General features: G+C 40.1%; 3 protein-coding genes across 3 annotated transcripts; all 3 read right to left on the minus strand.

The window, feature by feature from the left end:
* Positions 1 to 24,394: 24,394 nt before the first annotated feature.
* On the minus strand, positions 24,395 to 24,919 carry LOC133796195 (leucine-rich repeat extensin-like protein 6). Its single transcript, XM_062233674.1, has one exon. It carries the CDS (start codon positions 24,917 to 24,919, stop codon positions 24,395 to 24,397), a length of 525 nt encoding a protein of 174 aa, XP_062089658.1.
* A 26,102-nt stretch (positions 24,920 to 51,021) lies between these two features.
* LOC133798574 (WPP domain-associated protein) lies at positions 51,022 to 55,060 on the minus strand. Its single transcript, XM_062236945.1, has 4 exons — positions 52,246 to 55,060; positions 51,927 to 52,053; positions 51,645 to 51,746; positions 51,022 to 51,415 (listed from the first exon to the last, which is right to left on the minus strand). Exons 1-4 carry the CDS (start codon positions 54,792 to 54,794, stop codon positions 51,350 to 51,352), a joined length of 2,844 nt encoding a protein of 947 aa, XP_062092929.1. The 5' UTR covers positions 54,795 to 55,060; the 3' UTR covers positions 51,022 to 51,349.
* A 266-nt stretch (positions 55,061 to 55,326) lies between these two features.
* On the minus strand, positions 55,327 to 57,224 carry LOC133798575 (caffeoylshikimate esterase-like). Its single transcript, XM_062236946.1, has one exon. The coding sequence runs from the start codon at positions 56,498 to 56,500 to the stop codon at positions 55,535 to 55,537; it is 966 nt and encodes a 321-aa protein (XP_062092930.1). The 5' UTR covers positions 56,501 to 57,224; the 3' UTR covers positions 55,327 to 55,534.
* Between the last annotated feature and the right edge of the window lie 14,865 nt (positions 57,225 to 72,089).

Below are 72,089 nucleotides of genomic sequence, written 5' to 3' on the forward strand. Positions count from 1 at the left end.
AATGGTTCTTCTACTAGGCATTTTCGTTTGTCTTAATTATTGTTGATCGTACTTGGTTTTGGAGGTAGAGTGAGATGAAATAATAAGGACCTTTTTCAATCAACTCCCTTTTGGTTGAACTTCCCCAAATTGATGTTTATATATGTGTGTGCATATTCTGAAGTCTTTATTGTCTTCACCGATTTTATTTTGAAGTTGTGCTGTAAGGATTGTTTGGTTCATTTCTTGTGATTAGTTTCGTCATTTCGAAATAATTTAGAAAATGATAGGGATAATTTAACGTTTCCATAAACGGTTCTATATGAATATATAATCACAAGTTATTGTAGATAGTGTCCTTTTTGGAGTCTCGCTAGTTTATATACTTTTATAATCAATGGCTTATTATGAGAAGTAATTGATGAGTCTTGAAGTGAAGCACATAGCTTTGATTGTGGTGTGTCTTTGCAGTGTATATTTTCTCTTTATGCTACACATCTCTTTATTGATAAATGAAGTTCTTGTCCCCCGTGAGATGTCACCAAGTTAGATCCCCTTTATATATTAACTTGAAATGACTTGAATCAATACCTATCTAAAAAGAGTTCGAATATAGAGGGTAATCAATATAAACATGGGAACAAGCAAATTTTTTAAATAATGATTCAACACCCAGGTGGTTCTTTTAAGCATTCACCAAATGAATGAGATGCAGATGTAGTTATCATCCATATTTAAATACATAATTTACTTCTAATTACATTTATTTTGCTTTTAAAATTGTTGTTATTTAAAAATGTATATCATAGTACCATAGAGGGTCAGCTATAGAAACTTACATCACGGCATAAGGGCATGTATGAAATACTACATAGTGATATAACATGCAAATATAGCTCATAGTTGGGTGGAAGTGGGATTATATGGAAATATTATATTCATTAAGGGGAATATGCATAGGAGTCAATGACTACTACTTTACAATGTAATTTCAAAATTATGTTTCTTTCTTTATTTGTTGTGATCGATTGTTATATATGCTTTTAATATTCATTTGAATATGTGATTGGAATTACTTATTATTTGTGGGGTTACTTTGTGAAATAACAGAGTAATTTTACAAAATTCATTTAAGATACTTTTTAAGGCATGATATGGATAATTGCGGCTGATATTATGTTGAATTTGAAGCGTACAATAAGGATCACGAGGAAAGGTCATCCTTTGGAACTTTTGGTTAGTAATAATACTGCTCTTTTTTCTATTCTCTGGATATCATGACAGTTGACCTTAGATAATGGCTATTCAGTATGTAATTAAAATATTTTTCCAGAAAGAAAAGCGTAACAGTTTGAGTTATTATTAGAAGAGAGCTATTTGATGCTTTGTCACGATGTTTGTTGCTAGTTTAATTTAACTTGTCTTTTCTATTAATTGGACTTCAGGATATTGGATTTTTCCTCCAGCTTATTTGTATTAGACATAAGTGATAAGTTGTTCTAGTCTGTTTAGGCTAGTGTGTGGTTGTGGTTTGTTATTACATGTTCTTAATTCTATTGTGTTTTTCTTCATAGTTGTATTCTTTCATGTTATGATAGTTTTAGAATTCATATTGGATTTACATCTATTAATTTTGTTGATTCTCTTCTACTTAGGGTGGTGGATTCAGATTTATCTATTATTATCCTATAATTGAATTGTATTTGTTTGATTGGTTTGATTATAACATATACTTGTATGAATATACTTATTGTGTGTTGGCATACGCATATAGTCTGCAATTGCGATGGGCAAGGGCTATTATAGATTTGAAAGGATATTGTGATATTTTTTGTTTTGAGTATATGGGCAAGGGCATACACATGTTCTTAAAGGCACTTAACCTGGTTTTTTAGGACTCGCGTTGCAAGTCCTAAAAATATTCTTTTAGGACTAGCATTGCGAGTCCTAAAATCTTACTTAAAGGCACTCAGCAGGAGTTTTTAAGGCTCTCAAATAGAGGACTCGCACCCCGCGAGTCCTAAAAAAAATTTCAGGACTCGCAATGCTAGTCCTAAAAAGTCTTTTTTGTAGTAGTGAGTACTTCTCATTTTTTAATAAAACAAGGTGACTTTCATAATTGAGCCTTACAAAATTATGACTATTGATAATATTTCTTTAGGTGTATAGCGTTCCATGTCTGTGGTACTGCTTCTCCATTAGGCCGAGCTAGTTTAAAGGTCCCTTCCTTCACAACCTCTATTATCTGATAGGGTCCTTCCCAGTTTGGTCCCAAAACTCTGTCCTTGGGATCCTTACCGGCTAAGAAGACTCTTCGGAGCACTAGGTCACCTAAGTTAAAGATGTGTCTCTTGACCTTTGAGCTGAAATAACGAATGATATTTTGTTGATAATGCGCAAGCTGCAGCTGTGAAACTTCTCGTTTTTCATCAATTAGGTCGAGGGACACGTTGAGCAATTTGTTGTTCTGGTCTTGGTCAAATGCCCAAACTCTATGCGAGGCTATCTTTGTTTCGACAGGAAGGACGGCCTTGCTCCCGAAAGTTAGGGAGAAAGGAGTGTGACCCGTTGAAGTTTAGTGCGAGGTTCGGTACGCCCACAGCACCTGAGGGAGCTGTTCAGGCCAAACTCCCTTGGCTTCATCCAACCTCTTCTTAAGGCTCGCTTTTAGCGTCTTGTTCACAGCCTCGACCTATCCATTAGCCTGGGGGTTAAGCCATGGAGGAAAAACTTTTAATTATGTCGTGCCTCTCGCAGAATTCAGTGAAGAGGTCGCTATCGAACTGGGTTCCATTATCTGAAACGATCTTCTTTGGCAGCCCAAATCAGCAGACAATATTCTTAACCACAAAGTCAAGGACCCTCTTTGATGTAATCGTCGCTAGGGGCTCCGCTTCTACCCATTTTGTGAAGTAGTCAATAGCCACCACCGCATAGCGAACTCCTCCTTTTCCCGTGGGCAGGGCACCAACTAAATCAATCCCCCTGACCTCGAACGGCCATGGGGACGAGATCATCTTCAGCTCGACTGGAGTGGCTCGGGCGACCGTTGCGAACCGCTGGCACTTGTCGCACTTTCGGACATAAGAAATCAAGTCCTTCGATAGAGTGGGCCAATAATATCCTTGCCTTAATATCTTCAAGGCCAGGTTTTTCCCCCCAGGTTTTGCTTCGCCTAGCAGAACACACCGCAGAAGAGGTAAAGAAAGACCACGCTGGTACAATGTCTCGTCTACCATTGTATACCTCGGAGCTTGGTAAAGTATCTTCCTCGCATCGTTTCGCTCCTCATGTAACTTTCCTATTGTGAGGTACTCGACTATGGGAGTCATCCAGGTCGGCCTGGCGTCGATCATCTCGACCTCCCTCCCGGTTTCCTCTATGCTTGGCCTTTCAGAGAATTCCACCGGTACTAGGCCCAAGGTTTTGGCCTCCCCGGACATGGCGAGCTTTGCTAAGGCATCAGCATTGGCATTCTACTCCCGAGGTATCTGTTCAACTAGGCTGTGCTCAAATGCGGACAGCCCCTTTTTTACCATGGCCAGGTAGGCCGCCATCTTGGTTCCCCGGGCTTGGTATTCTCCTGATACCTAATTTAGCACGAGCTAGGAATCGTTATAGCACTAGACGGAGCTGGCCTTCAGCTCCTGGGCCACCCTTAGCCCAGCCAATAAAGCTTTGTACTCGGCCTCATTTTTGGATGCTTTGAATCCGAATCGCAATGCAGAGTGGAAACGATGTCCATCCGGGGATATCAAAATGATTCCAGCTCCGGATTCGTTCTCGTTAGACGAACCATCTACAAAGACTTTCCACGAGGCTCGTACCGGTTCTTCCACTGGTTCCTCTTGGAATCTTGTGCACTCTGCTACAAAATCAGCTAGAGCTTGGCTTTTGATTGCAGTTCGCAGCACGTACAGTATCTTGAATTGGCTGAGCTCGATAGCCCACTTCAAAAGACGCCCCGATGTCTCAGGTTTCTGCAAAACCTGCCTTAAAGGTTGATTGGTTATGACGTGGATTGAATGGGACTGGAAATACGACCTAAGCTTTCTGGAGGCCGTGATAAGGCAGAACTCCATCTTTTCCATCATCGAATATCTAGACTCGGCTCCGAGGAGCCTCTTGCTAATGTAGTAGACCGGCTTCTGAGACCGGTCCTCCTCATGCACTAGCACGGCGCTGGCTGCATCTTCCATTACAGCTAGGTAAAGAAAAATAGGCTCTCCTGTTGTTGGTTTAGACAACACGGGCGGCACAGCTAAATGTGCTTTTAGGTCGAGGAAAGCACACTCACACTCATTGGTCCACTCAAATTTCTTATTTCCCCAGAGTAGGTTATAGAATGGCAAATACTTGTCGGTTGATTTGGAAATTAACAGATTAAGGGCTGCCACCCTTCCTATTAGACTTTGGACGTCTTTTCGCTACTAGGGTGATGGCATCTCGAGTAGCGACCTGATTTTATCGGGGTTCGCCTCTATTCCTCTAATGTTGACTATGAAACCTAGAAATTTTCCTGACGCGACCCCAAAGGTACACTTTTGGGTATTCAGCCTCATACCGTACTGTCTTAAAATCTTAAAGCACTCCTTCAGGTCAGGGACATGGTTATCGGCAGTTTTTGACTTGACCGACATGTCATCAACGTACACTTCCATGTTTTTCCCGATCTAATTAGCAAACATCCTGTTGACCAACCTCTTATATGTAGCTCCTGCATTCTTCATCCCAAAGGGCATGACCTTGTAACAATAAACGTTAGTTGGGGTCATGAAGCTAGTGTGTTCCTGGTCCGCAGGATTCAAGGAGAACTTGTTATAGCCCGAGTATGCATCCATAAAGGACATGAGCTCGTGCCCCGCAGTGGCATCTACCAATTGGTCAATTCTTGGCAAGGGGAAGCAATCTTTGGGTCAGGCTTTATTCAGATCGGAAAAGTCGATGTAGGTCCGCCACTTCCCGTTGGGTTTCGGGACCAAAACAAGATTGGCGACCCAGATCAGATATTTTGCCTCACGAATAAAGCCGCACTTTAAAATCCGAGCTACTTCCTCTTCTAGGGCCTCAGCTCGGGTTGTGCCTTGGCGCCTTTGCTTCTGGGACTTCGCAGGCACGTTTTTGTCCAAGTTGAGGGTGTGCATGATGACGCTTGGGCTGATCCCTATCATGTCTTCATGAAACCAGGTGAACACATCTAGATTCTCTTGCAAAAATCTCTACAGTTCCTCCTTTCTCTCATTACATAGGTTTTTCCCGAGCTTTACCACCTTCGAGGGGTCTTTCGGATCGATGCTCACCTCCTCGATCTCTTCGATGGACTGGAGCTCGGATCTTTCTTCGCCTATCCTTGAATCGATATCATCATTCAAGGGGATACCTTCCCCATTCGCTTCCTAAGGTTTTTCTATCTCAGGAATAGGTCCTACTTCCTAAGATTCCTCATTTCCGCTTTGGATGGTCATCGTCTGCTACCCGGGTCGTGATTTTCCCTTCATGGAAATGCTATAGCATTCCCTGGCAGCGAGCTGATCACCTCGGACCGTACATATCCTTGTAGAGGAGGGGAATTTGACTGGGATATGGCAGATAGAGGTCTTCAAATGCCATCAACGTAGGCCGGCCCAGAAAGCGTTGTATGCAGTGGGGAAATTGATAACCATGAACTCGAGGAGCTTAGAGACAGTTTGGGGCCCCTCTCCCAAGGTTATTACTAGCTCGATGGTTCCTATCGCTGTTGACCCTTCCCCAGAAAATCCATACAGCACCATGGAAGTGGCCTTCGGCTCGGTGACAGACAATCCCATTTTCTCTAGCGTAGACCGAAACAGCAGGTTCACCGAACTCCCATTATCGACTAGTATCCTCCTAACCCTCCGGTTGGCGAGCTGAGCGGTTATGACTAGAGAATTGTTATGGGGGAACTGGACGTGACCAGCGTCCTCCTTAGTAAAAATGATTGTTTGCCTCTCCAATCGTTGCAGTTTGGGTAGATGCTGCTCCGAGACGAATTCCAATCCTTTATGAGCCTTCAACTCATTAACATATCTCTTCTGGGCACCTCTGCTCGTGCCGGCCAAATGGGGGCCTCCGGAGATTATGGATATCTCTCCTATTACAGGAGGGGGGGTATCCTAACTTATCCGATGCCTGGGCTGATTTACCTGAGCTTCTGGGGCTGGCTGACTAGTAGGAACCCGGTTCCGCGCATATTGAGCCAAAGGTCTGGCTCTGATGAGTGTCTCGATCTCATCCTTCAAATGCCTACAATCGTCAGTGTTGTGTCCGATGTCGTTGTGGAATCGATAGAACTTGGAAGGGTTCCACTTAGCCTTCTGGTGTTTCAAAGGCTCTGGCTTTTTCCAGGGGAGGCGGGAAGAGTTTCCTAGGAAAATGTGCTCCCTAGTGTTTGTGAGCTCGGTATAAGCCGCGTAGACTGGCTTAAACTTTTCCACGGGCTTATTCTTCTTCGGACCGTGCTGGCCACCTTCGCCGCTCCCTTTTCTCTTGCGTCCACCACCTTGGTTATTCTGGGTAACAATTTGAGTCATTTTTACGACATCCATTTCCACTCCAACGGGCTGATCAAGGGTTTGGCTGGTTCCTGCAACCGATGCTCGTGCCTCTTCCAGGTTTATCCATTCCTGGGCCTTGTTCAGGAATTCATCCATGGTGCTAACACCTATTCTCTGTATCTCTTTCCATAGCCTGCCTCCAACGAGGATTCCAGTCCTTAAGGCCATAAGCTTGGAACTATCGTCCGCATCTCTGGCTCGAGTCATGACGTTTGCAAACTTACTTAGGTAAACCTTCAAAGGTTCCCGGGCTGTTGCTTCACGTTCGCCAGGGTGTCAGCTTTGACGCGGGCAGCTTGAGAAGCTCGGAACGCCCTCTTGAAGTCGGTAGAAAAATTCTTCCACGAGTTGATGGAATGCTTTTTACACTACTTGAACCACTGCCTAGCTAGCCCGGTCAAGGTGGAAGGGAATATAAAACACCTCAGCTCGGGGCCGATATTATGGGCCATCATCAGGGTATTGAACATACCCAAATGATCCGACGGGTCTCCGTCTCCATCGAATTTAGACAGGTGGGGCATCCGGAAACCCGGCGGGTACGTTGTGGCTGCTATGTTGGAGGCAAAAATCTCGAGTTCGTCTCCCGAGTCATACTCGTCCTTCTCATTTTCTGGCAAGAGCTTCTTCATTAGCTCCTCCATCTGAGCTAAGTGTTCTAGGGTCTCCTCCTTAATCCCTTGGTTGTTTTGGGGCTGTTCAACAGCTATAGTTCCATTGTACGCGTTAGGCGGGTTATTGTCCCTCCAAGCTTGAGCTTGGTTAGGTGGAACATTCCCACTGTCACGTACTTCAGAAAGACCATCCTCTCGGCGAGCATGACTTCCATTTCTAGCCGGATCCCCCCTCTGCGAGTTAAGGCGATCTCGAAGGTCGGCCCGAGGTGGCCCGAGGGCTTTGTGCCGAACTCAAGCGATTACGCAGGTCTCCACCGGATCTGCCACTTCGGTGGCTCCCGCTCCAGTAGCTCCCGTTGGAAAAGCTTGGAGCCCGCTGCTAAGGGTGAGGATCCGGGACCTCCCCGCATGCTCGGTTGCGATGGGAAGGACCGGCGGGAGGAGGATTTCTTCTGCTGCTCTCGTGTGTCGGAATGTCTTGAACTGGATGGGGAGGAGATGGGTATCTTATCGGCGACGGGGGATGCCTAAATGGCGAAGCGATCCTAGTCCCATTCGGGCGGATCAAATTAGCTCGCGGCCATTCTACTCTACCATCTCCAGCATTGGGCGCCCGGTGATCTGACCGCGGCATAGGAGGGCTGGCCGAAGCACGATGTCTGCGCGAGCCTTCCCCGGATCTCCTCTGCGAGCTGCAACGAGCCCTTTTGGGTCCGTCCAACATTGGAATCGAGCTAGGGGTTGAGGTTCGGACTGATCGGCTGAATTGCTGATTGGTCCTGGGAAACTCCTCAAACATAGTTTCCTGGTTATGGTGTGACATGGGTGCAGAACTCGGGGTTGAGGTTCTGACTGATCGACTAGGTCTGGGCCGATTATCCCTGTGGGACTTGTGAGTCCCACTTTGCCTCTTTCCGACGTTAACGTCGGTTGTAAGAGGGGGTAGCCGGGCCAAGACTTCTTCAATTTGCTTACTTGCTCTGGATAGCTGACTCCTCAAATGTATGTTCTCCATCTCTATCGCCGTCAGGAAACCCGAGTTCGGATTTGGCGGTCGGGGCGCCGAACTCCCAGTGTCTTCCTGGCCCATCGGCTGCTTTTCCAATCGTTGCTGGACCTCAGGGTTTGGTTCATTGGATATGGCAGCATGGTGGGCCTCTTGCCCATCATCTTGATCCGCCTCGTTACCATTCCTCGAACGAGTAACCACCATGATCAGGTTTTTGCGATAGCACCAATCTAAATCCTCTCAATGAAAGCACCAAACTATTGACGCGGTTCTTCGCCAACAGGTAATTATACAAATAAATAGGATGGATTAGTGCAAATTGGTGAACCGTAATATGAGAATAATGATATTCTATATTTAAGAAGCTAATAGCATGGGAAGATGGTCACTCCATTCTTTTTAGGTGGTTCGAAGGTTAAAATCCCTCTAGTCCACCATTCGATATTATTGATATCTCTTGACTATTTCTTACAGAGTGTTTCTTTACAAAAATATGCCAACCCCTTGCACTACCCAGGGTCTTGGTATTTATAGGAAGAAAATATCTGGGTTGGCAATGGGGTCATCCCGTGATCTATTTATCCTTCACATCATCTCTGTGACACTGATGATTAATTCCTAAACTTTGCAGTGAAGTGTGGTCTAATCAATAGGTAAGGAGGGATAATGGGCCGCATGGCCCAAATCAGATACGGGATGTCCGAATGCGCACGTTTATACTGCGCATCCGAGAAATCAGAAATAAAAGACATGTGATGTCTGATATATACACGTTTATATTGCGTGGTTGACTTTACAAGGATTCGAGTGTCAGATCTCTGCCACATCACGAGCTTAAGGTAGCGCCAGCTCGTGACATTCATACTGCTGACACGATGTCTCCGAGTATCAGTTAACTCTCTAATCAGCTCGGGCTGTACAGATGGAGGCCCATAGCAAAACAGCTCCGGGTGGACGATTTACACGTGGCAGATCGAATTAGGCCCTTTTCTAGCTCGCCAATAGTGCGTGGATATTTAGGGCGTACAACTTTCTATTTGGCAACTAAAATTTTGATTTTTGAATCTAATTTTAAAATTGAAGATAACTTTGAACAAAAACAACTAATTAAAAGATTTAAAATCACTATTAAAAAGACCTAGGGTGTTAATTTCATCAACTTTTCACTCTACTAATTTTATTAATCAATTCTAGATTTCTTTCTTCCCATTCTAATAGTAGGTTAACCTAAATCGATTCATATTATTTTTCAAGATATAAGATCTCAACCTATATATAGGTTTTCTACATCTTGTGATAAACTTAAACATATAGAAGGCATTATGCATGCAAACCTAATTAGTACACAAGTCATACAGGTACTTTCATCCAATATGCAACCTATGTCTATATAATGATAGCATATTCAATCCTCATCTTTCGAATTTTGAATCAAAATCATAAAATCAAGAAAATATTGATCAAGTATTTACTAGCATTAAACAAACATTATATAGATTAGAGTGGAGAAGAAGAATCAAAAGAATATCATAATTAAAGTAGATAGAAATCCAAGTGACTACATTAAATCCTAGATAAAAATTGTTTAGTACATATTAGAGATGACTAAATCAAAAAAAAAATAATTCAAAATCATAAGATTCGTAAACTTAAAGAAGAAAGAAAAATATAAAACTGCAAAATAACTAGCCTAAGAATCACAATTAGTCTTTAAAAATGTAATTAAAAACTGACCTCATGACTTAATTAAACTCTAAATACAAATTTATAGTAAAAAAAATAACAAAGGCTATGTTTTTTAACGCGGGCCGCCACTTGGCCTTCTCTGGGTCGCGACCCGTGTCTATTTTTTAGCCTTGTGCTTCCGTGATCAATCTTCAGGCGTCGCGACTTAAACATCATCAAGTCGCGGCTCGTGTCAATTTTTCCCTTTAGCTGAGCCTCTATTTTCCTCTTGAGTCGTGACTTGTAAGTCCAAGTCGCGACACTAATTCCATCCTGCAGCTATGCATCTCTAACTCCGCCTTGAGTCGCGACTTATAAGCCCAAGTTGCGACCCTAACTCAATTTTTTTCTCAACTAGGTCTTTCAACTCATCTCTTCATCAAAACCCGTCTTTTAATCCTCCTTAGCATCATTTTGAGTCCAACAACCGCCAAGAGCCTCATTTTTCCACCATTTTCACTTCTTTTTACATTATTCTCATGATTCATCGCACCATCATACAACAAAGACAAACAAAAGTGTAATCTTGCACAAAACACACATAAAGACTCAAGATTACCACAAAAACGCATTCTAAAATGACGTTAAAATGAAGTTATCAACGACATTGCACCAAGGATTCTTTTCTCAGATTCATGGTTCCTCAGTTTGTCATTTATCATTTAATGGTGAAGATGATTGTAATGGAATCTTATCAGTTGTGACTTCCTCCAATACTACATTGCTCCTAGGTTTATAGTTATTCATATAGTCATGTTCAAGGAAGGTCGCATTTGTTGAAAATACCTTTTGATCCTTGGGACTATAGAAATATCCACCTCTTGTTTATGGAGCGTAGCCAACAAAAATGCACACTTCCAACCTTGATTCAAGTTTCCCTAATTTAGGTCTTAGAACATGAGCAGGACAGCCCCAAATGCGAAAATGGTGCAAACTAGGTTTGTTTCCATTCCACAGTTCCAGTGGTGTTTTGCTAATGGTCTTAGATAGGACTACATTCAAAATGTACGTCGTCGTTTAAGGTGCATATCCCAAAATGAGAGAGGAAGTGAAGAGTAGCTTAACACAGATCTGACCATGTCCAACAAGGTCCTATTTCTTCTTTCAGAAACACCATTTTGTTGTGGCGTTCCTGGTGTTGTGAGTTGGGATAGAATACCATGCTCCAGCAATAAATATTTGAATTCTAAATCCAAATATTCTCCACCTAGATCAGATCGAAGTGTCTTTAGAGTCTTACCTAACTGCTACTCAGCCTTAGCTTTGAATTCTTGAAACTTACCAAAGGTTTCAAATTTCCTAAGCATTAGGTAAGTATGACCATATCTTGAGTAATTGTCAATAAAAGTGACGAAATACTCTTACCCACCTATTTCTTGTACATTGATTGGACCACAAACATCGTTGTGTACAAGCTCTAAAGGTTCTTTGGCTCTATTGACTTTCGCTGAGAACGGACGTTTGGACATTTTACCTTCTAGACAAGATTCACAAACCAGAAGAGTTCCAACTCTTAGTTCTCTTAAATTTCCATCTTTTGTTAACCGGTTTATCCTATCTAGACCTATATGACCAAGTCTAAGATGCCAAAGATATGTGTCATCCTCGTGTGAAACTTTTTGTCTTTTGTTACCTTGCGGTTTTGCTACTTTAAATAATTCTGAATTATTGAGCGTTCATTCATTTGGTTTGAGCATATACAATCCATTATTATGTTCTGCTTAACATATTTTGAAACCATTCTTTGAAATAACAATCGCATTATTACTAAAAGAAATATCAAAAAATTGTTCATGCAACGTAGAAAAAGAAACTAATTTTCTTGAAAATCCAGAAATAAAATAAACATTGTTCAAAACTAAATAATTGTTCCCCAAAATTAAATGGATCGTTCCCTTTGCTCTTGCTGAAACGAGCGTTCCACTTCCAAGTCGCATGGTCACCTCGCCATCTACCAGCTCCCTGATGACTCAAGTATCTGCATGGAAGAACAAACACGGTTAGTGGCTCCTGAATCTAAAACCTAGGATGACATGTCGTCATCCACTACACAAGCTCCAAGTACAGGTAAATCATATTTACCTTTCTTTTTCAGCTCAGAGAGATACTTCTTGCAGTTTCTTTTCTAGTGACTTTCAACTCCACAATGGAAACATTTTCCTTTTGGTTCATTCTTCTTGGAGTTGTTCTCAATTTTGTTCTCCTTGGCTTTTGGTGCCTTCTTGCCTTTATTGGACTTTTTGCCCTTTCCCTTGTCCTTATTATTGTTCTTCTTTCTCTTCTTGGATTTCTTCTCAGAGTTTGAAGATTTCTCCTCTACCACATTTGCTTCAGTCTCTTTAGTAATGGATTTGTTAAGAGACTCAAATGTCTGTAGCTCATTCAACACCTGGGTCATGTTGAATTCCAACTTATTCATAATATAGTTTGTGGTGAATGCAGAAAAGGCAGGAGTGAGCGATTCCAGTATGATGCTTACTTGTGTACGCTCATCAATGATGGCCCCATGTATTTCTGCTTCATGCATCACATTAATCATGTGTAAAACATGTTCACGATAGAAACATCTTTCTTCATCTTAGTAGTCATCTAGGTTCTAGTAGCCTCATGTCTACTTTAATCAGATTGCTGCCCAAACATGGCTTGCAGAGAATCCATTATCTCAAATGCAGTTTCATGATTTCATGCTTTGTTCTTAGAACATCATTCATGCTCATAAGCATGTAACACTTTGCCTTATTATTGGATTGAATCCAGGCATCATACTTGTCTTGGACATTCTTTGGGGCTGTGGCAACGGGCTCTTCAAGACATTCCTCAGTCAGGAAAAATTAATGGTTCTCACAATTTAACATAATATTTAGATTTGATTTCCATCTTATAAAATTATCACCATTAAGTTTTTCAAGTGATAGTAAAATGGTTATTGGATTGCCACCATTCGACATTACTGAAATAAATAAAAAATAATAATATTATCATTTGAAAAAATATCAATGTTTTGGAAAGTAAATATGATGCATGAATGCAACAATTAAAACACATAAATTAACATTTACTTTTCCATGATAAAACTACCTAACAAAAAAAGTGTTGCCTTAGGGTCGGTCATGTTAAATTCAGATAGCTTATAAGACAACCTTATCTTTATAATTTAAAACTTAAAATAACTCTTTATTTTCTCTTTTAATATAAAGTACCGTTGGTTTGGTCAAGATGCAATTATCCACTGCAAAAGCTTAATTACATCTTTGTAAGTGTAACCCATTATTTCGGATTTCATGACTTAACTTAGAGAGTGTCGCCTTAGGGTGGGTCAAGCCTAAAATACATCACTTCCTCTTAACTTCGTAAGAAGCCAACCTTGATCTTGATATATCTAGAAACCTTCCTTAGGGGGACGGAAACAAAGCCACCTTGAGGCCCTATTCATATCTCACGGTGTTGTACTAATAATGGAGACCATAGATTACATTCAAATGTTCACCTTCTCCCATTTACTATTTTAGATTAAATGTGTTTTATTAAACTAATCAATTAATTCCAAATTAATTACTAGTTTATTAATAACCCTATGAATGTAATTATTTAAAAAAATCATAATTATAAAAGAGCATGTTTCTATAATTAATGTGATCTAAATGATTACCCATTACATTCATCTAACTTTACTAAAACGCTTTTTACATAAAATTGGTTATCTTAAAGGCCTGTAAAATCTATTGCCTTTATTATGGTGTGAGTTACCAAGTTTTAACTAATTTAATACTAAGTAGTTTACATGCAATTGATTTCACCAAAAATAATTCATATAAACAAATAGGACAATCATAGATAATCATGTTTGTAAAAGATGCATGATTAATGAGAAACTGTGCGGGATTTCATGAATGGCATGTAATTGACTAATGCATGATCATGTTATCAATCAAACATCAATGAACATTTATTTAACTAAATACAATAAATAATAAATAAGAAATAAATGATAAATCAAGTACTAATGGGCATTTCTAAGATTTACAAGCCTTTGAAAATTTTAGAAATAAAATTGCAATCTAAGCCTATGTAGCTTTCAAGACTCTCCAAGAATGCTCATCTCCTTTAGGCTTTCTTGCTAATCTTTAGGAACTTTGTTTTGCCCAACTTATTAATTAGAAACAAATTTTCTAATTAATTTATTTAATTAAAACTAACTTTTAATTAAATAACAATTTTTTATCATCTTTTTAATTTAGTTGAATTTAAATAATTAAATAATCAAATTCAAATAATTATTTAAACTTAAGAAATTAAAATATCTTAACCAAATAAAAGATATTTTATTTTCTAATAAAATAAAATAAGATAATTAAACTTTGAAATTTAAATAATTTAAAATTTTATTAATAAAAGATATTTAATAACAACTTAGGAATTACAGTTTTGGGCACCAAGATTGGTGCCCTAGCCATCCTAGGGTCGGCAGCACCATTGAGCCTTAGGCTCGGGTGCATGGCTGCAACAGGGGCTCAGCGCTAGGCGCTGGGTGAACGGCTGGGATGCACGCGGCAGGAGACTAGGGCGCGGCTGGGCGTGTGCGCGCGGGAGCAGGGGCTCGGGAGCCTGGGTGATGCGCGCAAGAGCTAGGAGCTTGGGGCCAGGGAGCACGCGTGGGTGAGGCAGCCACGTGGCTGGTGCGTACGGCTGCAAGAGGCTCGGGCCATGTGCCTCTTAGGTGCATGGCTCAGGTTCCACCTCATCTTTATGTACAGATTTTTTTAAAAATTCATATTTCTCAAATAAATTTACAAAAATCCTATGCCCTTAATGGCTTACACAAGATCTAGAAAAACCATAAAATTCAATAGAACCATATAATTAACGATCCATCATTCAACCATACATTCAAAGAACATATCCATCCATTCAATATATAAATCAACATATATATAACAAATGCAAGAAACCCACATAGTATTCAATATAAATATATAAACTGCTATGGTACCGATTGTTGGTAATAAATTATCAAATCAAAGGTACGCATCGAAATATATGGACCCATTATAATAAATATTAATACTAGCCATGATCATATACATATATAAATATTAAATCACATACAAATAGATCAAAGATTACCTTGTGTAGCCTATCAAGTGTCTTTGAGTCTTTTTGTATAAATCAACGATTTTCCTATCCAATGTTCTGAGATCTCACACCTTGATCTTCTAGACCAATCCCTAAACACACAAGGACATGTGTGGGCACGTAGGATTCAAAAGGTTGATTTATGTGACTCCCTAGATGTACTCAACACATAAGATCTAGAGAGTTTTGACAGAGTGAAGGCTTAGAATATTTTCAGGTTTAGAGAAAAATATCGCTTCGGAGAGAGAGTTTGATTATCCATCCATTATCTGAATATCACGTATATCATATTATAAAAATATTTAATCTAATTTAAATAATCTTTATTTAATTAATATATATTTCAAATTAAAACTGATTAGATATTTTCATTTAATTATATATTTAAATCATGTTTAAAAAGACTAATTAAATAACTTATTAAACAAATTTATTTGAAATTCAAAATTCAAATCCCATGGATAAAATTCATGATGCTAGGTGCCACACACTATACTGTATAGTGTGTGTCGCCCAGCCCTATTAGGGTTTTCCTAATTTTCTCATTTGTTTATTTAATCAACTTTTAAGACAAGATATTTATTCCAACATAAATATCAGTTAATTTTAAAATAACTTTATCTTAAAATATCAGTTTTAAATAAATAAACAACATATTATAAATAAGATATTTATTATTTTCTCTATTCATATTAATCCAAACAAGATTAATATTAATTTTAACCTTCAGTATTTCAAAATAAAAACTATATAGTTAAATAATTAATTAATTCACAATTAATCAATTACCCATAATTATCAAATAATTATTTCGTTGCCCTGGAAAATTAATTCATTTGCAATTTAGTCATTTCTCTTAACAAATCTTTCTTTTGACATCCTTACCCTTGACAATGTAGGACAGAGGTGATCTGGGGACCATGGACCTATAATACGAGCCTCCAATAAAACAGATTATTAATTAAACTCTTTAATCTAATAATCTTATTTATTAATTCCATGATTACTCCACTATAAATATGGAATTGCACTCTAAGTATTTATATAATTATATTTACACAGTTTTCTCTAGTAGTCCATTGATATAATCAATATAGGTAGTTATATCCTCCATTTATTGGTTTGTTAATTAAAGCTGGTCAAAATTATCGTTTTACCCTTCTAATTACCTCTTGATCCTTAAGTTCCATTAATTCACTGGCGAATAATTAATCTATAATCAAATTATAGATTTGAGCTCAATAACTATTAAGTTCCAGAATCAACCCTTAAGAGAACCAATATTCGATCCGTTAGGAAAGCATGGATTTCAATATTATAATTCATGTTCCCAGCCATCCACGATATTGAATCTCTAAAATAAAATTCATTAGCCTCATTATTCTAAGAGACCTTAAAAAGTGAATCAAAAGATCCAATAAACATAAACAGGAGTTCGTGAATACTCAGAAATTAGACTGGTCTACAAATGATCATCTATTATGTCAAGAATTAAATCTTTATGTCAAACGAAAAATTTATATAGATAATTAATGCTCATCGGTCCTGTCATATATAATCTCTATTATATACAACACATTTACTAAGATGTCTATCCACATGAGTAATCTGAATCTAGATTACTTGCATCTCGTATGCTTAGCAAACCGTACTAGTAACCATTCATTAAAGATTCCTTACTTTAATATGTTACTGAATATTTTATTCATTATATTTGATCTTAATTCTCTCGTACCAATACAAGATCATATTCTCATGAATGAATAGGGAATTTTTTGGATATTATTATATAATTAATTCAAACAATAATTATAACTTTCAAATATAATAAAATTCTACTTTTATTTAAAACCAATAAAATGTCTTTACAAGCTTTTAGGGCATTAATCCTAACATTATCATATTAGACTCCAAGTCTAATAGCCTATAGGCCTACAAATACACATTTAATGGCCCTTGGACCCAACTTCTATTTAGGCTCCATGCTATTACAATAAGCAAGGCACCCCCACACTTTGAGATACCCCAGGTTGGGCCTCTTTCATTTCCATATCTCATATGATGAAATTTGATTATTCTTTAGAGAAATCCGGCCAAGAATATGACAAGCAGATAGAAAGTCTTCTCCCCATAACGCGAAACACAAATTTGCATGTAATAGCACATCATTTATCATTTCAAAATATGTTCTATTCTTTCTTTTCACTATACTGTAATGTCCCAAAATATGTGGTTAGAGCCTGGATTAGGGGTCCAGGAGGGCCATAATTGATTTATTATACAATTAAATGATTATAAGCATGATTATGTGAGTTAGATTATTATATGATGATAAATGCATGCATGTGGGTCTACTTTTCATTATAAGGTTGTTTTGGTAATTTGGCCCGTTGAGGGAATATTTGTATATTTTCATGCATGTTGGTGATTTATGGATGAGGCCACATTATTACGTGGATATGTTCGATCTTTTCATCATGAGACGATCGTAGAATGTAAGTTAGCAGTTTAGTCGTAATGGGGTTATTTATCGGGCTCGGGGTGAGTCTCGGGGTAATTTGATGATTAGTACATTACCGAGAATTAAAGGGTAATGGGATATGATTTAATTATTATTTGAGAATATTTGGAATAACGAGAATTGGAGGACGTTAATTATAATTAACGGGATAGACGGGAAAGGACGATTTTGCCCTTGGGGCTGTAAAGGAAATAATATAAGCTTGGGGGCATTTTGGTCTTTTGACCAAGGGATATATGTTAAGTTAGAAAGGTGTAGAATCTTAGGTAGCAAAACAGAGCATTTCCTTCTCCATCACTCGATCATCTCTCTCTCTCTTTTCTTTGAATTTCTTTGGTGGAAAAGGCTTGGGTTTAAGAAGTTTGAGCTAGGGAATTGCTTGGGGGATTGCTAGGAAGCTCTTGAGTTCTTGAGGTAATGATTCTCCAATCTTTGATCTTAAGTTTTTCCTCTGTTTTTACAGTTTTTACAGAGTTTATAGTTTGATGCTAGTTTTGGGAATCAATGAGGTTTTTGGGTAAGTTTGATTGGGTTTTTATGTCTAAGACATGTAGAACTGGTTTTTGGGTTCATTTGGGTTTTGTTGAGGTTTGGGGTCAGTTTTTTAGGTTTGAAACTTGAAGAACACGACGAGAAAAACTCAGAGTTTGGGAACTTTTGTTCTGGTGCTAAAACACCCAGTATAGGGTGCTACAGCACTGATCAGAGGTTGGTAACTCTATCTGTAGCGCCATAGCGCCTGGAAGGTAGCTCTGTAGTGCTATCCTATTTTTCCAGGGCATGCTCTTAGGTACTTTTTAGGGTTTTGGCCCGAGGGCTCGGGGGGCGACTCCACCACCCTGTTTGGTGGAATTGGAGGTCCCGAGTGCATAAGATTGGTCCCAGGATTAGGTTTTGGAATTCAAACTTATTAAGACACCGTTTATGATTGTGACTAGGTGACCGCTAAGCGCCTAAGGACGGGATCGTTCTCAAGGGTCGTTTTTAACCTATTTTATGCTTGAACCAGAGGTAAGAAAACTGCACCCAGTATGTGACATGCATGGTTATTGTTGAGGCATGTTGAGTGTTCTATATGTGGACATTGATTGCATTGTAAATGCTTAGCAATCTTGCTTATCTGTGAATGGTACTGACTTATTAGTCAGAAACGGCAATGGTGTTAGTATTGATTGTGAATATGTGACTTATTAGTCAAGTTTGGCAGTAGTACTGAGCACTGGTCGTATGGTATTGGCTTATGAGTCAAGAACGGTGTTAGCGTGTTTAATGCAAGCCAAAAAGATTAGATCTAATCGAGATAAGCATTATCATCATAAGCACAAAATGCTTGACCAACTTTAAGTTCGATGAAAACAAAAGCGCTTGTCTAGTCTAAAGGCTAGTTACTTAGAGCCAGAGCCAAAAGGCTTAGGTGACCGTAATGTCACATGGCTTAGGGTGCAGAGCACAAGTTCGTAACTTATTAGTTACTTATCTGGTTTAAGTTTGTAACTTATTAGTTACTTATCTGGTTTAATTTCATGACTTATTAGTTACTTATCTGGTTTAAGTTCGTAACTTATTAGTTACTTATCTGGTTTAAGTTCGTGACTTATTAGTTACTTATCTAATTTAAGTTTGTGACTTATTAGTTACTTATCTGGTTCAAGTTCGTGACTTAATAGTCACTTATCTGATTGGGCTACAAGTCCCAGTATGATTATCATAATCATCTATTGATATTGAATACATGCAGTAATGAGTTTTCTTGCTAAGCTTTGGCTCACGGGTGCTAAGTGGTGCAGGTAATGGAAAAGAAAAGCTCACCCAGCCTTGAGTGGAGAGCTTAGGTGGTGATGTGTACAGATGCGGCCGCTTGACCACCACGGCCAAGGTTTTTCTCAGAGGAACTAGGGGTTAACCTTATTTTTGCCGCTTAGGACAGCGGGTTGTAATTTTTACACTGTAATGACCATTTTGGATTGTAAATAACTTGTAAATGTTTTCATGGGCCCATGTGCAATTTTATGTTTTAAATAAAATATATCCATTCCTTTTTATCAAGATTTTTTTCACCTTAGCCTATTAATGATACCTATATGCATGTTTATAACCAAATGACTCGTTTAGCGAGTTAAGCACTGTTTAAAGTCCATTGTAACAGTCTTGGAGTAACTAGGGCATTACATATACCATTTTGTTGGGGTTTATAAGGGGTATTACATTCATGTACTATACCATGCATCTCACAAAACACACTGAATTCATTAGAAAAGTATTCACCGCCCCTATCACATCAAATCACTTAAAATTTCTTTTCCAATTGAGTTTCAACTTCGACTATATAGATTTTAAAAATGCTAAATTCCTCATCCTTATTCTTTAGAAAGTACACATATGTGAATCTAGAACAATCATCAGTAAAGGTAATAAAATACATATGTCCACCTCTAGTAATTATTTCATTCAATTCACATAAATCATTACATATCAACAATTGGATAAGGTTTCTTTACCTTCTTAGATTTAATACATAGTTCACATTTATCATGCTCAACATAATTCACATTCCTCTTGGATAAAATTAGCTCGCCGAACTCAAATACCGATTTGATGCCTAGTTTAGTCAACAAGTGCCCAGTGACAAGATTCATACTAATATCTGGAACATACAACACATTGGTCAAAAGAACCTCATTTCCAGATGTGAAGTAGAGGTCAACATTCGCCTTGCCCAACACCTTGGATCTATGCTCATTACCCATTTTGATCTCATGGGCATCCTTTGACTCTTCAAAGATTTTGAAGATCTCTTTATCATAAGTTACATGAATGGTGGCACGAGTGTCTTACCACCATCCTTGAACTTTCCCTTGAAAACTCACAAAAGCATAGAAAACTTGATGAAAAATGGAAGGTTTCTCGAAAACTTACTTGAAGAAAAGATTGTCTAAGAAATCAATTGAAAATCTTATGGAAACGCCTGAGATGTGTCTCGAATTGCTTGAAGAAAGTTTGAAGAAGTTTTGAGAGTTCCTGAAGAAAGAGAGTATAAAGGTAAAAAGTGAGAAACAAGGAGGTTATTTATATTGAGTACATAAGTGAAAAGTCATTGTAGATGCTCAAATTCCATGCTTGTAAAAGACCCAAAGTACGTGCTTGGGTCCCATGAACGCCTACATATATGGTTGAACCGCGGTGCCCTCGGGCCACCAACGTCTCACGTCTCGCGTGCCCCATACCTGCCCAGATGGCCGAGGGGCCTCACGAGAAGGGGCACCTCACGTGCCCATGCCTGCCCAGATGGCCAAGGGGCCTCACGAGAAGGGGCGCCTCGCGCGCCCATGCCTACCCAGATGGCCGAGGGGCCTCGCAAGAAGGAGGCACCTCGCGCGCCCATGCCTGCCTAGATGGTCGAGGGGCCTCGCGAGAAGGGGCGCCTCGCGTGCCCATGCCTGCCCAGATGGCCAAGGGGCCTCGCGGGAAGGAGGCGCCTCGCGCACTCATGCCTGCCCAGATGGTCGAGGGGCCTCGCGAGAAGGGGCACCTCGTGTTCCCATGCTTGCCCAGATGGCCGAGAGGCCTCACGAGAAGGAGCACCTCGCACACCCTGCGCCTGCTCAAGTGGTCTTGCGCCTCGCGCAAGGGCCTCTTGCGAGACCCATCTATCACTCACATCTCATGAGTGGCCTCAAAGTGCTTCGGGCGTCTCGCTCCAAGGGCCCAAGAGCCCCCATCTCGCGCCACGACCCTTACATGCACTAGGTGCCTCACACCCTGCACCTCAAGATGGTGTCTCCTATGAATACCTACGGAAACCTCAACATTCAGAGGTAAAAATCCAAGTATAGCTTGAAGAGATCGTACCAATACGATCTTGTACGGGGTACGATCTTTAGGAGAGGGGACACGCCAGACAAGTAGTGGGAGTACTAGGAGAGGGGACATGGCCTGTATGCTTCTAACTAGATGTCAGAGTTGACACCACCACCAGCACCACTACGCCTAGTTCCACTCCTCTGACACTCGTATTAAATAAGTAGTGGAGACATCCCCACGGAACCTAACCATGTACTGGAGCCAACACCACTACCCCTGAGACCACTCTCCTGACAATGTACTTGTGTACCGTCTGGTCCCCTGGACCACAATGTATCAGGGGCCATTAGAGTCCACTGTAAAAGGAACCCCACTTCCACATGGAAGGGGGTTGGAAAAAACATTGTAGTTGGACACAAAAGAGAAATACAAGTTCTTTTCCCCATTTTTCTTCTGCAACTATTTTCTAAGTTTCTGTTTAGATTTTTGAAGTTCTTCATTCATAAGCACCACACTTTGTTTTTTCTAACTTAACTTCATTGACAAGTTCTCACCGTCAACAATCATGATGAAAAAATAGGGTTTGGAGGCATTGGGAAACACAAAGTCGCCAGTGTTTTCCTTGGAAACTGTAAAATCATGATTATTTACCTTTTCGAGGATGTAAAAGCACAATTGGATGTGACGGGTCGGTGAAAGTCGGTCGAATAAGTTTATTTAATGTTGATCGTATCATAATAAATTTGGGGGCAAATGTTTCCCTAAGAATTAGCATGATGATGTGGCATAAACATAAGGCATGTGAAAGGCACATGATAAGACATTTATAGAGGATTGGTCGACCATTGACCAGACGGAAGAAGAAATCATGCTATTGAACACATTCAGAATTTATGCAGAGCAGTAGGAAAAGAAGTTGACAAAAGGCATGTGACCAGAGCTGCTCGATGGAACACAGTTAAAGTTCAAATTTAGTTAAATGTACAGATATTTGCAAGATATCTGTTATTTCAAATATAAAGTGTATTTACATATTATTTTATGATTACTTATGGCACAAGTTACGCAAGGTCCATGACCCATCTATGTACATTCTTGAGTCTATAAATAGAGGACTCAAGGATTCATTATGTTTTACGATGTAATTCTTTATTTTCAAATAATTCTAAGAATCTATTGTTGTTGTACATATTCTTTGCTTCCTCTCTCTTAGCTTGTGAAACTCGGTTGACTCTAGTCATCTGATCGCAGGTTTTGGGAATTTACATAATTAAGAGTACTAAGTGGACGTAGGTCATTACCTATTAGCGAGACCGAACCACTGTAAATATGTGTGTCATTTGTTATTCTTAATTTTGGTTCTTACTTTATATCGTTTATTTTAACTTAGTGTCGTTGGCCAAATCTCGAATCAACAAAATAGTTTACTATAATACTAGTAATTTAGGCATTCACTTCTGGGAATTTGTAAAAGTAATTGACATAAGTAGTGACTATATATTTTTTTTATCACAAGTAATTATTTAAGTATCATTCACTAATACGAAGGGCTTTTTTCTCCATTTTCAATGTTTGTAATATTAATATTCTTTAAAATAAAATTTTATTTCATACATTCTCTTCAGGGAATGATGTTTAAATATGTATTACAAAATTGAAATACATCTTAACTTCTTCATTATATAATTCACATATATTCAATTCATCAATCATAATCAAATGTGGTCTCACCTAGATTAGTTTGTCCTCTTCATTTTTTTAATCACGGTCATTACTATTTCATATTTTGAAGTTTTGATGCAATTTTCTTAAAATTCTTTTGGGACTTAAAATAAAATCAGTCTCCAATTGCATCAATCATAAAACATTTCAATGTTCTTTAGTTGTATTCATAGATGTAATATTAGTGACAAATATTAAATATTCACTTCAAGGAATAATATCATAAATCTTTAGCAATTATATTTCTTTTTCAATATTGTCAAAGAACACATAAATATATATATTTATCTTTTATAATATATATATATATATATATCTTAATCAATATTATAATGATGAATATCACTTTTGTATAATCTTCGGATCTATACAAGATCTTATATCAAGGATCTATAATAATTTTTTTTCAATATGTCATAGATATTGGACTTTACAATTTCTTAGGTGAAATCAATATTAAATATATGAGATAATAAGAACACACACATATATATATATTCATATTCATGATTCCATTAAAACATCTCATACTATCACAATGGTGAAATAGCAACTCAATGATATATATAGTATGGTGATCACAATAAAACATACAAGTTTTATTATCATATATATAATATGGTAATCACAATAAAACAATTTTACCTCAATGAACTATGATGACTAGAAACTTGATGATGAATTTTGATATCAACACATGGTGATGGTTGATGACTTAATTATCAAGTTCAAATTCAACAAAAGATGTTGGCTAGACTCTTGATTAGTTTTGATCTTATAAACAAAACAATGATAATTAGATAATAGTGTTGATAACGTATTTAAAAAATTATTAAGAATACTGAAATATTAAGTATAAAGAAAATAAATAGACAGAGTAATAGAGAGATGTAATGAGATAGTAGAATTCTTGTGTCTTATTTCATTGGGGATTGACCCTTATTTATACATATAAATATGATTTAGGAAAATCAAGTAAATATCACAAATACAGTCAATAATTAATGTTGATATTTAACTTTAGATAATCTAGTGATTCTCCATTATTATGATATTTGACTAAGGAGATTCTCTATTATTATGGACATCCACATATACATATAATATTTATAATAGATCAGTGTATTATCTAATACTCGATCTAGATCTCAATTGATCCTACTTATGAATAGCTAATTGATTAAGAATAAATGAATACAAACACTAATGATTATTCCCCCGTAAAAATGCAAATTAACAAGCCCAACATCATATTAATCCCCAATAGAAAATAAATTATTTATATAAATTATGCACGTGCATAGTTTTTCCGTTAAAGAACAGGTCTCCTGGCTGCATTTCCCAACCGGCCTCTTCTCATGTTAGCACGACGTTTCTTGTAAACCAAGCCACCAAAGGTCACCAGCCCCGCTGCTGCCAACACTCCTATCACTATCCCCGCCTTCTTTCCACCGCTTAGCCCCCCTCCTCCTCCTGTAGACGACGGAGGAGGAGGAGCGGATGGTGGAACTCCTACTACTGGTGAGTGTGGAGTAGGTGGTGGTGGCGGCGAAGGTGGGGAAGTAGGTGACAGAGTAGGTGGTGGTGGCGAAGGTGGTGGAGTAGGTGGTTGTAGCGAAGGTGGTGGAGTAGGTGGCAAAATAGGAGGTGGTAGCGAAGGTGGTGGAGTAGGTGGCAAAGTAGGTGGTTGTAGCGAAGGTGGTGGAGTAGGTGGCAAAATAGGTGGTGGTAGCGAAGGTTGTGGAGAAAGTGAGGGTGCAGGTGCTGAATCCACTAATGAGGTTAGTAATATAGCAAAGTTTGTAAAGAGAAACAGCTTTAGAAGTAAGAGCCTCATCGTTCTATGACAATTGAGAGAATTCGTACGTACAGAAAATATTATATGATTTTAAGGATCACTAATCACGCTCAATTTACATTAGAATAAAATTAAATGTCTATATATACATACATACATGTGCACATTTATAAATATATATTGAACGGAGATATCTAGTTTGTAAACTTAAACTATTAGATCAAACTACAAAGTACATAGTAATAAACGATATGTATATATATGTATATGAATGTTGTAAATATATTATTAGAATCTGTACATAATATTCTATTTTAAGTATATATATATTCTATTTTATATAAATGAATGACTAATATCTGGTACTTGGAACTTTCTCAACAGAAACTAATGTTTGCAAATTGGAATGATAAAATAAATTAAGAAGCCGGCAGCTTCATAGTAATTATCATATCTTTATCATTTGATTATTAAGAAATTTGAGTGAGACTTTTAGGGAGCCAAATCCTCAGTCCCTTTACTTTGCCCCTATCACTGTCCCACGAATTAAAACATGACACCTTTAATAAAAATTGCCAACTCAAAGTTAACAGAGTTATACTATCCTCATACTTCCATTTGATTTTTTCTTTAAGATATTAATTTAATTATTGAATTTGCATGTAGCAGTGCCAAGACTCTTAATAAGGGTTAATATATTGATTAGAGTGCCGGGAGGGCATAATTGGAATTATTGTGGAATTATGTGATTTTAATTAAATATATAAGTGATTATGTACATTATATGAGTCATATTATGATATGACTCTTTATGTATGTTTATGTGTATTAAATGTGCTTAAAGACCCGCTTTTGTTAAAAATTGGCATTTTTGTAATTTTTACTCGTTGGTGGTATAACTATAATTTTAATGTGTTATCACTACAACAAATTCTACTTTCAATGACTCCCTACAATGTCTTACACCATTGGTGTAAGACATTAAAAATTAGAAGGGATTTTAAATGGCTAATGGTGTAAGACATTGAAAGTGCATATTAATGGTTACAATTGGAAGACATTAAAAATAGTGGAAGACGTTGGAAATAGGCTGGTAGTGATTTATGGGTACATCCAACGTCTCCCACTGGGAGACGTGGGACACGTGGCACGTCTCCCAGTGGGAGACGTTGGATGTGCATGGGAGTACATCCAACGTCTCCCACTGGGAGACGTGCCACGTGTCCCACGTCTCCCAGTGGGAGACGTTGGATGTACTCCCATGCACATCCAACGTCTCCCACTGGGAGACGTGCCACGTCTCCCAGTGGGAGACGTTGGATGTCTCCTCTTATAAACCACTACCAAATCAGCCTTCTTCTTCCTCACACGAACCCGAGAGCACAAACCAGAGAAGAATTGGGCGATTTGGGGCTGCGTTTTTAGGGTTTTAAGGTAAGTTTTTTTTTATTTTCTTGATTTTTAGTTAATTATTTTGCAAATAAATCATAGGTTTTGCATTAGGATGAGTAATATACATGATTTTGTGTTAGTTTTACATTTTTATGCATTTTTTTATATACATTGTATGTTTTTGTGGTTTTTCAATGGAAGTTTTTAGGGATTTATGATTTTATAGTTTTTTTTTTAATTTAACCTATCACATTGTATATATTTCATTAGAGTATATATGTTCATGATTTTTTTAAATTTTTATCAATTTTTATTTCGAAATTTAGATATATTTTTGTATATTTGAATTTTTTTTTAAATTGTAACTATTTTGTTATATATATAGTTATGTTAAAATAAATTTTTTAAATAATTTATAAAATAGAAATATATTAAAATTTTTATGTTTTTGTTTATTATTAAGTTTTTAGGTTATGAAATTTTATATTGATTTTTTGTTGAGGTTATAATTAGCGGCACATTGAGATTTTTTTTATTTGTTTACCAATATCATTTACTATTATTAGATATTTAGTGATATTTGTTTAGTAATGTTTAACATTTTAATTAATTTAATTTCATAGGTTATGATTTTTGTGGTGAGATTTTAGAGAGTATTTTGCATCAAAATTCCAATATCAATCACACATTTGAGGTAATTAAGTTTCTAAAATTACAATAATACGTTATATATTGCTAGATATTTAGTGATGTTTTATTTATTATTTATTAATTTAATTTTATTGGTTTGTGGATTTAATAGCGAATTTGATTACTAAGTGAAGTAACTTTGCTAGCTTTTGGATTAAAGATTGCAAGAGGTACATATATATTCTCTTACTTCTACTTTTAATATTATTAAACAAATGTTAGAGGAGTTTGAATATCTTAAATATTCATCCATAGTGAAGTAGGTTCTGAGATTAAAATTGTGTGCTGCGGTGATAACGGAAGGTTGAGAACTTGTGTGTATTAGTGAAGTAGGTTCTGATAAATTTTACTGTGTGCTGCGGAGCTATAAGGAATAAACTTATTGTGTGTTGTTTGAATTGTTTGTTTTGCTATTCACATGCAGATGGTTAGGTCACTATTATAGGGGAAATGCTGCCCGATTTTATCTAGGATAATAAACAATTAGTTTTATATAGGCATTCTATAAGGAAGAAACTTATTGTATGTTGTTTGAATTGTTTGTTTTGATATTCACATGCAGATGGTTAGGTCACTATTATAGGGGAAATGCTGCTCGATTTTATCTAGGATAATAAAAAATTAGTTTTATATAGACATACAACTTTATCACGTGCTTATTTAGTGTTGTTTCTTTTCTTTTCCATAGACATAGGAGAATATATGGATAAACAATGGATGTCAGCGAATAGGTTATCTGCGGAATTTAGGAACGGGGTCGATTTGTTCTTAAGGTTTTGTTCAGAAAATGTGAAAGACCCAAATTTTACTTATTGTCCATGTCTTAAGTGTGGAAATGTTAAAAAGATTAAAGAACACTTATATTTCAATGGGATCGACAAGAGTTACACAATTTGGTATTACCATGGGGAGATAGCTCTGATTGCTCCAACTCTGCCAAGTAGACCAAAAGGAGTGAGGAGGAATATATTGGAGGAGAACTGGGATCCATTAGATGAAATGATTGACGACGCACATTATGGATCAGGAGTAGACCCAAATAAGTTTGAGACACTCCTTATATTGGAATACTCCAACACCTACCTCAACGAAAAATAAATCAAAAGCCTCTTCTTCGAATGACGACATTAGAAAGGAATTTGAAGAAAGATTTCGAAAACAAGAAGAAGAGCATCGTCAACAAGCACAACGCCTAGAAGAGCGCCTTCAACAACAAGATGAGCTCTTGAGAAAATTATTGGCCCAACAGAGCGGGTCAGGATCTAACGTTGGAGTCCCACCAGCGCCATCATCATACTATGTGCCCGACCCACCAGTGCCACCAGCGCAGGCGTCCTACTATACTCCGGACCCAGTAGTGCCTCAAGCAGAACACCACATTGTTGCACTACAACCGCTTTTGCAAGAGGTAATTAAACTTTCTTGAATATTCTGAAACCAAATAAATTTCTTTACTGCTTCAACATGATTATTTGTATATAATATGTTTCTTATGCAGGGCCGAGCATGCCAATTAGCAATTGGTTCGGTTTCAAACATTGTTGCATCAGGTACACTCATTGAAAGAGAGGCAGGCAACAACTTCCAAGTTATGATTACGAGTGTTCTTAAGCCAACCTGTCCTCTCCCTTTTGCATATCCTGATTTGGACATGTACATAGTTGCTCAGGCCATTGGGACGCCAATAGCGTGGCCTAAGGATTTTGTCATTATATCTGAAGATGTAACTCATGAGGTGATGCCATGTTTTTACATAATTATCTTTACAATTCTATATTTGTTTGTAATTTTTTTAATTGTTGATATAATTGTATACAGACTCCCTCTACAAGTAGGACCAGATCACAACGACCAAGAGCTCCATCAACACAACAACCTCGAGAAAGAAGACGACAACAAACTCCTCCAACACAATTGGCCCAAACTCCATTGGAACGATTACAGAATATCGTATCTCATTGGGATGATGGCGAGTGTGTCAATCTAGGCATAGAGTCTGAAGTTTTTGATCAGGATATGTCTCACTGTTATATATTTAAGGATGACATACTTCAGTTTGCTCGAAAGGAGAAGATTGGACAAGCAGTACTCGTCAGCTACATGAGGTATATATCTGACAAATAAGTTTGTTCATTTAATTTTCTAATTTGATTTATTCATTCATATAACAATTTTTCATATTTTTGTATTAGGTTCATTTACAGATATGTGGTACAACAAGGTCGCCAAAATAAGTTTTTATTTGTCAATCCTAATATCGTCGCCACTCAAGGGAGTTCATTCGACGATCGTGTTCAGAATCTGTTCAGACGTTGCAATGACGTAAAATCAAAAGAACAAGTTATGCTTGTCCCTTGGAACCATGGGTAAGTTTAAAAACTTGTCATTTTTCCGACCCATATCAATAATTTCTTTGTTTAACATTTGAGCTATAATTTTTTTGTTTTTCTTATACAGTGAACATTGGATGTTGCTTATTTTGGCACCATATGCATATCATGTTTATTGTTGTGATCCGGTGAATTCAGAGCTAAATAACCGTGAGGAGATTGTATCAGTGATCGTGAGCGCTTTCAATCTTTTTTTCTCTATGAATCTTCCTGATGTCGAGATCCCTGATACTCTACGCATTAAGCAACCTCAGGTAAGTAACTTTAGCAGAAATTTTTGAACATTTATAATAATTAAGTAGAATAATATGTATGCATTTTTTAAAAAGTTTCAATTTAATAATAAATTACTCATATTTTTAAATAATTAGTGTCCACACCAACCGGACAATGTGGCATGTGGATACTACTTAATGAGGATGTTGAAGGATTTGATTGAGCATGCGAGTCCTGGGCATTACTTGAGAACGGTATTATTAATTAAAATTTACAAATTATTTTTGAAACTATAAATGTAATCAAATAATTAATTAATATATTTTACTTTATATTTCTTGCAGCTAACAAGCACATCATATACAGAGGCACAAATTGATGAGTTGCGACAAGAATGGGCGACATATATGTTGCCGATAATCCAAAGTTACCGACCTCGTTGATAGGTTTTTTTTTTTAATTTTTTAACTCTTTCTTCATACACAATGCAATATTTGTTCATTTTGAATATTTCTAACAAATATTGTATTTCTTGTATATATCTAACAAATATATTTTTTTCTTCCAATTTAATTGATTATTAAATTAATTTAAATTTAGATTAAAATAATTTAAATTTAAATTAATATTATTTAAATTTAATTAATTATTAAATTAATTTAATAATATTAAATTAATTAATATTAATTATTCAATTTAAATTAATAATATTAATTATAAATTTATTTAATTTATTTTTTTTAAATGTGGGAGACTTTCAATGTCTCCCATTAGGAGAGGTGGGAGACTTTCAATGTCTCCCAATGGGAGAGGTGGGAGACTTCCCACGTCTCCCAATGGGAGAGGTGGAAAGTCAAACGTTGACTTTCCACCTCTCCCATTGGGAGACGTGGGAAGTCACTCACCTCTCCCAATGGGAGACGTGGGATGTCTCCTAGGGACTTCCCACGTCTCCCATTGGGAGAGGTGAGTGACTTCCCACGTCTCCCAATGGGAGAGGTGGAAAGTCAACGTTTGACTTTCCACCTCTCCCATTGGGAGACGTGGGAAGTGAGGCATGTCTCCCAACGGGAGACGTGGGATATATACCTACAATGACCCTAGCAACAACGTCTCACTAAGTGGGAGACATTGTAGACTTCCAATGTCTCCCAATTAAAGTCATAAAACATCTATTTTGTTGTAGTGTATGTGTCTGGGAGTACTTTATTATGTGTGTATTCATGATATTCGGCAAGAGTCGATCCTTTCGAGCAATTTAGTAGAAAAGTAACAACGAAGATAAATACCTGGCTCGAGGTGAGCCATGGGGTATTTTAGTAATTCTACATATTTCGGGAGTTATTGATAAATGAAAATGTTTGAATGTTTGATGGGAAATAAATTGTATTTGATTAATTTGGAGATTAGGGATATAATATGAGGTTTAGTGGGGAAATAGAAGCTAATGACGATTTTGTCGTTGGGGTATAGTTTTGAGGTTAAGAGGAACCACGGGTAAATTGGTCATTTGACCAATTGGTAAAGGTTTTGATTAAGTCTGAAGGGCAGCAACTCACTCACGTTTCCCACACTCCCTCTCTCCCCTTTAGTCTTTGTTTCAAGAACTCTCTCAAGAGCACAACCACAAAGCTTAGCTAAGGGCTTGGACTAGGGAATTCTAGAAAGATATTGAGCATTGGAAGAAGTAGGAGCTTCCCAAGACACAGCTGAAATTCAAAATTCAGAGGTATGAATGCCTAGTTTTGAACTTCTCTTGTGTTCTTGATGAGTTTGGGGAATTAAAGTAAATTTTGAACTTTGATGTGTCTAGGGGACATAGATGTTTTGATTGGTGGTGGATGCACGATTCTTAGTTGTTCTTAAACTTGGGATTGAACTGAAAACTTGGAATTGGGCTTGGATTTTCAGATTTTTGGGTGAGTTTTCAAAGTTTTAGCTCAATTGGTAATTTTGGTAATTATGTGTTTTTTATTGTTTTGATGATGTCCTGAACTTATAGGGTTAGTTTTTGGTTCAATTGTTATGGAAAATTGGCTAGAAATTGGGTTAGAGTCGGATTGGATGTTTGAAAATGCAAGGGAAAAACACAATTTCTTGGTTGTCATGGTGGCGCTACGGCGCTATGGATTTTTTCGAGGGTTGGTTTTCCCTTGAACCGTTGTGGCATCACGTCCCTTTAGAGAGAGCGTCGCGGTTCAAAATGGGAAAAAATTTATAGGAAGTCTCTTGGTCAGTTGTGGCATTGCGGTCCTTTAAAGGGGGCATCGCTGCTCAAAATGCACAAATTTCTGAAGGGGCTTCTCCGTATGTTGTGGAACCGCAATGTTGCAGGGGGCGTCGCGGCGCTAATGCAGTTTTATGGTGCATTTGTCTACGGTTTTGGGGAATTAACTTGTGAGGCTCGGGGGATGATTCCGCTATCCAGTTTAGTGGAAACCAAGGTCCCGAGAACTAAGACTTGGTCTTGAACCCTATTATCAGAATTAGTTCCTAATTAACATCACATTTATGTTGTGACTAGGGTTTCCATAAGGCTCGAGAAAAGGATCACACTCAGGGTTGTACTACCATTTTGCACGAGAATCGACGTAAGAAAACTAGCAAATGCACCGTGTGTAGGGCATGAGCCCTGATTATCAAATACAACGATGACTGTGCCTTGAATCTGTTTAAAGATAAAATGTTTGCTCTATATAAGCATATGTTGCTATAACTGTTTGTAATGATTTGTTGTTGTTTGTGATTGATCGGCTGGGGGGTCGTTATCGACAATATGTGTGCGTAATGTAGGTCATTATGGCATGGCCATTGCAGGGGTGCGGTATGCATCTATTCAGCATAAGATGTTATACTTGTTGGAAAATCAATATGAATCTGATTATGATTTATAAATCATTTACTTGATATAAATGATTATCTGAATATCTGTTTAACTTGATTGAGTTTTCTTGTTGGGCCTTTGCTCACGGGTGCTTTGTGGTGTAGATAAGGGCAAAGGAAAACTAGACCAGCCATGAGTTTGAGAGCTCTAAGGGAGGTGTGTACATACTCAGCCTGCTCGACCACTACGATCAAGATACTTTTGAGGAACATGGGATATTAGCTCGATTTTTTCACTTAGGTAGCCTAGTTCTGTATTTTTGTAATGCCCCAAAGTTTATAATAAGGCCTAATGCCTTGATTAGTGTGTCAAGAGGGAAAAATTGGATTTTATGGGCATTTTGTGATTATATATGTGAATATATTAGTTATATTATGATATGATTGCTTATGCATGTCTATGTGTATTAAACATACGTGTGGGCCCATTTCTATTAGAATGGGCACTTTTGTAATTTGACATGTTGAGGGTATATCTATAATTATATATTCTTTATGATTGAGAGCACGTTATTATGTGAATATATTTTATATATTCGGCACGAGGCAATCATAGTAAGCAATTTAGCAAAAAAGTCACAATGGGGTTAAATACCCGACTCGAGGTGAGCTTAGAGGTTTTTTGTAATTTGGTAAATTTTCGAGATTTATTGGTTAATGGGAATTGATTTGATGAGTATTTTAGTGTAATGGATTTATTGGGAAATTATGATGTAATTTGAGATTAATGGGAAACTATGACAAAATGACTATTTTCGTTAGAAATACTTATACAGGATCTTATTTATTTTCATGTAAATCATACATTAAAAAAATTAATATAAGAAAACCTAGAACATGCTTCTATAACTGAATTTAAACAGAGATAATGATAAAAAAAACTTACATTATATGCAGCGGAATGAAAGCCCTTCCTTCAGTTTCTCTAACCCTTGTATCATTTTTGTCACAGGGTATCACCAAGAAACTGAAACGATCTTCAAATTTATTCATAGTCTTCCACAGTATTCTTAGAATCACCTAGACTACTGTGGTAATTCTCAACACATGAGATAGATACAGAGAGAAGAAGAGAATATAGAGGCATAGAAAAGGACTTTTGTTGTAAAGAGAGTCTAAAATCCTAAAGCATCAAAACTAGATCTTCTGATTATCTCTTTTCAACTCTCACTTAGCATTCATTTTAAAGGCTCAATTAGGTCACTTATTTAATTAAAAAAATCAATAAAATAATAGGAAATTACAGCCCGTAGGTCGAAATTCTCATGGGCTATAGGCCCGTGAAATTTCTCATTTAGTTATAAGCTCGTTAGACTTAAATTCAAGGCCTGTATTATTTTCTATTGATTAATTAATTAAATAATTATTTAAATCATTTATCAAATTAATTATTTATAATTTGAACCTTGATTTAAACTTATTTATTAATTTAAACAACAATTTTTCTTAATTAATAAATCTGTCATAAAATCTCTTTTCTTCTGTAAATTGCATAACTCTATGAAATTATCCAAAATTTACCTGGTCAACTTTGATAATTCTAATTGATAATTAAATAAATTAATTGAGACTATCTAGATGATTTATCGAAGGTACTGTGGGGACCATAGGCCTATAAAATCAAGCTCCAATAAGTTATCATAAATTTACTAACTTATTAATGCCTCGTGACTCCACTAAAGACTCAGAATTGCACTCTTGAATTCATAGAACACTCTATAAACAATATAGATATGTTATTAGTTATCCATAGTTACAACCATAATTATTACTCAATCCTCTATAGACAGTCTACAATGATATAAGACTAAACAATCGGTTTACCCCTCATTGTATTGTATCCTTAAAATACTTAGATCCTTATAAATGATATTTTAATAAACTAATATCAATTACTGAAATGAGATCTCTATTATTTAGCACCTTGAACCAAACTAAAAGGAAAATATCATTTTACTTCTTCGTCAGAAGCTATAGATGTTCATATCAATGATTAACACTCCCACTCAATTATACTACCGAGTTCCCAAGATGTAAGTATGGGCTAGTCCGTAGGATAAGCTGGTAACGAACAAGTCAAAGAATTCAAATAATACAATCAGTTAGAATACTAACCACTCAGAATTGAGACTAAATTGACATATGGTCAACTATATGATATGACTAAAATAGATAATAATGATATGTATTTTTATCTCATCTATTGTCAATATCGGTCCAATCCAATATAACAAATATATTCGATCTTTGTTGACACGGTTCTTCGCCAACAAGTAATTAAGAAAATAAGAGAAAGAGATTAGTGCTTAATAATGAACCGAAACAGATGAATGATCTTTAAATGGACTGATGACACAAATACGTTTTTAGGTGGTTCAAAGGTTAAAAATCATTCTACTCCACCAGCCAATATTATTGCTATCTTTTGGTATTCTTTACAGGATACTTTTTTACATAACAGAATCCAACCCCTTGCAACTCCCAAGGTCTCCATATTTATAGGAGAGGGCACCTGGAAGTTGGTAAGGGGGGTCATCCCGTGACCTTCGTACCCATCATGTCACTTCTGTGACATTCATGATTAATTCCTAAAACCTGACAAATGAAGTGTGGTCTAATCAACAGGTAAGGGGGATAATGGGCCGCACGGCCCAACCCAGTCGTGGGTGCCTGAATACGCACGTTCATGCTACGTGTGCGAGAATTCAGGGATATATCAGACACGTGATGTCTGATATATGCACGTTTACATTGCAGTTGACTTTATAAAAGGTCATAGCTTCCAACCCCAGTTCGTACCCCGAGCTGGATGCCTTCTCGACCTGCGGCCTTCATAGTCCTGACTCGGCCCTTGAGTAATCTTGGTGAACCTTTGGCTACCTCGAGCTAAAGAGGTAGGACCTAACGACAGTTGCTCCGGTCATGGGGTATCCACGCGGCTGATATAATTAGGCCATATCTCAACTCGCTAATAGCCCGTTGGAAAATCAGGGCGTACATCTGCCCCCCAAGCCCCTGCTCGTGGTACACGACGTCGTGTAGGGCCACAGTAGGGGCTTTTAGGCTTCTCCATGGACTCTCCATATTCCACCTTTTACACAGGCGCCGAATACGTGGAACATCGTGGTTGGTGACGGTACGTCTTCCGAGAACCGCATTAAATGGCCTAGCCTATACTCAGCCGTCATTTTTCCTTTCGAGTGGAGAGCCTCAGATCCCACATCAGGGCAATCCAATGGCCCTCCTCACGTGGCCTTTCACGTGTATAAAAGGGGTGGCCACCTTACGCATGAGCCACCCGTTTATTTGAAAATTTTCTGAATTTCCCTTCTTCTTCTCTCTTCTCTCCCTAAAAAAAACCCTTTTTTTCTCCTAGTTACCATTCCCAGCATTCCAGAAGATCAGTTGCAAGGACTCCTTTGAGGTCTTGGAACCAGTCACTCTGGTGAGGCCCCAACTCAGACGACCCCTTCATCTCCCCCACAGCAAAACACTTCGTAAGTTCTCTGACTGTGCATGTTTTAAATTTTCTTTTCACTGTAGCCTAGGTAAATAGTTCCTGTAGCTGCATGCAATATTTTGTTGGTTTTTTTTGGGTATGAAGGGTGTAGGCTTTTATTTTAGGGCATCGATTGTAGAAGAAAAAAATTTAGGAGCATGGTTCAGTAGGGTGCATTTTCTGGGGAAACCTTCTGGGTAGATTTTTGGGTATGCTTGTTCAAAATATCCAGTACTTTGGGTGCAAAACCGGGTAGCTTAGGGGACACGCTTCACAGGCGGTTTTGCACCTCTTGCCTACTAAAACTTTCCTTCCAAGGCAAATTTCTATCCTGACCCTCCTGACACATGAATTCCGAGTAATCGGGGATCTGTTGGGAGCACAGGTGCGTGTTCATAGAACCGCGTGGTCTCACTCTCCACGAGCTGAGATTACCTCAGCCTGTGCAAAGGAAACACTTCTCTTTAGATTCTCCCTTATGCTTAGGTAGCCTTTTCTGAAATTTCTTCTTTTGTTCGCTAGGCGACCAGATAGGACCCAAGAAGAACGCTCCTAAGAGGATCGCAGGCAGCTCGTCCTCCCAACAATCCAAAGGAAATGAGGTGATGACAGACTCCCCAATCCCCGTCTTTGGGCCGGCCGTGGAGCAGGAGCTCAAGGTGGCGCCCGATGCTTTCTTCGAGGCCGAGAGGATCGTCTCAAAGATCACTAACTAGGGGAAAGTGAATAAAATATTCCTTTCCCACAACATCGAGCTAGGGAGAGGCGCCCTGATCGCCCGACCTCCCGCGGAAGGTGAGCGGAGCTGCGCGCCGCTCGACGAGGAGTTCGCGGCCTAGAGTGACAAGCACTTCAAGGCTGGGGCCTTCCTCCCGCTGGACCAATACTTCGCTGACTTCCTTAACTACGTGAGGTTGGCTCCTTTCCAGCTCCCCCCTAACTCCTACCATTTGTTGGTGGGGTTGAGATATCTGTTCTTGAAACAGGAGTGGGAGGTCCCCACTTCGGCAGATATCCTATATTTTTTCTACCTCAAGGCCAGCCCGGAGCAACGGGGGCGAGGCGACGGGTTCTATTACTTGACCCGATTCCAAAACATGGCTGTGGTCATCGAGCTGCCCAGCCACCCCAATGACTTCAAAGACCAGTTCTTTATGTCCAAGGGGTTTCGCAACTGCGAACTACATTACTTCAACCGTCCTCGTAATTACCTTTTTCTCTTAGCTCGTAAGTTAAGTATTGGTTAGCTCCCCCCTTTATCCATTTCTGACTTAGAATAATTCTCCAGCCATTTTCACGAGGACAGACAAGTCTGTGATTCTCGGGAGTCAGTACGAGACACTGGCAGGTTTGCCCCCCAATGAAAAGGACTACCGCTAGCTCGTAACAGACGAGACGATGTTGGTGTGCAAACTGATCTCTCCGGGCCAAACTTTGGCCCTGAGGAGACCCCGAGGGCCTCCCCCAACTCGCGAGATGAGGCCCATCCCCGAGGAGGAGGCCGCGGGGGAAGGAGACGAGGAGGACAAGGTGCCCCTCGTAAGGACGAGGAGGAAGTGGGCGCTGGAGGTCGCCCAAAGAACGGACGAAGAGAGGATCCAGTCCGGAGCAGCCGCAGGTCCCTCTGGGCAAGGTAATACTTACATGTTCAGGGGCTTAGATAGGGCCACCGCTGATCCTTGGTTAGCTAGGTTTAATCCCAACCAGCCCGTCCAACGCCATCGAAACAACCCCGATCTCGACGTAACCCTACTCCAGTGTGTCGACCGGCTCGTGCTGGATTACGAGAGTAGCCGCCCTAGGGGTACTGTAGTCGTAGACAACACTTTAGCCTTTAGGTCGGCCTTATTTGAGGAGTATGGGACCAATCTTCAGTCATGGCCCTCGCTCTGGGAGGGTATCGTAGCTCCGGGTCTTAGGCAGTACGTAGAAGAGTCTAGTCCTGAGCCAGTTTCGGACCCAGAACCCATGCCAGCCCGCGAAGTCATTGTCTTAGATTCCCCCGCAGAAGCTCCGGGGCTGATGGTCGTGACCATAGATTCCTCTTCTAGCTCGGGGGTAGGATCCCTTTCAATATATATACTTGAGTTTCGCTTTTTCCCCCTTATTTTTGTTCTTGCATAAATGCTTACTTGTATATTAATGTTGTCTTTGTTTTGCTAGAGGAAATGTCTCAGCCCGGGAACAGAGACCTGCGAGCTATGTTCGTCGGAGGGAACTCTTCTGCTGGGGCCTCTGGGCCCAAAATGAAGAAGCTCCGGGTGGCGAAGAAAGCCGGTGGGACCCAACCAAGTCCCCTGCAAAGGGGAAAGACCAGACCCCAGCTGCCCAGGCCAAGGTACCTCCACCTCCTGCCACAGTGGAGAAGATGCCGCCGCCCTCTCCACGAGCTCCGACCTTCGTTCGGATACGGGGGCGGAGCCTGGGATTTTGGCAACCGCCGCCCCCGAGGTGCACATTCCAGTGGACCCCCAGGCTCTGGAGAAAATTCCCGACGTCTTTCGGGGGACGGTGTACGAGACAGCGACCTACACCGTCGACCATTACTATGGCGCCACCGAAAGGGACCTGCGGGCGATCGAAACAAAGAGCCCGGAGAGCGTGATGAAGTCTTCACTGGGAATGGCTCTAACGGTAAGCTGGCTTTACATTTCGTACCCTTTGGTTTCCATGCATCGTACGTTCTTTCTTTTTTCTTTTCTAAGGCAGTTGCCTCTTTGCTTTGCAGGGTGCCTTGGCTCTTCACCGGAGCATATCCAGGTCCAAGGCTCGCCTTGAGGACATGAGGGGTGAGCATCAGGCTATTTTGGCCGCCCTGAAGACTGCCCAAAAGCATGAACAGGAGGCCAAAGATGCCTTGGCGACCGCGCGGGCCGAGCTGGAAGCGTCCCGCCCCAAGCTAGAAGAGGCCGAGGCTAACAAGGCCGCCCTAGCCATTGTAATGGCCAAACTCAAGGAGGACAGGACTGCCCGGGCCGCGCTGGACTCTACAAAAACCGAGGTCGAGGAAGCTAAGGCCGCCTTGGAAATGGAGAAGGCGGCTTCCAGCTCTGCCATGGAGGACATGCTATACCACTGCTGGGTCTTCAACCCTGATGGCGATTTTTCCTTCCTAGGGGCGGAAGTCTGGGAGCCCTTCCTGGAGGGGTTTAAAGCTCGTCTTCAGCAAGAGGCGCCCTCTGAGACTGGGGAGACCTCCACAGCGGCCGAGCAAGAGGGCGAGACAGCGACCTCAACGGAGCAGCCCGGTGGAGCCTAGGGCCTTTCTTTTTCAAACCCATATATTATTTTTTATTTTTTGTAACTTTTGTATGAGGTTTTTCCACCTCGAGACAATTGGCTTTATCAATTTTTGCTTTTAATTGGTTTATTTCCTTTTGCCTCTACGCATTTTGGTCATTGCTTTGAAAAACTTAGTTCGTGTTAATTCTTAACTAATATCCTGTGCTTTTTAGAAAAACAATGATCAATCAATTTGAATTAACTTCTAAGTTTTATGACCTGGTTACATCCAGGATGTTAGTTTGAAAACTTAGTTCGCGTTAATTTTTATCAATATCTCGTGCTTTTTAAGAAAAACAATGATCAATCAATTTGAATTAACTTCTAAGTTTTATGACCTGGTTATGTCCAGGACGTTAGTTTGAAAACTTAGTTCGTGTTAATTCTTGACTAATATCTTGTGCCTTTTAAGAAAAACACCGATTAATCAATTTGAATCAACTTCTAAGTTTTGAGCCGACCTGGTTATATCCAGGATAGGACTTAGTTCGCATTAATCCTCTATCAATATCTCGTGTTTTTTAAGAAAAACAATGATCAATCAATTTGAATCAACTTCTAAGCCTTTAAGGTGACCTGGTTATATCCAGGCACCATATGCCCCCCAAGTAACTAGGAAAGGGTCTTTCATGGTTACTTGAGATTACACCCACAAATATACACAATAATAAACAAAGATTTAATTCTCATTGCTTAACAAAAAGTGGCCTTTAAGCCTTACATGGGTGCTACTGATAATATTTCTTCAAATGAATGGCGTTCCAAGTTCGTGGGACTGCCCCTCCATTGAGCCGGGCTATTTTATAAGTTCCTTCCTTAATGACCTCGGTGATTTGATATAGCCCTTCGCAGTTCGGTCCCAATACTCCATCTTTGGGATCCTTACCAGCCAAGAAGACTCTTCTGAGGACCAAGTCGCCAATGCTAAAGGCGCGTTTTTTTTACCTTTGAGTTGAAATAACGAGTGATTTTTTGCTGGTAATGCGTGAGCTGAAGCTGCGAATCTTCTCGTCTTTCATCAACCAGGTCAAGGGAAGCGCAAAGTAGTTCGTGGTTGCAGTCCTGGTCATATGCCTGGACTCGATGCGAAGACACCCTAACCTCGACAAGGAGGACTGCCTCACTCCCAAAAGTCAGAGAGAAAGGAGTATGACTCGTAGGAGTCCGATGCGAGGTCCGGTATGCCCACAGAACCTGGGGGAGCTGTTCTGGCCAGACCCCCTTGGCTTCGTCTAGTCTCTTCTTAAGGCTCTCCTTTAGCGTCTTATTGACGGCCTTGACCTGGCCATTTGCCTGGGGATAGGCTACGGACGAGAAGCTTTTCACAATTCCGTACCTTTCACAAAATTTGGTGAAGAGGTCGCTGTCGAACTGAGTCCCATTGTCGGATACGATTTTCTTCGGCAGCCCGAACCGGCAGATAATGCTCTTGACCACGAAGTCGAGGACTTTCTTGGAAGTTATTGTTGCCAAAGGTTCAGCCTCAGCCCACTTCGTGAAGTAGTCGATTGCCACCACGGTGTAGCGGACCCCGTCCTTTCCAGTAGGGAGGGCGCCAACCAAGTCGATTCCCCATACCGCAAATGGCCATGGGGACGAGATCATCTTCAGCTCAACTGAGGGAGCACGGGCAACTGTGGCGAATCGCTGGCACTTTTCACATTTCTTGACATACGAGATCGAGTCCTTTGACAGAGTGGGCCAGTAATGCCCTTGCCTTAAGACTTTTAGGGCCAGGCTTTGCCCCTCAGTGTGAACCCCACAAAAACCTTTGTGCACTTCCTGCAGGATGGCCTTCGCTTCTCCTGGCTGACCACATCGTAGGAGAGGTAGGGAATGCCCACATCGGTACAACACCCCATATACCATCATATACCTTGGAGCCTGGTACAGTACCCGCTGTGTGTCATTACGTCATTCGGGTAGCTTTCCTTTTGTGAGGTACTTGAGGATGGGAGTCATCCAGGTCGGTCTGGCATCAATCATCTCGACCTCCGCCCCGACCTCTTCTATACTTGGTTTTTCCAGGAATTCCATCGGTACTAACCCCAGTGTCTCTGTCTTCCCGGAGGTAGCGAGCTTGGCGAGGGCATCTGCGTTAGCATTCTGCTCCCGAGGTATCTGCTCGATTGAGCCTCGCCCAAACCCGGACAGTTCGACTTTTACCTTGGCCAGGTAAGCATCCATCTTGGCTCCTCGTGCTTGATATTCACCTAGCACCTGGTTTACCATGAGCTGGGAGTCGCTGAAGCACTGAACGGAGCTCGCCTTCAGCTCCTGGGCTATCCTTAGCCCGGCCAGCAAAGCTTCGTATTCGGCCTCGTTGTTGGAGGCCTTGAATTCGAATCTCAAAGCCGAGTGGAATCTATGCCCCTCTGGGGATATCAAAATGATTCCAGCCCCGGAGCCGTTCTCATTGGATGAGCCATCCACGAAGATTTTCCATGACGCTTGGGTCGAGGTGACCTAGGGTGACCGTTCCATAGGATCCTCCCTGAATCCGGTGCACTCTGCCACAAAATCGGCCAGGGCCTGACTCTTTATGGCAGTTCGGGGGGTGTACAAAATTTCAAACTGACTGAGTTCGATAGCCCACTTTAACAGGCGTCCCAATGCTTCAGGTTTTTGCAAAACATGCCTTAAAGGCTGATCGGTCATGACGTGTATTGAGTGGGACTGGAAATACGGCCTGAGCTTTCGGGAGGCCATAATAAGACAGAACGCCAACTTTTCCATCAACGGGTATCGGGATTCTGCCCCGAGAAGTCTCTTGCTGATGTAGTAGACCAGTTTCTGAACCCGGTCTTCTTCTCAGACCAATACAGCACTAGCTGCATCCTCTGTGACAGCTAGGTAGAGGAAAAGGGGCTCTCCTACCTTTGGTTTGGACAATACGGGCGGCTCGACCAGGTGTGCCTTCAGGTCGAGGAAATCTCTTTCGCACCCCTCTGTCCATTCAAATTTCTTGTTTCCTTGGAGCAGGTTGTAGAATGGCAGGCACTTGTCGGTGGATTTTGAAATAAACCGATTTAGGGCTGCCACCCTTCCTGTTAGGCCTTGGACGTCTTTACGCGACCTGGGTGAGGGAAGCTCGAGCAATGACCTGATCTTATCGGGGTTAGCCTCGATTCCTCTAGTGTTGACAATGAAACCCAGGAATTTTCCAGACGCGACCCCGAAAGTGCACTTCTGAGGGTTAAGCCTCATGTCGTATTCTCTTAGTATCTTGAAGCATTCTTCCAGGTCAGAAACATGGTTATCGGCAGTCTTTGACTTGACCAGCATGTCATCAACGTACACTTCTATATTCTTCCCGATCTGGTTGGCAAACATTCTATTCACTAATCTCTGGTATGTAGCACCGGCGTTCTTCAGCCCGAACGGCATGACCTTATAACAATAGACTTTAGTCGGGGTCATGAAGCTGGTGTGCTCCTAGTCCGCCGGATTCATGGCGATCTGATTATAGCCTGAGTACGCGCCCATGAAGGACATGAGCTCGTGCCCCACCGTGGCCAATTGATCAATCCTTGGCAAGGAAAAACAATCTTTGGGGCAGGCTTTATTCAGGTCGGAGAAGTCGATGCAGGTCCGCCATTTCCCGTTGGGCTTCGGGACCAGCACGGGGTTGGCGACCCAAACCGGAAACTTGGCTTCACGGATAAAGCCGCATTTCTTGAGCCGGGCTACTTCTTCTTCTAAGGCCTCAGCCCAAGTTGTTCCCAGGCGCCTCTGCTTCTGGGACTTTGCAGGAACGCTCTTATCCAAATGAAGGGTGTGCATGATGACATTTGGACTGATTCCCACCATGTCCTCGTGTGACCATGCAAACACATCCAGGTTATCCTGCAAAAACTTGATCAGCTCCGCTTTCCTCTTGCCACAGAGGTTTTTCCCGAGCTTGACCTTCCGTGAAGGATTTTGTGGATCGATGTTCACTTCCTTGAGCTCTTCAATAGCTTGGAGCTCGGACTTGTCCTCGCCTATTCGGGGGTCAATATCCTCACTTAGGATGATACTTTCCCCCTCGGTGCTCTGAGGTTTTTCAATCTCAGGATTAGTCAAAGGTTCCTGAGATTCCTCTCCTCCACCTTGGATGGCCATCGCTAGCTGCCCGGGTTTCGATTTTCCCTTCATGGAAATGCTGTAGCATTCCCTCGTAGCAAGCTGATCACCATGGACCGTGCATATTCCAATGGAAGAAGGGAATTTCAGCGCGAAGTGGCGAACGGAGGTGATGGCCTCAAAAGCTATAAGCGTATGTCGGCCCAAAATGGCATTGTATGCAGCGGGGCAGTCGATGACCACGAACTCAAGGAGTTTTGAGACTGTCTGAGGTCCCTCTCCTAAGGTGATCACCAGCTCGATCGTCCCTATAGCCGCTGATCCTTCTCCCGAAAAACCATACAGCATCATGGAGGTCGCCTTCAGCTCGGCGACAGTCAAACCCATCTTCTCCAGCGTGGACCGGAATAGAAGGTTTACTGAGCTTCCACTATCGATCAGCACTCTCCTAACCCTCCGATTAGCGAGCTGCACTGCTACGACCAGAGGGTCGTTATGAGGGAACTGAACGTGGCCAGCATCTTCTTCAGTAAAGATGATTGGTTGCCTCTCTAATCGCTGCTGCTTTGGCAAATGCTGCTCAGGGACAAACTCTACTCCATTATGCGCCTTGAGTTCGTTTACGTACCTCTTCTGGGCACCTCTGCTCGTGACAGCCAAATGTGAACCTCCCGAGATTGTGGCTATCTCTCCTCCTATCACTGGAGGAGGGACGTCTTGAGCTACCCGAGACCCGGGCTGACTGACCGGGACTTCCAGAGCAGGTCGGCTTGTTGGAACCCTGTTCCGCGCGTACTGAGCCAAGGGGTCGGCTCTGATGAGATTTTCGATCTCATCTTTCAGATGCCTACAATCATCAGTATTGTGGCCAACGTCGTTGTGGAAATGGAAAAACTTGGAGGTGTCTCTCTTCCCCTTCTGGTGCTTTAACGGCTCCGGCTTCTTCCAGGGGAGGCGAGAAGAGTTCACTAGGAAGATGTTCTCCCTGGAGTGGGTGAACTCTGTATAATTTGCGTAGACTGGCTTAAATTTTTCTATGGACTTATTCTTCTTTGGGCCGTGCTGGTTGCCCTCGCCGTTCCAATTTCTTTTGCCTCCACCGAACTGGTTATTCTGCGTAACGTTCTGGGTCGCTGTCACGACCTCCGTTCCCACTCCAGCGGGTTGCTCAGGGACCTGGCTGGTTCCTACAGCTGAGGCTTGGGCCTCCTCCAAGCTGATCCACCCTTGGGCCCTATTTAGGAATTCGTTTACCGAGATGACTCCCTTCCTTTGTATTTCATTCCAGAGTCCCCCTCCAACGAGGATTCCAGTTCTCAAAGCCATGAGCTTGGAGCTGTCATCTGCGTCTCTGGCCTGAGCAGCGACGTTCGCGAACCTGCTCAGGTAAGCCTTCAAAGGCTCGTCGGGTCGTTGCCTCACGTTAGCCAGGGAGTCGGCCTTGACGCGGGCAGCCTGGGAGCCTCGGAATACCCTTTTAAAATCAGCAGAGAAAGTTTTCCAGGAGCTAATTGATTGTTTCTTGCTTTGTTTGAACCATTGTCTGGCTGGCCCAGTCAGTGTGGAGGGAAATATCAAACACCTCAGCTCAGGGCCAATGTTGTGGGCCATCATCAGGGTATTGAACATCCCCAGATGATCCGACGGATCTCCGTCTCCGTTGAATTTGGACAGGTGCGGCATACGGAAACCGGGTGGGTATGCCGTTGCTGCTATGTTTGGGGCGAAGAGCTCAAGCTCATTCCTCGAATCATATTCGTCTTTCTCTTTCTCCGACAGGAGCTTCCTCATTAGCTCCTCCATCTGAGCCAAGCGCTCAAGGGTTTTGTCCTGATCTCCTTGGTTATTCCGGGGCTGTTCAACAGCTCCGGATCCATTGTATACGTTTGGTGGGTTATTGCCCCTCCTATCTTGAGATAGGTTATTTAGGACATTCCCGCCGTTACGTACCTCGGACAGGTCTCCCCCTGAGTGAGCATGGCTGCCACCCCCTACTGGGTCCCCCCTATGAGAGTTAAGGCGATCTCGTAGGTCTCCCCTCGGGGTGGCTTGAGGACTTTGCACCGAGCTTAAGCGTTGACGCAAGTCTCTGCCAGAAAGGTCACTCCGGCGACTGCCGGTCCAGTAGCTCCCGTTAGACAAGCTCGGAGTCCGCCTCTGGGGGTGAGGATCCGGGCTCCCCTGGGGGCCCTGCTACGACGGGAAGGTCCTGCGGATGGCGGGTTTCTCCTGCTGCTTCCATAAGCTGGAATATCTCGGATAGGCCGAAGAGGAGACAGATATCTTATTGGTGACGGAGGATGTCTGACCGGGGACACAATCCTGGTTCCGTCCAGGCGGATCAAGTTAGGTGGGGGCCTTTTGGCCCTGCCAACCTGCGGGCCCCGTGCCTAGCGATCTGGATGAGGCGCAGGACGGCTGGAGCGGACGGGGCTGATGCTGTGAGCCCTCCCCAAATCTCCTTCTAGAATTCCCTCGAACCCTCCTGGGCGCACTCGAGGCTGGCAGTGAGCTGGGAGTTGAAGTTTGGATCGAGCGGCTATACTGTTGCTCAGCTCTGGGTATTTCTTCGAAGTTTGCTTCTCGGCGGTGCGATGAGGGAGTAGAGTTGGACGTCAGAGGTCTGACCGAGCAGCTAGGCCTGGACCGATTACCCCGGCGGGACTTATGAGTCTCGCCTTGCCTCTTTCTGACGTTAGCGTCGGTTGTAAGAGGGGGTAGCTGGGCCAACACCTCCTTAATCTGCTGACTAGCTTTCGCCAGTTGGCTCCTCAGTTGAGCGTTCTCCATCTCTACCGCCGTGTAAAAATCCCGGTTTAGATTAGGTTGCCGGGGTGCCGAACTTCCAGTGTCATCCTGGCCTACCGGCTGCTTGCCCAGCCGCTGCTGGACTTCAGGATTTTGCTCACTTGAGATGGCGGCATGATGAGCCTCCTGCCCATCATGTTGTTCCGCCTCGTTACCGTGTCTTGATCGAGTGGTCACCATATATGGATATTCGTGATAGGACCAATCTAACAAGCTCTTAATGAAAGCACCAAACTATTGACGCGGTTCTTCGCCAACAGGTAATTAAGAAAATAAGAGAAAGAGATTAGTGCTTAATAATGAACAGAAACAGATGAATGATCTTTAAATGGACTGATGACACAATTACGTTTTTAGGTGGTTCAAAGGTTAAAAATCATTCTACTCCACCAGCCAATATTATTGCTATCTTTTGGTATTCTTTACAGGATACTTTTTTACATAATAGAATCCAACCCCTTGCAACTCCCAGGGTCTCCATATTTATAGGAGAGGGCACCTGGAAGTTGGTAAGGGGGGTCATCCCGTGACCTTCTTACCCATCATGTCACTTCTGTGACATTCATGATTAATTCCTAAAACCTGACAAATGAAGTGTGGTCTAATCAACAGGTAAGAGGGATAATGGGCCGCACGACCCAACCCAGTCGTGGGTGCCGGAATACGCACGTTCGTGCTATGTGTCCGAGAATTCAGGGATATATCAGACACGTGATGTCTGATATATGCACGTTTACATTGCGTGGTTGACTTTATAAAAGGTCATAGCTTCCAACCCCAGTTCGTACCCCAAGTTGGATGCCTTCTCGACCTGCGGCCTTCATAGTCCTAACTCGGCCCTTGAGTAATCTTGGTGAACCTTTGGCTACCTCGAGCTAAAGAGGTAGGACCTGACGGTGGCAGGTCCGGTCATGGGGTATCCACGTGGATGATATAATTAGGCCATATCTCAGCTCGCTAATAGCCCGTTGGAAAATCAGGGCGTACAATCTTATATACTTTGCTAATGTTCTGGAAAGAACATAACACTACAATGTGTAAGTAGATCATATCGTAGATCGGCAAGTCAGTGTAAATCATGTGCACTGACTAATCTTAGGACTAACATATTTTTTAACATATAATCATATTTATATTCCACTTTGATTACGTCACTATAAATATGATTAGTTATATGCTCGGGATTTAATATAAATTTATATTAAACAAATAATCATGGAAAAAAAACATGTCAGCAAAGTGATTGACCAAGTCAAAAACTGATTTCTATTATTTTATTGATAATAAAATGAGATTACAAAGAAATTGAGTTTTAATTAGGACATAAAACCCCCAACATATTTTTCCCTTAGGCTCAACTTTGAAGATAAGCTTATGGTAGGGGTATTATGGTCTTTTGACCACATAAATAGAGAAAAAAAATGAAACCTTAAATGAGAGCTTTTGTCATTCACGTGGCTCTCTATTTCTCTTCCTTGGGATTTCTCTCAAAGTTAGCTAAGAGCACAATTCTTTCAAGTGACCTTAGCTTGAAGATTATTGAGATTTCTTGAGGAATTTTTAACTCTTTTGGGAGATTAGAAGCTAGCAAGGATCAGCAAGAGGTGGGGATTCCAAAATTCCATAGATAAGGTAAAATTTCTGAACTTTTCCTTGATATTTATGGTGTTCTTGGTTTAGGTGGGTTTTGAATTCATTTTTTGCTTATGGTAGAGTATAAAGGTTGGTTTGAGTTTGGGAATTAGTTCATAAACTGGTTTAAAAGCTTGTGGTTGTCTGAATTATGATTTAGAGTCTTTGATTGTGAATTTGGCATGAAATGAACCTTGAAGCTCAAAGTTATGATTTTGGGAATCTTTGGGTTGTTGGGTGTTTTGGTCTTTCTTTGATGCTCTTTGGTGTTGGGTAAACTGGTTTGAGGGTGAATTTTTTGTTTAGAAAGGGTTGGGAACTCGTTTTGGTGATATGGGGTTGGAAAAGTTGCAGGAAACGCAATCTAGAATTCTGGGTTCGTGATGTGGTGCCCCTACGCCAAGTGTGGGTGCCCCTGCACTATGCAAGGGAGGGCTTGGGGTGCCTCTGCCCGTTGGGGCATCCTTGCCCTTGGAGTGGGCGCCCCTGTGCTATGCAGGGGAGAGCTTCTGAGGTCTCTGCCCAGTTGGGGCGCCCCTGCCCTATGCCCATTTCAGCATGAGTCCTTTTTAAGGCTTAGGAAGAACTTGGGGGCTCGGGGGACGATTCCACCACCCTTTTTGGTGGAATTGGACTTCTAGAGAGCTTGGGATTGGTCCTGAATTCATTAATTGGATTTGGATCTTAACAGGGGTACCGTTTATGGTTGTGACTAGGTTCACCGCTAGGCTTCGGGGAAAAGGATCATGCTCGGGGTCGCCTCACCTCATTGCTTAGACCTGAGGTAAGAAAACAAGTATATGCACTTAGAGCTATTGGTTGGTATGCTTATTATCCTTGAACTACCTGTGAATGTATGGTATGACTGATACTCGGCCATCGGGCGGAACATGGGACCGGACGGCCATTGCATTCAACGTGGAGATGTTCGACAAATCGTGTGAAACATAGGTCGTGAAGGCGAGTTCAGTTTGAGGGTGCAATCCTTTCCTGGCATGAACCGAGGGCGAAGTGCTTGAGTACGCATCTCGCTCGGTTGGGCAGCTCGGCAAAGCGTGTGGAATGCAAGTCGAAGGGCAAGTTCAATTTGAGGGTGTGGTCCCCACTTGCCTGGCATGAACCATGAGTTGAGTGCCTGAGTACGCACCTCACTCGGCAGGGTTGTTTTCCCTGGGTCTTGTAATTGATTATATGATTAAGATGAGTATTATTTTGTAAACTGTAGAATGTGTTTACAGGTTATATGATTTGAATGAATGTATCTGATATTTGTGAAGCATGTGTTTATTGCTTTTGAATATTTGGGCTATTGTTATGTTGTGTGAGGTTTTCTTGATGAGCCTTGGCTCACGGGTGCTCTATGGTGTAGGTAAGAGCAATGGCAAACTGGACCAGCCATGAGTTAGAGAGCTTCAGGGGCGGTGTGTACATATGCGGCCTGCTTAACCGCCACAGTCGGGATTGCTTGGGAGGAACTAGGGTTGAACCTGTTTTGTTGCTTAGGCCAGCTTATTTTGTAATCTTTTGTGTTGTAAATAACTTTCAAATTTCTATTTTGGGATCCCATGTACAGACTGAAACTTTTTAATTTAAATGTTTACTTCTTTGATTAAAATTTTTAATACCTAAACCATCCGCTTAGGTCAGCTAGTTCTGTAATTTTGTTATACCTGTATTTTGATTTAAAACATTTGGAATCCCTTGTAGATATTCAAACATTTCTAATGAAAATTTTAACTTCATTGACCAAAATTTTAATATCTAAACTGTTGTTTAACCTTAATTACACTTTTTAGTCCAAATAACTCGCTTAACGAGTTAAGCAATATTTTTAACATACTGTGTAACGGTTCTGGATTAGTAGGGTGTTACATTCCACATTTGTTATTCTATGTTTTTACAAAGTATAGATTTGGTGCTTTTTAATATGAAAAATTACTTCGTATTTGTAAAACCAGTTAAAAATTGTACCTTATGTGTAATTTTGGTCAACAATTTTTTCATGATGCCCAAATTACCTTCCTTTTAAGTCCTTTAGTTCATTAAAATTTATTTGAAAAAATACGATGACATATGTTATATTATAATTGGCCGAACTAATTTTTTCTTTTTAAAAAACACACAATTTTTTAATCTTTTTCTTTCTCTCCACTCGCTCTCTTCTCCACGCGCCCTATCTCCTATAACTTGGAATTCGACAATCAAAATGCTATTGAAATCTTAAAAAAAAAAAGCTACAACTTCAAAATCCTTATTGTCATATAATATAAAGAAATGGAAAAAGGTTGCCCAAAGGGTCACTTTTACAAGATTATTGAAATATGTCATGCCATTTAGTTATCATGATAATTAATGTTAGATATTTTTATATTATTATTTTATATACGAATGTCTAAGTTGAATTATGAATTTCATGTATATTTTATATACGAATGTCTAAGTTGATATTATTCAACAAAGTATGATATTATTCAACAAAGTATTATTTAAGATGAAAATATATTTAGTTTATATTCTCAATTATGATTATCTAGTATCATGTAATATAAAATCATGTATATTTTGGTATCCTATGTTATTGATAATAGTCATTAGATACTTTGTAATTTGAAAATCAATGTAAAATAGTAATCTGTCATTCATGGGAATATACCATTTGGTACCCTGTAATTTATGACCAAATTTGAGCCTATGTACAGTTTCAAATTACAAAGTACCATTTAGTACCTCATGATCATTATTAGAAATATAAAGTACAAACCATGTATAGATATATTATCGTTTAAGATTCAAGCTCATTTTTTGCATAAACAATACCTACATACAATTTTCTTCAACTTAGTTAGTACATTTATTTATATTCATTAATATGGAACCATAATTATAAATAGAATACTACCCATAGATGAGTACTAACAATTATGATGATGTGACAACATAGTGACTTGGTATACTAAGTCACCAACATGTAAATATTTTTTTTTCTACGTTAATTTTGAATTTAGTTTTTTTTGCCATAATTAATGTTGTTTCTAACTAATCAGAGACACTAGCCATATTTAGAAATTGACATGCATTTAAAAAATGAAAATTTTACAATATTATATTTTCATAATAAATACACATTTTTCATTAGACAACCCTTCCAAAAATTTGAAAAAATCAAAATTTATTTTTAGAAATATTAATTAACAACTATAAATATGGATCATTGATCTTAATCCAATGGTTAATATTAAAATAACTATACATGGGTAGTAACATTAAGTGCACCAAATTATAAATATATGTTTTTATGTGCAGTATATAATGGACAATTTTTTTACACTAAATGTGAACTTGAGCCACACAAATAAGAAGAAAAAGATTGTTTTATGCAAGTTGGACATTTTAAAAAATCTATGGATCAACTAGTATCTAAGTGTTGAAAAACCACTTCCAAAACACCATTCTCATCATGTTACAAGTGATTCCTCTTTCCACAGTTCATCCACATTCATACACTTTCATACAACAAGTTTCGAATCTAGATCTTGTACAGAAATATATGTATTAGCTTAGTGCATTTTCAACCCAATATAATGTAATACATCATATTTAGACATCTGTGTGTCAATGTTTAGGTGCATGGATAACTCCATATATTTCCTTCTTTATCAACTGCATGAGCTCCAAAACCTGCAGGAAAATATAATCAAAGAAGAAAAAAAAAATTCTACAAAACTAAATTCGAAATGAAAAAAAAAGTACTTATTTTTATAGTTATGCTTCATTATGAGCTTTGAAAGTTATGTAGACTATGAAAAGATCAAGCTGAACATTCCTTTAAAAAAAATAATGATTGAGCTGAACACTTTAGATTTACAGTATTGTTAAAGCAAAGAACAAAATAGCAAAATTTTCCTACCTCGGAATAGTGCTGCAAAACAGGTGAATAATGATTCAGGGTCTTGTATATCTTGTGAAGTAGGCCTAAAAGCATGTCTACTTGATCTCCTAAAAGATCTACCTATGAAAAACAGCCACACATTTCTTAAATCCTGAACAATATCTACAGATAGTGACACTTCAAGAGAAAGTTTAGAAGTATTATATGTTAAATAATTGGAGACTGCAGTATCAATTTAACTAAAGCCAAAGAAAATTGAAGATTAAAACATAAAAAGATTCTTATAAAAAAGTGAGTAACCTCAGTTTCAGCCTTATGGAGATTCTGGCATCTCCTAGTGAAAGCCTTCTTGTAAAGTGATTCTTTCTCTCTTACGGAAGAAACTGTATCAACAAGTGGATCCAAATGATGATGAATCTGTTCCAATCTGTGTAGAGTATCTCATCAGTTACTTGATCAATAAACTGTTTCCTATTTGTGCATAGGTAGTAAATCATACAAATCTACTTGATCAATAAACTATTTCCTATTTGTTCATAGGTAGTAAATCTCACAAATCATGAATATTTTTCAATTGTAATCTGCAGTAAAACATTTGAAAACATATACAAGTACCCACCTCAAAATGTTCACCTCTAGCTTTTCTCTTACTCTGTCCTCAAACTCCTCCATCATGTCTTGGATGAATCCAAGGATAGGTAAGACTGCAGATTTCTCAAATGGGTCCAATTGCTCTTTCGAATCTTCTTCTTGTTGTTCATCAATAGAGGATTCTTTGTCTTGTAGATAATTAGAGCTTTCTAAACTGACAGTAATTAAGCTTAAACTAGAAACCATCTTACCTAGTGTTTCCTTACTCTTGGCTAACTGATGTAGAGTATTCTCTAGCTTTCTATTCACTGAACTGGACTTGTTTTTCCTACCAAAACTTTCACTCTCCAAGCCTAGTAGACCAATGTTTGTGTTTTTTTCCCTTATTTCATAATGTAAACTTAGAACTAGATTCTCTTCCACTTCAAGACAGTCCAATAACAAATCCACCTTTCGAGATATACTTTCCTGTGAAGTAAGCTGTTTAGACTTTCTTAACTTGTCCTCGCAGAATATGCATCTCGAGAGTTTGTCCTCATTACCAAAATCAACTTGTTTTGAAAGAACAAAAGCATCTTTCACCGCTTCTAAAATGACAAACTGATGAATTTCTTCCCTAAGGAGACTTTGTGTGTTGTGTGTGTCTAATTCCATCCGCCATTGCTTGATTGTTTCTCTAATGAAATCCATACAGACATCTTCCTTTATAGAACTTTCAGCAAGATTTACCCATTCAAGTTTATGAAAAGCCGAACTGACAGTGTCAGAAATACTTTTGGTGGTCTTATCAAAGACAATATCATATATCTCTTCTCTAACAATGATTTCGGATTCATAACATTCTATGATTTTGTTCCATTCCTTCAACATTTCTCTGAACATGAGTATCTGTATATCATGATCCAGCTTTTCAGTAAATGCTGATTCTTCCAAACAGATATTTTCAGACCTCGCATTGTTAAATTCAGCTAACTTTAAGTTGATGGAAGAAATACAATCCTTGATTGCCTCGTTGAAGACAATGCAATGCGTTTCTTCTCTAATTTGAGATTCAACGTTGTTGCTTTCGATTTTCACATTCCAATGATTCGTCATTTCCGCAACAAGATCTTTACATTGACCTTTCCATATCAGGCTCTCATAATCATAGATATATATCCTTGTGTTGAACTCTTTCAACAAGCCTTCAAAAAGAGTAATATATGTCTCTTCCATTATGTTGGTTTTCAAACTCAATTCCTCTAGCTCTAACTCTCTTCTCCCCATTTCATTTGGTAGCTCATCATTATCATTTGCATTAAAGTTTAGAAATCCCTTTCTTGAAAGACTTTCTTCTCCATTTAAGTCTCTATGATCATCGAAAGATTCTCCCATGTTAGCACTCCATTCTATAAAATTTTCTAGCTTCTCAATGATTTCTTGGACTCTTTTGTTGAGGGTAACTGGTTCCTTGTCCTTCTTGCAAGATGAATATGCTTTTTCTTTCATAAGTTCTCTCTTCAATAGATTCAATTCTTCTGCCTCAGCACTCTTTTCCCGTATGATGGACTCGTGATTCTTTATCATCTTAGCAACATAGTGGTTTCCATCCTCCTCGGTAGCCTCCCTGAAATTCTCGCTCTCAAATCTATTGAAATTTTCAAAAATGGAGGACTTGGAAGGCTTTCCATGTTGAACCAAGAAAGACTCTAGTTCATTTCTCAAACGTGCAACTTCTCTCAGCATAACAGACCAAAGATCACCTCCGAATCTCAATCCAGTGGGGAGTTCATTATCTTGTCTCAACAATATCATATCGGACATCTCCTGAAAATCCTGCATGAGACCTTTAAGTAAGATAAAAACAGTGTCTTTTTCAATACCCCATCTCCATTGTTGCTCTATTGGAACCTCAGATAAGATAATAGCATTCCTCATCTTTCCAAAAGCCAAATCCAAAGTTTCCTTCAACATGTCTATGTCTGAACCCATCTGCTCAACCTTCTCATTGTCAATAGATTCATCAAGCTTGTTGCATTGGCCAGGCTCAAGCTTCTGTCTGATATTCCAAACCTGCTGATCAACAGAATTCTTTAACTCACAGAACTCACCTTCTCTATCATCAACTCCCTCAGATTTAGTCTTTTCAAGCTTGAGTTTCGCACGCAAAGAGACCAACTCCTTTTCTTTTATCTCCAAGGCCTGCCGTAGCTTCAACTCACTGTCTAATCTCTCTGTGAGCTCTCTGTCTTTCTCCCGAATTGCCATCTCTGATTCGCTTAGGCGGCCTTTGAGACGGTTCCTGATCTCAGCCAAACCAGCAAGCACGTCTTCTTCACTGCTGCTTTCAAGGACAAAGATGTCAGGCTCTTCTTGCACGAACTTCATGCATCCTTCTAACTGCATCACAGCCAATTCATAGAACTTGGATATCTCGTTCAACCGCTCTATCACGCCTTCTTTCGACTTAACTCTCTTGTGGGCTTTGTTCATTGCACGGTGAACGATTCTCATCATGGTTGAATCTGTTATGGAGCCTCTGAATCTGCCCTCCACTCCACCAAAAAACTCCTCCATTTGTTCAGTAAAAAGAATCATAAAGGTCTCAGTTCAATCCAAAGGACCTTGGGGAAAAAAAAGTAATTAAGTTTGATGCTATTGTATTTATGGACATTTGTGGAAGGGGAATACATTTAAGATTAGAGGAGGCGTTGGCGTTTGGAGTGGATGAAAAGAAAATGGGGTTAAGATCTGTGTTTTCTCATTTTGTTCTATAAACAAGGTGAACTGACCATTTCTTTACAAGATCGTTGATTAAATTATATGGTCGTCCTTATGTTTAAGGAATAAATGAACTATTTTCCGATTACGTTGGTTGATATAGTCAACGAAGACTTGGAACTGAAATTAGTTGGCCTAATCAGATCTGATTGAATTGCTGTAATTTGAACAGGTCCAATTGCTCTTCAAATAATTTGAACAGTACAAATTATAGATCCAAATGATCGTGTATACGCTAAACCAAAATGAAATATTTTGACTTATTATACAGGAATCATCATAGTTTTCATTAACATAAAATTAAGGTAGCGTAATGTTTTGTTTAGTGATTTATAAAAATTAGCACTACTTTTCAATAAGAGAGGAATATTCATTGGAAGCTAAGATCTTGAATAACACCATCGACACTGCACCAAGTCATAAATAAAGAGTGTCACATGCTACAAAACCCCCTACTTCTCCAATTTTTTATTAAAGTCCAATAAGATGCGATTTAACCTTTTAAAGAAAATGTGAGAGGCGAGCCACCATACCCAGCGGCGGCACGTGCGTCACACTCAACTCGCACGGGCGCGTTGGACACGGGTTCGTAGCCAGTCAGCCATTTCCCCAAACACTATATCAACACTCTCCTTGGGCTCCCCAATAAGCTGATGCCACATCCCAGGGTGAATTCGGATCGTCTTATCTTTGCTGGCGGCGCGTCGGTACAGTTCCTCCACGCACGCCGGGTCGCAAACCACGTCTTCTCCGCCGTGGACGATCAGCAAGGGCACCTCCACCTCCTCAAACCTCCCCTGCAGCTCCCTGCAGACCCTTAGGAGCTCCAGCGCCGTTGCGGCCCTCGGCCTCGCCGTAGGTCGCCGCGGACTCGCAAGGGCCAGCCGCCGCTTCCACTCTTCTTTGAAAGACAAGTCAGGAATCGAGCCGCGCGTGGGTACCACGCGCCACGTAGGGATGACGGCGGCGACGAGGAAGAGCAGGTGCTCTAGCGGCCAGGGCGGCTTGAACTTGGCGCTTATCCCGCACATGGCACCGTTAAGGATGATCCCGTCCCAGGATCCCACGCGGCGGAGCGTGATAAGAAGGGCGATGGCGCCACCAAGGGACTCGGCGTAGAGGAAAGCCGGAAGCGACGGGGAGTAGCGGGATCGGAATTCGTCGAAGAAGGCGATGCAATCATCGACGACAGGGTTGATATCCGGAATGTGAGCGATGAGGCCATCAGAGAATCCGTGGCCCTGGTGATCGATGGCACAGACGGCAAAGCCTGTCTTGGCGAAGAAGATGGAGGTGAGCTGAACGAACCAGCTGGACTCACCGGTGAAGCCATGGACGACAGCGAGAACGGCAGTAATGGGGGTAGGGGGGAGTGGGGTCCACCACTGGGTAAAGAGCTTGAGGCCACTGGAGTTGGTAATGTACTGAGAATCGTGGACGACGGAGTGGCGGGCGTAGAAGTCTTCAGGCGTGGATGAGCCAAAGGGACTGGTGTCGTCGGCCTCCGCTATGGGGTGTGCCATCTTGGATGATTTTTAGAGGATTGTGATGTAAGTGAATGGAACTAACGTTATGTGGTATCAGTAGTCACTTCTGTAAAGAGGGCCGTTGGAGTGAATTAAATGCGCGTTGTGTTGTTGTCGTTATAAAGGCCAACGTTGCATTCAATGTCTGCTACGCTATGCTGACGCGACTCTGTGTGCAATCCCCGCATTGATTGATTTCGGACAGAGTTGGTTGGCACAGGCGAACCAACCCTCTCCTTGTTGCCTCACTGAAACTTCTATTATCAAATATTCTTATGCTTTACCCCCTTTTTTTTGTGTTATGAAAACAATGTTGACACGATTGCATGTTCAAAAATGGAAAAGAAAAAAAATGCTGTGACCAAAATAAACATAATCAAAATGAAAATTATGAAATCTATCACAGTGCATTGATACTAATACTATGATACAGTTGTGATAGTCTCAGCAGCACATCTCTGTTTTACTACAAATGATAAATAAAAAGAAACAAACAGTCCTATGATGCTTACAGAAACTAGAATCCAGAACTTTTAAGAATTAAAAGTAAATATCTGATTCCATTCTTCTAACTTCTATTCTTATTTTCCTTGTTTTTTTAGAAAAAAAAAAGGAAAAAAAACAGTTTGTATTAATCCATATTCTAACAAAGGACTGTACATCATACATGAATGGTTCCCGTTTATAATCATTCCAGTCAAAAGCCCAGATGCATACTGAATTAGCAGCAACCTAATTCCTCGCAACAAGCTGAAACAGGAAAACTCTCATATCAGATTATCATTTTAATTTTTAATTTTTACAACACAGTGTGAAATCTTTAATTTACTAATGAAAATCAGATAAAATTATAGCACCTTAAAGATGTTCAACAAAAACAATCAGAGAATCTGTGATAGACCCTGGGTTGGTAATTGGTCACCTAGACACTAGGAGTAATTTGGGTAGATTATGATAAGTGGGTATAAAGACAGTTAGAGAATATCATCTGGATATGGTTGTAATAGTATAGAAGAATAGGTTTGGTAGAGGGAGGTCATGGAGAATTTGTATTGATTAGAACATTTTCTCTTTATAGAGTTGGCGGTGTCTGGAATATTGGCCATTTTTTTGGTACAACATTCTTGCTGTTTCTTTAATTAAAATCAGACAGGTTTCTGCATCTTTTTTTAATATTTCTTGCTCATTTGTTCTTATATTTTCTGTAGAAGTCTAGTGGTTCCTATCAATCTGAAAGACAACTGCCTCAAGAACGATATATGCTTCCAAAAACTTCATTATTGACATATCATCAAGTAATCATAGAAAGGTACATGACACTAAGAATCACCAATCATAGGTGTAACTCAATTTAACTGTATCGATACATAATATTGACCTAAAAATCACTATAACAAACTCAAATCTGCATGGTATTTGGTATTAGTATGATGTAAATCCAGCCAATGAATAAAGACATAGCAATCATGGTAGCAAGAAATTAGAATTTTCCCATAGTCAAAATGATACAATTAGAAAGTAGAAACAAGAAAAGAAATGACAAATTAATGGTACAAAAGTAACAATTCACTATTTCATCCTACAAAAGGCCTGATAATTTGGTATGTTAACACAACCAAAGTGAAAGTTAAAATGGATGTTATCAAGTACAGATTGCAGTAGGGATGATGAAATTCAACAAATAAGAACAACTTTGTTATTAATGTTTTGAATACACATAAAATTCATAATTAGACCGTCAAGAGGGCATCATCTGCTTGAGAAATCCTGCTTAATGATTCCTATACAATCCAGACTCTACCCAAACTAAGATCACTAGCTCCCTACCACATACACCATAACATCATTGATGTAGGATAAATAACAAGTAGTAGTAAGGAATACTCAAGTCCCTCAGATACATTTCCTCTTTTAGGCTTATAACCTTTATATGGCCTTAATAAAACTAACAAAATAACCAACTAGACAATAACAAATTTTTATCCTAGATTATCAATTAGTACTACTTATTCTTTATCCTACATCAATCATACTCTGTCAACAGAACAAAATCTTTAAAGAAGACTATAAGCTACTCCAAGCAATCTTAGCACACCCGCAAACTTCATAACCACATAGACAAACTCTTAACATCAAGAAATTACATTAATATGCTTAATTTACTAGGTCTTGTAGTTTTAGCTAAAGATTAGCTCCTAAAACATTCTCCTCCAACAAGCTCTTTCAACCAAGGATTCTACATCTTTGTGTTAATCTTTCTGCCCAATTAAATTTGTTTTATAACGAAGTCCGTGAATACCAGTGAGTTTAAATATAACATCTCTGCCTCCCATCCATATCCGCTATGTCTGATCCAGGAGTTTTGTTCCAAGACCCAAATTGAAAGAGGGAATTAGTTCTAAGATAACTCTCCTCCATTCAAGACATTCCAGTCACGAATACTAAACCAAAGGATCATCTGAAGTACATATTTTACTTATTAAAACACACACGAGCTCAAAATTTACTTCTTAAATGATATTTTATCCGATTCACGGCTTTGTTTACAACTAACCGTTTCCAACCACTTGTATAATTCTCCCTCTCGATAACATAGAAGACCCAAGTTACAAAACCCAACATATCTCAAGTTCTCAACTCAACACGGAAAATCAGTTGACTTGAAGTCTTTATTTATTTTCAATCTACTGAATATGAAAAACTCTAAAGATAACAATACCAACCAGGAAGAAAATATAATTTTAGAGTTGTCATTTCTCATTGGCAACTGTCGGTCTTGATCTTCTAATTCAAAAAACATAACATACGTTCTAGTGTTAATATGAAAAGTTTACACGGATTATGGAATTACTCAAACCTTGTCAACAAATCGACCGCCGACCATGTAAAACACCCATAAGGATTACAATTCAACATAAGCCCACATCTCAAGCCACAAATAATGTCAACCCATATTTTTTTTTAAATAACACAAGATTTAAGAGGCAAAATAAAAACTCAATTTTTGGGGAACGAAACGATCACTCGCCATATAAATCACTATACAGAATACAATATTAATTCACAATCTAAAGTCACACATAACCGAAACACGTATGCAAAAGACCAATTTGACCGTTAGAAAAATAAAGAGAGAGAGAGAGAGAGAACAAGTATTATACCTCCACAGCAGCAACCGCATGTTAAACACAGGAGAACAATTTTACAAATATGAAGAAACCCACTTTGACCCTCTGAATTTTGATAGGTCTCGGCCAGTTTTCCATTGACGGAAGCTCCTCCTCCAGCATCCAACAAGTTCTGTTCAAGGGCAGCGGAAGCTCTCTTTTCAGCTCTCATTTGACTAGTTTTCCTGTCGAGATTTGTGACATAAGGGAACTTGAATGAGTCCCTGAGCTTCGTTGAAGGCCATAGATGCATCTTTGCTCTACCTCTGTTGAATTTCAAAATGGCACTCGAGGAAAAAGTCACTAGAAACGTGTAGTATAGTTAATAGTTGTAGAAAACCAATTCATTTCAATTTCTATTGGTTCGCCATTATATCCCTATTGGCTATATTTCACTACTATAATAACAAAAACTACAATTTCTCAAAAGAATAAATAAATAAATAACAAAAACTACAATTACAATTAAGTAAAAAGTAAAAGGGTTGGTAATCGTTTGTTACCTGTGTTTTCGCCTACTCCAACTTTGTTACCCCCTCTGACAAATAATTATATCATGTTAAAATCAGCCAAAAATGGTACTATATATTTAAATTTGTACATCAATTTTTTAATAATACCTTAACTACTCTCATCTATAAATCATTTACTAATTAAAATATAAGGAATATGCACATTTGGTATCATATATTTTTGCCAAGTATAACTTTGGTACATTCTATTATGAATAATTATCATCTGGTACTTTAATTGTAAAATGAGTAAAAAAAAATAGTATCCTAGACACAAATTTTGTTAACAATATTTTTATAATATCCAAATTGCTCTCAATTATAAGTAATTAAATCATTAAAATATTTTAATAAAAATAAAAACATAATGTACGTCCCAAATATCCACGGGCTATTAGCGAGCTGAGAGATGGCATAATTATATCAGCCACGTGGATATCACGTACCCAGAGCTGCTGTTACCAGGTCCTACCTCTCTAGCTCGAGGTAACCAAAGGCTTAATGAGATTACTAAGAGTTGGGTCAGGAGTACGGACACCACGAGCTGAGAGTACCTCAAGCTCGAGGTGCGAGCTTGAGTTGGCACCTCTGACCCCCTATAAAATCAACCACGCAATGTAAACGTGCATATATCAGACATCACGTGTCTAATCCATCCCTGAATTCTCGGACACGCAGCATAAACGTGCGTGTTCAGGCACCCACGACTGAGTTGGGCCGTGCGGCCCATTATCACCCTTACCTATTGATTAGACCACACTTCAGTGTCAGGTTTTAGGAATTAATCATGACTGTCACAGAAGTGACATGATGGGTAAGAAGGTCACGGGATGACCCCCATTGCCAACCCCCAGGTGCCCTCTCCCTATAAATATGGAGACCCTGGGGGTTGCAAAAGGTTGGATTCTATTTTGTAAAGAAATACCCTGTAAAGAATATCAGAAAGATAGCAATAATATTGGCTAGTGGACTAGAAGGATTTTAACCTTTGAACCACCTAAAAAAGTATTCGTATTACCATTTTACTTTAAGATCATTCATCTATTACGGTTCATTATTTAGCACTAATCCTACTCTTTATTCTATTAATTATCTGTTGCCGAAGAACCGCGTCAACACATAACATGATAATTAATTATAAATAAAACAACTTAAAAGCCTCCAACCTATAAAAAAATAGTAAAAGTTTTTGTGAAATCTTACCATAAATTTGAATTTATTATTCCTCTTTCTAGTTGTTATTCACAGTTCAAACCAAATGAAAAACTAATACAAAAAAAAAAAAAAGATCAAAATCTACATCAAATTTGGATCACGTTCTCTTCCCTATTTCCTTCTCTCACTGATTTCCTTTCAGTTTAACAAATACAAATATTTTTCTTGTTCATATTCTCAAACAAAGAATGAAAACCATATAATGTTTTACCCTAAAATTAGCACGAGTTCAATCACTTAGCTCGAGGCAGATGAATATGTGGAAAAATAGCCAAGTAGGATAACTGGTTAACAATCATGTAAGCAGCTCAAGACTCAATCCAGTTCGTACACAATATATAGGTTATTACCAGTCCACCTCTCAGGATAACAATCGAGTTCGAGACCTATAATGGCCAAATCCAAATTTGGGCGCTTTGAGCTTAATACGAGCTAAGGTATAGATAGTCATTGAGCACGACCTCGGGGGAGATATTCAGCTCGTGGAAACCTAAACATAACACATATTGAAGGATCCCAAAAGATTTGGAGACTCCTTATACGCTCATTAATGCCCAAGCTCTATTGCATATCTACCATTTATTATCCGAGATAGTAGGAGTATATTTTATTCTGTTATCAAATCATATCACAATATAAATGGGAATAATATGTATTAAATGTATACCTTATTTATTCATGCAGTTACCCAAACATCTCCAAGAAATTCCCCTATAAATATCAAGGATAATGGACAGGGAAAGGGACGAACTTTTTGTATTGCTAAAACTCTACAGAAATTGAGAGAAAAAAGCAATAATACTGTCCCGTGGACTAGGTGGATTTTAACCACTGAACCATGTAAAAGTTGTGTGTGTACGAGAGGGTTCTTCTTATTTTGTTATGGTTTATAATTTAGCACTAATCTCCCTATTCAATTTCTTAATCTACTGTTGGTGAAAAACCGCCTCAACAGTTTGGTGCTTTCATTGAGAGGAAATTAGTGCTTCGCAAGTTTCAGTCGACATTCATCATGGTTCTCACTCGATCGATGCATGACAATGAGATGGAACAACTTGGTGGGCAGGAGGCCCATCATACTGTTGTTTCTGCTGAAAGGGGCCCAAATGTTCAACAACATCCTGGAAAACAACCGGTGGGTCAGGACGACGTTGGGAGTTCAATGTCACTCCCACCAAATCCTAATCCAGGATATTTGACTACCGTCGAGATGGAAACACACCCAATTAAGGAGCCATCTCGCTAGGGAAAACAGGCAAATCGATGAGGTCTTGGCTCGGTTACCCCCTCTTGCAACCAACGTTAATGTCAGAAAGAGGCCAAGTGGGTCTCATAAGTCCCACAAGAATAATCGGTCTAAACCTAGTCATTTTGTTGGGATCGCCACTCCGAGTTCTGTGCCTTCAAAGCGAAACCACCAGAGTGATCAGCCCACTGGTCATCACAGGGGTCATCATCAACATGTGAGTCGGTCGGTCAGAACTGCGACCCCTAGCTTCGTGTCTTCTTCGCAGATTCTCAGGAATGTCCACAACAAACCATTAGGGCGGGCTGGGACAAGTTCACGGAGGAAAAATGCTTCAGCGAATTCTCTTGTGCCACGATCAGAACCCCAGACACAGAGAACTCAAGACATTAGGCTAGAGTCGAGGCAGCTAATTTAGTTTGTCCTGGTGGAATAAGGATAGCCTCGCCAATAAGACATCCACCATCACCGATTAGACATCCTACACCACCTCGTCCACAACGAGATGCTACAACTCGTGGGAACAGTAGGAGAAATCCTCCCCCGTCAGTAGATACTTACACCCCACGAGCACATGCTGAGAATCTAGGTCCTCGATCTCAACTGCGGAACGTAAGTTTTGCAGATGGAAGTTACTAGACGGTATGATCCACAGCCCGACCTGCACGATCATTTCAAATCACAAAGAAGGTATCTAGCTCGGAACGAGGATGTTAGTTATACTCGACATGAGGGATGTATGTTTATCATACAAGACAATGGGAATGTCCCACCTAACCAAGCTCGGACTTGGAGAGACAACAACCCATCAAAAGCATACAATAGGATGGGAGCTGTTGAATAGCCCCTAGCTAACCTAGAGACCAAGGACCTAACCCTTGAGTGACTGGTCTTGATGGAGGAACAAATGAAGAGGCTCTTATATGGAAAGTGTAACGCCCTACTTCCTTAGAGCCGTTACTAAGTGAGTTTTTAAGACAAAACAGTGTGCAATGAACTCGCTAACCGAGGTTTTGAAACAAAAGTGTGACTAATTAAAAGTTAAGGCTGTAATCTTTGAAAATGAGTCGTTTCATTAAAACTTCTATTATTAAACATTTGGGATCCCAAATTAAGGTTTGAAAACTAATTACATCTTGAAATAAGGTTACAGTTGAGAAATCATAAAATCATAGATTATTACAGCCATTTTCGAATAAACCCCCAACCAAAGCAGTCGGGCAGGCCAAACATGTACGCGTCGCTTCACGCTCTCCGTACTCATGGTTGGTTGACTCAGACATTGCCCTTACCTGCAACACAGAGCACCCGTGAGCCGAAGCCCAGCAAGAAAACTCATGCAGTACATAACATATGCAATGTATACAGTTTATCATAACAGATAATCCACAAATAAACAAGTCAATCATTAGACTAAGCAAACACGGCCATGCCGCCCCAGAAACCTTACCAAAGCCTTGGGGTATCGGTTCTCACCGCGAGGATAACTCATGTATCCCTTGGGTCCCACCCTGACTATAGCATCCCATGTGCTAGGTGTTACTTCCGGCCCCGCTGCCGTACCCGGCCTACGCCGTTCTCGGCCCTTGCCGTTCAATTTACTATAATCACACATATAGCATAACACAACAACAATCCAATAAATATTAATTCATTAAGTCTACACCCTAACATGTAATGCAATATAGGGCCATGCCCGGCAATCATCTCATCATGCAATATAGGGCCGTGCCCCGCAATCACACTATGGGCCCACGCCCCATCCTACGGGTGATATAGTTTTCTTACCTGTATTCCGAGCCTCCTGATGCACTCACGCCGCGAGCACGGTCCTCTAGCACGAGCCTCTCCAATAACCTAGTCACAACACACAAGAAACACCCTCAACACTAATCAAATCCAAAAACCGCTTCCCGGGACCAATCCCACACTCTCGGGACTCCCAAATCCCTAAAACAATTCATCAGAAACACCCCCCGAACCCCCGGAGCAAAAGCTCAAAAATGCAAATTTCCAACCCCTGAAAAATGGCCTAGCGCCGCGGCGCTGCCCTATAGCCGCGGCGCCCAGCAAGACAGAAAGCCACCCTCGCCTGGACACAGCCTCGCGCTGCGGTGCCCAAGAACAGGGCCGCGGCGCCCCATCGCGAACCCAGAATTCTGGGTTTCCACTTGCATTTTTTCCGAACTTCAACCTCTCCAAATCATCCCAAACAAAACCTAAACCCCCAAAATCATTTCAAGACCCCAAATAAACCCTTTAACAACCTATAAACATTAGTATCAAGATCAAAACACAATCACACTTAAAAATCTCATCTAGAGTTTCAAATTCCTCAAACTTTAAACCAACCATCCTATCTTTAAATTCCACACTAAAACTTTGAGAAATCAACCTTGAATCCCAAGAAATAACAAAATATAAATCTTACCTTGAGTAGTCCTAGCTCAAATCTGGTTTTTGGTTGCTTCAATCCCTTTGAATCTCCTCCTAGGTCTCAAAACTTCAGCCTTATCTACACCTCCTCTCCTTTCTTCTTCTTCTCTTTCAATTTTATCAAAGCATCAAATGGCCCTAAATACCCAAACCGTGACCCACTAAAACCCAGCTGAGAATTTCCTATTACCCTTGCCAAATGAGCATGCTACCCCTCCAAATGATCCTTTCTCAACTAATTCCTCAAGGGTACTCTAGTCCTCACACTAATATTTCAATTCTACCATTTTCCAACTAAACTTGTTACTCACAGCAGTAACTAATGGTTACCCAGGTTACTCAATCACCAATAACCATTACCCGCTAAATCTCAACTTAGCCATAAAATTCCCGAGGTACCCCTAGCCTCCTCCCGAGCCGGCTATAGAATTCCCGTTGTGACTCGTAAGTTAAATTTTCTCTCTAGGACCGTCTCAGCACGTGCATCACAATAATAACACCACACTCACGTGGTACAAATCACGGAATACAATTATCACATATATGCCCTCAGCGGGCTAAAATTACAATTATGCCCTTCAAACACAATTAGGGCCTACATGCATACTAATACACATAGTCATGCATCTCAGATAAATAAATAGTCAAATAACATGCTTTAAATCATAACCATGCATTTAACTCATAAAATCACACATGAATTCCATTATGCCTTCCAGGCACACTAATCAAGGTCCTTAAGCCTTATTAGCGATTTTGGGTCGTTACAGAAAGAGGGCGAATGATTATGACTCAGATGAAGAGCTCAAACCTTTCGCTCCAAATATTGGAGCAGCAACGTATCCTATTGGCTTTAGGATCACGAACATGCCAACATTTGATGGAAACACAGATCCATCCGTGTAACGACCCAAAAACGCTAATAGGGTTTAGTGCCTTGATTAGCGTGCCGGGAGGGCATAATTGGATATATGTGTGATTAATTGATTAAATGCGTGACTATGTGGCACGCATGATATATATAATGATTTGAATATGTTTATATGTATGTTTATAAGTATTAAATATGCATGTGGGCTCGTTCTTATTTATAAGGGAATATCTGTAATTTTGGCCTGTTAAGGGCATAAATGTGATTATATGTGTTAAATTATTGAGGCCACATTATTATGTGGATACATTTGCGATATACGGCACAAGGCGATCCTAGTGAGCGGATTAGGAGAATAGTTACAGCGGGGTTTAATACCCAGCTCGGGGTGAGCCTATGGGTATTTTGGTAAACTTAACATATATTTGGGACATATCGGGTAATGGGTAAGTATATGGTAATTATTTGGACATGACGGGGTTAATTGGGAATTTGTAGGATGATTCGAGGAATTAGCAGCAATTGGGGTTAATGATCATTTTTCCCTTAAGGGCAATTAGGAGGTTGGGTTGTACAAAGGGGCATTTTGGTCATTCTAATTGAAGAGATATAGTTAGGAGGTGATCAGAACTAGGTAGAAGATATTAGAACCTCTCAGCACATTGTCTCCCTTTCACTCACATACTCTCTCTCTCTTCCTCTCTTGTGTCTTGAAGCTAAGGGAAATTTGAAGGAAAAAGCTAGGGTATTAAGCTTGGATTTGAGCTAGGAGAACCTGGGGATTAAAGCTAGGATTAGTCAAAGAATTCCTAAGGAGATCAGGCCATCAACTAGGGTAAGATTCTAACTTCTAATTGCTGAATTTTGTTGGGTTGGTTTTGTTCAAGGATGCATGGATTGGTTTCCGAATTTGAGATTTTACGGAGGATTAAATTAATATATAGGCGGTAACGCCCTACTTCCTTAGAGCCATTACTAAGTGAGTTTAAAATGTGCATTCAACTCGCTAATCGAGGTTTTAAGGCAAAAGTGTGAACAAACCATAATCAGAGTCATAAACTTTGGAAATAATTCTATTTACTGAAAACCATAAAACATTTAACATTTGGGATCCCAAAATACTGTTTAGAAATATTTACAACTCAAAAATGTAATCAGAGTCGGCTAAACGACAAAATCTAGTTGCAGTACAAACATCTCCCAAAATACCCCTGGCTGTGGCAGCCAAGCAGGCCAAACATGTACGCGCCGCTTCATGCTCTCCGTACTCATGGTTGGTCAACCTTCCCCTTGCCCTTACCTGCACCACAGAGCACCCGTGAGCCGAAGCCCAGCAAGAAAACCCTCACAAGCAGATAGCATATGTATATCCAACACTTAGCATAAAAACAGGCCATCAATAGGCTTTACAAGTAGGTCATGCCGTCCCAGGCGCTTTACCAGGCCCTGGGTTCGCGGTCCATACCGTGAGGATATCCTTGGTATCCTTTAGGGTCTCGCCTTGGAAACTTGCACTCCGCGTGCTAAACGCTGATCCCGGCCCCTTGCCGCACTCGGCCTTGCACTCCACGTGCCTTACGCCATTCTCGGCCCCTTGCTGTTCTCAGCCTTGCCGACCTCGGCCTGCGCCGTTCCCGGCTCGTGCCGAACATTTACACATATGCATACATAGCATAACAAGCAAATACTAAACATGAACAAATTTAATCAAAGGGCTATGCCCTGCAACACAATCACGTAGGGTCCTGCCCTGCATACAAGCTCTATGGGAACAGTGGTTTTCTTACCTGTGTCCCGAGCTTCCCAAGCACCGCGATCGCGAGCACAGTCCTCTATCCCGAGCCTCGAAGAAATCCTAGTCACAACGCATGAACCATAATCAACCATCACGTTCTAATCCACTAAATAGTTTTGAGTCATAATTCTACCCTCTGGGACCTTGGTTTCTACCAAACCGGGTAGTAGGAACCTTCCCGAGCCTTAACGTTCAAGTTCCCAAAGCGAAAAACCCTCATTTTGCCAAAAATTCACATTTGGGCCGCGGATCAGCCTCCCTTAAGCGCTGCGGCGCACCCCTAGACAGAGACAAAATTGCCTCACATCTACCAGCCTAGAGCCGCGGTGCCCGAACCTTGCGCCGCGGCGCCTGGGAAATTCCCTCGAAGGCTACTAGCCTAAAAAACGCAAGCAGGCTGCGGCGCTAAAGAACAAGGCCACGGCGCGAGCCCGAAACCCAGAATTCCCATGCAAACTTTTCGAGCTAACACCCCAGGAATCATTCTAAACACATCCCAACAACAAAATTGAGTCCCACACTCATACTAATACACTATAAGCAGCACTTAACCTTAGAGAAACCATTCAAAATCCTACCAAAACTCAAACTTAATTGCCTAAGTTCTAACTCCTCAAACTTCAATAAAACAGAGAAAAGCTTAGATAAAACTCAAGCCTAAATCCTTACCTCAAGAACAATTCGACCCTTAGCTGTCTTTAACCTTGCTCCTTGCTTTGATTCCCCAAATTACAACCTCAAATCCAAAGCTTTCCCTCAAAATTCCCTTGGCAAGTTAAGAGAGAACAAGAAAGGAAGAAGAGAGAGAGAGAAGAGAAGGCAACTTCAAGAGAGAGGGAGGGAAAGAAAGAGTCGGTTTATGATTTTTCTGAAGACTTCCTATGTTTTGTTTTATTTAACTTAAACTTTATGGTTACCTCAAGACTCGGGGTACCAAAAATGTAATGCCCCGAATTTCCTAATAAGGTTTAGGACCTTGATTAGGAGGCCAGGAGGGCCATAATTGATTTATTATGATATTAAATTATTATATGCATGTTAATGTGAATTATATTATTATATGATGATAAATGCATGCATATGGGTGTATTTATAATTATAAGGACATTTTGGTAATTTGGCCTGTTGAGGGCATATTTGTATATTTGGGTGCATATTGTAATTTGTGAATGAGATTTCATTATTATGGAGATATATTCGAGCTATTCGGCATGAGACGATCTTATATTATTAGTTAGCGGTTTTGTCATAACGGGGTCAATTATTGGGTAATAAGAATGTTTATTTGATGATAAATTGGGAGTATTTGAGGTTAGGAGGAAATTCTAGAAGTTTTGACTATAATGTCCTCGGGGGAGTTTTCGGGACCCCGAGCACTAGGTTTTATTTGAGGTTACTTAAGCTTGAAGTAGCTTGTCAGATAGAATGTACGTTAGAAAATATTTCCTCTCTCCTTCGTTAGCTCATTTTACCGTTCGAAGCTTTTTTGAAAAAATCTTGAGTTCTAGGAGTCGGAATCAAGCGATGATCAAGGCATAGCGATCCTAGGAAAGATTAGAAGCTTCTTAACTGAAGGATTCAATAGAAAACAACCCAATCGAAGGTAATCTAAGTTTAAGTTTTGAGTTTTTAGAGTTTCTAAGCTTTGAATTGGACTTTGTGAATCATTGAGTTTTTGGTTCGATTGAGCCTTGGGTTTTGATGGTTTTGGACCATTGGGAAGATTGGGAACTTTGATTTGATGATTTGGTAATGTTTAGGCATGATTTTGGAGGCTTTGGGATGTTGGAAATTGTGTTTGGGGATGGCTCTGGGTTGGGGGCCGCCGCCCTAGCTCGAAGAAGCAGGTGGAGCAGTTTTTCCCTTGCTGGGTGCCGCGGCCCTTGCTTCTGGAGTGGCTAGGGGCCGCGGCCCAAGGTGCTAGGGCCGCAGCCCTTGAGCAAGGTTGAGCCTGTTTGAGTGTTTTGGCCCCGGGAACATGGTTTTAGGCCTTGGGATCGTTCCTACTACCCGGATTAGTGGGGATTGATGTCCCGGAGGCTAGATCTTGGTTTGGGAACCCTTGATTATCATTTTATTGATGGTGGCCCGTATTTGGTTATGACTAGGTGACCGCTAAAGGACTAAAAGTTGATCATTCTCAAGGGTCGTTCTTTTATTCATTCTAGCTCGAATCTGAGGTAAGAAAATTGCACCCTGTGTATGTATGACATGCATGGTTATTCTTGACGCATGTTGGATTATTAAATGTGGCATGCATGATTATTGTTGAGGCATGTCAAGTGGTTAAATATGATGCATGTGATGCACGAGAAACATGTGATTAGGGCATGCTATGATTATTGAATATGAGAATGTTCAGAGCTTGAGCCTCTGTGTTTATGCATGGTCCTAATTATGCTAGTAATTGTTGAGTAAGCATGCTGAATGCCCTGTATTCGAATATTGGATATATGTGATATATGATTGGTGGCACTGCTTACTTGTGTTATGGTACTGACTAGGCAGGGATACTGACCTAAGAGTCGGAAACGGCATAAGCGTCCTGAACGCAGGGCCGAATGAAGATTAGATCTAATCGATATCAGTGTTGAATGGCTCTAAGGCATTAACGCTGGACCAACCCTAAGGTTGATGAACTTATAAGCGCTTGGCTAGTCTAAGACTAGTTACTTAGAGCCAAGGCCTAAGGCCTAGGTGACTGCTTGTCACATGGCTAGGGAACGATGTTCCAGGGTTATGACTCTATGGTCATTAGGAAGGTTATGTTGGTGACTAATCATCATGCACCTATCCTATCTAAGCTAGTGAAAGGATCACTTATCTACCCAACAGGTTTATGATGGTGACTATTTCACCAGATACCTATCTTGTTTAAGCTAGTGAAAGGATCACTTATCTATAGAGCCCTAGTGACCCTACCGTCACATGGATATTGGGAATAAACCCACCTTAGTGACCGTACCACTGTCACTCTTCTATATTGGGCTAAAAGCCCTAGATGATTATTATGATCATTGGTTGATGTGTTATACTCAACATTACATGAACTCATTTGCCTGCTTGAATAAGGGCTATATTTGCTAGGCGTGTGCCTTATGATCTGATGACATGTTATAACTGTTCATGAGCATATTAAGTTTTCTTGTTGGGCTTCAGCTCACGGGTGTTATGTGGTGCAGGTAAAGGCAAGAGAAAGCTGGACCATCCTTGAGTTGGAGAGCTTAGGTGATGATGTGTACATATGCAGCTGCTCGACCACCACGGCCGAGGTTTGAAGAGGAACTAGGGTTAAACCCTGTTTTGTCGCCTAGATCGGCTGGTTGTAAATATTTTCTTGTAATAGACCTTTAAATTATATTTTTGGGATCCCAATGTATATAATAAACGTTCTAATGAAACGTTACATCTTAACCAAAAATTTTAATCCCTAAACCGCTAATCATACTTAGTTACACGATTTTGGCCAAATGACTCAATTAGCGAGTTTAGCACTGTTTATAAGGCACACTATAACGGTCCCTGGAGTTGGGGCGTTACAAAAAACGTCCCCGAGGGAAAAATGGTAAATTTCCCCAATATTCCCTCCTAGACATTCTAACCTCAAATATATCTCCAAATATTTATTTCCTTAACCCGATAACCCCGTAAAATATCTAATACCCGAAACACCCCTCGACTCGCCCCGAGTCGGATTCTCAACCCTGTTGTGACTTTCTGACTAACAGCTCCCTATGACTGTCTCGGATCGTGCTACGCAGATATATCACAAATATCACACATATATTGCATTTATGCCCTCAATGGGCTTAAATTACAAACATGCCCCTAATAACTAGACGGGGCCCACATGCATATTTAATTCACCTAAACATGCATTTCTATCACATAATCACATAAGTTCACATATTATATCCATAATTCACTTATTGCCCTCTAGGCACACTAATCAAGGCCCTAAGCCTTATTAGCAAATTTGGGTCGTTACAACTATCCCCTCCTTATAGAAATTTCGTCCTCGAAATTACCTGAACAACTCGGGATACCGCTCCCGCATTTCTGATTCAAGTTCCCACGTTGCCTCCTCAACCTTGTTGTTCCTCCACAACACTTTCACCAAGGTGATGGTCTTGCTTCGGAAGACTTTATCCTTCCGGTCAAGAACCTGAACCGGCTTCTCCCCATAGGACAAATTCTGATCCAGCTCCAAATTCCCATAACTCAGAACATGCGTTGAATCTGACACATACTTCCAGATCATGGACACATGAAAAACATCATGAACCCCTGATAAAGCTAGAGGCATCGTTAGTCTGTAAGCTACCTCTCCAACCCGTTCCAGAA

The sequence above is a fragment of the Humulus lupulus genome, chromosome 8 (assembly GCF_963169125.1).
Source record: "Humulus lupulus chromosome 8, drHumLupu1.1, whole genome shotgun sequence".
Taxonomy (NCBI): domain Eukaryota; kingdom Viridiplantae; phylum Streptophyta; class Magnoliopsida; order Rosales; family Cannabaceae; genus Humulus; species Humulus lupulus.

Bases quoted from the DNA above. Each gene is read 5' to 3' on its own strand.
- LOC133796195 (XM_062233674.1), bottom strand. From the start codon at position 24,919: ATGAGGCTCTTACTTCTAAAGCTGTTTCTCTTTACAAACTTTGCTATA.
- LOC133798574 (XM_062236945.1), bottom strand. From the start codon at position 54,794: ATGATTCTTTTTACTGAACAAATGGAGGAGTTTTTTGGTGGAGTGGAG. The intron at 52,054-52,245 runs GTGGGTACTTGT...TACTCTACACAG, and splicing joins CTAGAGGTGAACATTTTGAG to ATTGGAACAGATTCATCATC. The intron at 51,747-51,926 runs GTTACTCACTTT...TGTTTTTCATAG, and splicing joins TCCATAAGGCTGAAACTGAG to GTAGATCTTTTAGGAGATCA.
- LOC133798575 (XM_062236946.1), bottom strand. From the start codon at position 56,500: ATGGCACACCCCATAGCGGAGGCCGACGACACCAGTCCCTTTGGCTCA.